This window comes from Diorhabda carinulata, chromosome X (genome assembly GCF_026250575.1).
Source record: "Diorhabda carinulata isolate Delta chromosome X, icDioCari1.1, whole genome shotgun sequence".
Classification (NCBI taxonomy): Eukaryota; Metazoa; Arthropoda; class Insecta; order Coleoptera; family Chrysomelidae; genus Diorhabda; species Diorhabda carinulata.
Genome location: NC_079472.1, coordinates 8,345,818 through 8,414,629, shown reverse-complemented (window position 1 = coordinate 8,414,629; position 68,812 = coordinate 8,345,818). Strand labels below are relative to the sequence as shown.

General features: G+C 31.8%; 1 protein-coding gene across 1 annotated transcript; it reads left to right on the top strand.

Annotated features, from left to right (window-relative positions):
* Positions 1-16,155: 16,155 nt before the first annotated feature.
* On the top strand, positions 16,156-26,894 carry LOC130900989 (malate dehydrogenase-like). The gene is made up of 7 exons (XM_057812024.1): positions 16,156-16,457; positions 17,238-17,410; positions 17,847-17,929; positions 19,591-19,742; positions 22,886-23,122; positions 24,821-24,995; positions 26,675-26,894. Exons 1-7 carry the CDS (start codon positions 16,371-16,373, stop codon positions 26,827-26,829), a joined length of 1,062 nt encoding a protein of 353 aa, XP_057668007.1. The 5' UTR covers positions 16,156-16,370; the 3' UTR covers positions 26,830-26,894.
* Positions 26,895-68,812: the final 41,918 nt, after the last annotated feature.

The following is a 68,812-nucleotide window of genomic DNA, read 5'->3' as shown; positions in this document are numbered from 1 at the left end:
TTACATGATGCTCGATGTACTTATTTCGCAAAAGTTTACTGTTCGGGTGAACTCGTGATATTTGGACTTTTTCTTTTAGAATGAAAGTTTCTTTAATTGATGTTTCTCGGAATGGGAAGGATAGAGATAATCTATGTTGTTTATAATCAGTTAAATAAAAGATACAATCAAAAAGTTATATTTCATACCTAATTTCTTGCTAAAATTTATTCGAAATATAATATCCTCAAGATACTCTTTGTTTGCTTGTTTTGTCATATCTTGAAACCTTGCTCCAGAAACTCACAAACTTAACATGAATATTATTATCGATCGGAGGAATGTAATTAAATTTTTCATGTTTCTGTAGCAGAAAAACCAAGATTCAGAATTTTTGATGCAAAATACACAGAGACGGAATCATGCTTATAAAACTTAAGAGACAAAATCGACATTAAATGTGTACAGGGTGATCGAATGAGAATGCAAAGTGCTGTATCTTTAGAAATATTTGTTGTTGAGATTTGTGGTAAAAAATAGTTCCACTCAGATGGCCAGAAGACCGTGAAAAATGTTTTCAGACTCAAATTCGCCATACAGATGCGCAACCGTCATCTTAATCTTTTAATGTTATTGTGTTTATCGATATGATTATCAAAGCTAAGCTTCACTCATGTAATTTTCACAGATCTTATGTTTCTATCAAAGTAAATTGCTAGGAGTAATATTGCTTTTATATAAACAGTATCTTCTAGAAATTATATAATGTCCTTTTCAGTATTTCAAAACATTTAAAAAAATGTCTTGAATCATTCAAGATATCTGTAATTCTATCATTACAGTAAAAAACGCGGTTTAGCGGAAACGATAAGATAAAATTCAGGTATTAGTATTAAAGAGAATGCAGCGGCCTTTTTTTACCACTGGTAAAGTACGTACAAGTTTCATGCATGTAACATTCAACTATACTGAATAAAGATAACTTTGATCGTCGCTTGTGATTTTGTACAACCATAACTGAACATAAAACACATATCATTAATTTCTTATTTCATATTTTGTTTGTTTTTTGGACATCTCTTTTCTTAATACTACTTATAGTAAAATGGATTAAGCGCTCTTACCGCGCTGGTATTTTTGAAAATTCTATTGGCATACATCTTAACTGGCCGGAAATTATCATTGATCTAGCTTTTACTAATATGGAATGAAAATCCTACGGGAGAGGAATTGATATTCTAATTGGATGAAGAAGTTTTCTATTACTCGCTTTGAATGAAACGTTTCCGGGCTGTTGGCTGGGACGATGAAGAGTTACGAAGTGGTCTTCTCGACTAACCATTCATATTCACTGAATTAATTTCTCTGTTAGAAGTGTATACTTAAGCACTTTTTCGAATAGTTTAGTAGACCTGCGAGAACGCTGCAGAATGTGTCAAAAATGTCTCAGAAATTTGATGTATACCATTTATTATTTTTCGCAGGAGACAGAATTAAATACATTCCCTCTATACTGTATCTTTGGTCAAGTTAAGGATGATTGATATGAAAAATATGTTTGTTATTATACGACGAAAATCTTAATCGTTCTAAAGTTCTGTTGTTATGATGTCAATATAGAAATTTCAAAACACCAACCCACAAGAAAAATATCTGTTTGTTCAGTTCTATTTTTTATACAACAATCTTCGCTAAATTGTTGTTAAGGATCAGATATCAGACAAAAACAAAATTATCAAAAATAGGATTATAATAACATGGAACCTCGAGCACCATCTATATCTGCATCAAAAAACTTATAACCAAAGTAAATGAGGGAAAAAATATCGGACATAAGATAGACTGATATGAGAAGTTTGAATAAGGACGTGATGTTAATCTAAACACTGAAAGATGATGGTACACGTACTATTTGAAATGTGAAATGATAACTAAAAGCAGTCGCAGAGCGAAAATGATCCGAGCCTCGATGTATTCGTAAAGAGATAGAAATATGCTGGTATGAAAAATGATGATAGAGAGAATAGAGAAAAATCTGTTATGCTAATGATGTATTAATGCCACACTAAAAACTCTAGGACATACAAAAATATAATAAATGAAAAAAAAAATACTTTAAATATGCAATAATCAACTTAGAGAGCTTCATAGAATTAATGGAAGTGAGGAAAATTTTCAAAGCATACAAACTAGCTTAGTCACCTTAATACTATCCTGTGTACCAGTTTTTTGGGCGAAAATCTTTTTAATATAAATTGTACCATGTTGATTTTCATTAAGAACTGTTTTGATAGCTTAAGGATATTAATTTGATATCGAGAATAAAAGAATATGCCTTTGCCTAGTTGATTAAAATTTTCCAAATATTGAAGATACTCATTAATAATGTTGAAAAATAGATAACAAGTTTGAATACTTTCGAAAGATTTCGCTAGTAGAAGAGTAATTTTCTTGCGGAAAATAGTTGAAAAAACAGTAAATTATAATTGATGGGTCAGTCAACACAAGTTAAAATTTCGTCGGATAAATGACGACTTTTAAGACGCGAAATAAAATTCCGTATTTGCTATGCGTACATAAAAAGCTACATGAAAGTCAATTAAGGAGATACCAGATACTTTCGTATTTCTCGGGTTTTGAATCATGATAATAACAAGCTAATGTGGTATTTTTGAAGTCGTAGATGTTGGCAATTAGTCATTCCAGTTGTACCAATAATTGGTTTCAGCTTTTTATACTGCATTTATGAATTGTGCAAAATGTCAGCTTCTTTTGCATTTCATAGATAAATATCTTTCTTCCAAGTTATCGGGAAATTAAAATGGACTAACTAAACCGAATAGACAGAATACAATTGAAACAAATAATTATATACACCTCACAAGAATTATATTTTGAATGTATTGCCTGTTGAATTTTATTATTATTACGAAATAAAACACCAATAGATACGCCTTTTTCAACATTTATTTTATATCAGTTTAATCTACAGAGGACAAAAAGGTTGATTTACCAAAACATAGAAAATACAAATAAAATTGTAAAAACATCTATACAAAAAAATGAACGGTGCTTAAACTAAAACCAGCCAATGAATTTCTAATAGCGTTTGTTGCCGCCCCTCGCTCTAATTTCAGTTTCCATTCGTTTTGGAAGGCTTCTAAACAGGTTCTGGCGCATGTTTTCACAGAAGCTAAAAAGAACATTTTGAAGATCATCTAGTGTTCTTATTGATGATATGATTGCCATCATAGATGGTCCCAGAAATGCTCTATTAGGTTAAGGTTCGGGCTACGTGCCAGCCAATTCAGAGTGGGTATCTCGACCTCTTCTAAGTACTGCCGAACCACTCTTGCAGCGTGAAGAGGAGCATTATCGTGCATTAGCATAGAGTTGTCACCGATATTTGGCGTATAGGGCACATGGGGTTCTAGTATATTGGTTATGTACATGTATCATTCACTGGTACTAACTTCGTGCGACCCTCGAAAAAAATTCCTCCCCAAACCATGATAGAGCCACCATCAAAGCTTTCAGTTTGACAAAAATTAACCTGATTGTGCCGTTAACCACGTCGCCTATATACTGGTACACGCCTATCTGATGAATAGAGACAAAATCTTGATTTATCCGTGAATAAAATATTGAACCTATCTTGAATATTCCAATTTGCGTGTTCTCTGTTTCTTGGTAGCGAATAACAACTCTGGATATGGTGCTTTGTTGAACTTCGATTACCCCGGCGACGTATCTTTGACTGCGGCTATCTTGTATGAGCCCGATGATTATAGCGGCTTCTTCATTCATCACATGTCTTGTTAAACTTTTAGGCACATACATTATTAACAAGATAAATTTAAATTTTCACTCTCCAAGACAGAAATGATTTACTCGAGCATTTTTGCTTCCAAAAAAATTTGTAAGAAATTGTGATATTTTTTTGCTCATGATAAGAAACCAAGAATATCTATTAAGTCGATACATATACAGATTGTCCCAAAAAACTGAAATTAAGTATTAAAAATATCTTATATTACCAGTGATGCTATAATTTTTGTGGGGTGAATATATTAAAAGGCTCATCGCACAGCTTCGAACTGATAACTGCGATGTGTTGTCTGTATGTGTAAGTAATAATACTCACAAAATAAATACTACGCTGATATGCTCAATTTGTAATAAACTAGTACTGGAGACATTTGAACATATAATTTTACATTGTCCAATGTATACGAGTATAAGAAACTATTTTATTGTACCAGTTTAATTTCAATTGCGATATCCGCGTATTTAGCCATTTTCACCTGGTATTTGTTCAGAGTATTATGAGGGTTTGGTATAGCTACATCGAACACAAGGACTGAATTGAGTCTTTTATCAACATCACGATGTCAGGTCTGTTATTGGTCCTCTGTCTATCGGTGATAACGGACCTAATATACAATCGAAACTAAACTCAAATACGCTTTTCCCTAATAATACAAAAAAATTCTGGCCCCTCCATTTCGAAATCCTACAATATAATAGCACGTGTATGAAACTGATAGAACTACCTTATACCTTTGCCAGTAACTTATCTTCAATTTGCGACGTTATTATTGATCTAGTGTTGAAGAAATATACAACCTATTGGAATAGCAATTTAGTCGAATTAAAAAAAAACCTGTTTGGAAACTAAATAATACACAAATGAATTAGTTGCATACGTTATGTGAAGATAGTGATTTTCTCAATTTTCATGACTAACTGACTAAGTAATATCTGGGGAGGGAGTGAAAAAACATTTCTGCAAATTTGAAAAAGGTGCATAGCTTTTGTTAAACTCACTCTCTTCTTTATTAACTATTACTGAATCTTTCCTATTTTGTCGGCATTCAAAAATTGAAGAAAAAAAAGTTTTTGGTACAGAGCAAACGTTTGAATTGACTGACCTATGAAATCGCTTTACAATATGGGTCTCTAAGACTCTCTACAATTATTTGAATCAACTGTAGGCACTCGTACTGTAGAATCCTCCACATCACTTCGCAGAAGTCACCACGGAGAAATGTCTCAAGAAACAGTAATAAATTTAACCCGTATTAAATCCCAATTGTTCAGTAGTTTTATAATGATTATTCAATTTTGTTAAAAAATGACTGTTTTACATGGCTGCTGTACTTCTAAGTAAAGACATATCAACATTGCTATTGAAGCGATAAAAGTCACAATATCACATATTTGTGATAAAAATTGAAATAACTTAGCTGTCAACCTGCTTAAACTTTATCTCACAAATAGAATTATTACTTGTCTTTGTATATTTTTTAATAAGTGGCAAAAATTATTTGTCTGATAAGACTTTTTTGTCTCTTTAAAGACAAATGTAATATATAGCTTGCTGGATATAGTATAACAACTTTGCAAAAGACAAATTTGCTTTTTTCATGTAAATGTGAAAATTGGATAGGAGAAACATAATATGTAAGGATCCATATACACTTAGCGAATCGGGAGATATCGATTCCATATCTAATGCTATTCTTCTAATTTATGGTAAAAATGTTGAATCAAGATATCCGATATCCAGCTGACGTTGAGATATGGATATAGAATAATAGTCTAGTCGAGAAGTGAGAATTTATGACGAAAATAGCTAGAAAAATCGGAAAATAATGACTCAATACACGCCAAATTGAGTTCTGACGTATTTTTTACAGATAATTGTTTAAAAAAAACCAAAATTTGTTTCAATTATATGGTAAGTTTTGATATGTATGAGTATCAATCTTTTCTCATCTAAAGGTCACAGGAGATTCAAAATGCAGTAATGAATGATGAGGTTAGAACATATGTGAAGATTTGCAAGAAGAAATCAAGTGCTGTGACACACAATTGATAAAACCTTACGAATCGATGTTGGTTTACCAGTTTAAAACATCTAAATCATTCATATAAAGAATGAGAATTTCCAAAGCAATTAATGCAGCTCAATTTTTTTGTGGCTGTGGTAGTTTGTTTGAAGTAGAGTCCCTTTCATCCCTCAAACTATTGTGCAAACTAATTTCAGATCTACTGCTAGCAACTTTGAATTCTTTTTATATCATTTTTTTTAAAAGACTATAAGTGATTCAAAATTTTCCTCAGAAATGCGTTTCACATTTTTTTTCAAATCGATATTTTTGTTTGCCGAATCGCAAAAGCCTTTTAAAATTGTTCTACAATATCTGCGAAAAGTTTATACAACAAATTATATTTGCTTTCATAAACATTTTGTGAGATTTGAATAGCGACATGTGAATTTTGATTCGTTCTATGTATTAATTCTAAAAGTTGTTCCATCAATAGGCTTTTCAAATAATATTTTTCGCTATATGATTGTAGCTTAGGATTGCTTAAAACTAGACCTAAAAATAAATCACAATATGATTGTAAATAATATATTTGAGGTCGTGCCGTTAGTATTTCTGTTTATAATAAAAAAAATTGTGAAATTTCAACGCTTCTCCGATAGAGCTTCGATACCAATCAAATTTTATTAACCGCCGTTTCAGGGAACGATTCCAATCGAACGACCTACTAATAAATTCAATCATTTCCATATAATGGAGTTAACTATAGTTCAGTTGCTTTTGGTTAAGCATCAGCCCACTCGTATGGTACATTCTCATTAATATTATCTCGTTTTGGAAACAGAAAATGAATAAATGAATAGATTGTGGAGTGTTTCTGGAAAATTATATGATAATTCATCATCAAATTCTTATTATATAATAGTTGGCTACTGCGTAGATAATATAGAACGATTTTGATATATTCATAGCCTAAAAATGATTTACTAAGGAAACTTTGGTCCAAAATTTGATAATTCTTTCTTGAAAAGTATAATTTAATCTCTATAATTAGATTTATGAATAACTGATAACTAACCAAATAAGAAATAAAGATGTTCGTGCTCTTATTCAAAACGTAACGTTTGTTTGGAATAGAATCCTACCTGAGGAACAACGTTTATATCTCTTCCGCTCAAATGTTCACCTCTCATACTTCTGTGTCACTCTCATCTATTTCACCTAAAACAGTATATATGTTCTTTTGTCCTCTCTTTATCCACGTGTGGCTCTATCGAAGTCTGGATATTGTGAAATTTCCGGTTGTATGAGAAGCTGTTTTAGTTTTCCAAATGATTATTGACATTCTTGTATTTGCGAAATTCCTGTTAAAGCGCATAAAATAGTTGCAAAATGAAGTGAATCGTTTTACGTCATCTGTTGACTGTGGTTATGTATAGTTACGAATATCATATTTCGATTCATCTGTGAGTACTCCTTGTAATATCCTAGGTATGTTATCTTGTTTTGAAACAATATACACTTCTGAGTATTTAATTTAAGATTGAATTTTCTGTATATTACGAAAATGCTTTTCAAATTGTCGAGGTAGTTATTTTTCGAAGAACCTATATGAATCCACTCGTCCATATATAAAAACCCTTTTTCGGGAATAAGTCCTATAAATGCTAAAGTCATCATTCTCCGCAAGCGGTGAGACGCTGTGTTGGTATTGAATTATGTCATATCTCTGGAGCTTGATTCTAGCGTATTTAGTGGGGTGCCGCTTTTAGGTGTGACGTAGAAAAGGATTTCGCACTACCTAACTGATCCAGAATTTGCTCGAAGTTTTTCATTCAATATATAGCGAAAATCAACAACAAGTCTCTATTTTCTCTCACCATTAGCTGACTTTGTGGCACGAGTAGAATAGGACTGTTATATTCTGATCTTGATGGCTCTATTATTTTATTGGTACAAGTGGAAATTAATCATCAAAAACAAGAAACACTTCTTTTCACTACCTTGTTAAGGGCAATGTGGAATTTTTTTCAGTTTGCAAAAATGTATTTTAAAATAAAATACCTACTGATATTAGAGACAGAAACCGCAGCGAAGATGCCAAAAAGGTGACATTTATGCTACTATTCATAATCACATTTATGTTACTATCCATAACCCCGATTTGAGGTCAGACAAACCCACTATGGGACCAAGAAGAAACAATACTAAGATGCAGCACTCAGTATTGCAACAATGTATGAAATGTTCCAAATCGAACATAATGAATTAAAAGATAAAGTCAAATATAGTTTCTACTATATTTCAGAGAAAACTCCAGCTTATCTTTTGGTCGAACACAGATTGAAGGATGCAGCCAGTGTGAGCATTTCCAATCCAAACTAAGAGACAAATGTTTAAGCGAGAACGTTAAACGTAGCGTAGCAGTTGAGCAAATAGTTCACCTGCGCAGAGCTAAGAAGTTTTATAAGAAACAACAAGACATGACTAAAAACAAGGATGAAGGAACAGTAGTACTTTTTTGCTTGTGTCTATCATTCTCAAAATGGAATCAGCGGCTTCTTCCAAATACTTTTGTTCGTTGTGGATGTGGATATGAAGCCTTATCGGCGGCTGGGTGTTGTGAAGGTCTCAAATACAGACTGCAGCTGATTTCTCTCTAAATACACATTGCAGCTAGGTACATTAGAATATCAATATCTAGCGGTATACTGGACATTCCTTGTTCACAATATTATATGAATATTATATGAAGTCACGACACCTGTACCCTTCACGTGGGATCGCCTTGTAAGAGCTTTAGGGTAATGAAACGATCAAGTCCATGGTTACTGTACGTCAATGTTAATTAATGATGGTTTTCTAATATAACAATCAATGTATTTGTAAAATACATAAATGAGTAGGTTACGTGAATAAACTATCAAGCATTTTATTTTATTCCATCACAACGGATTATAATCAATATTTTGTGATCCAATTTCAGAGAAAAAAGGACGATCCTGTCGGATTTTTCGCCAACTACTCTATTTAGTTTGGAAATTTGAAAAAGTTTTATGATGATAAATGATGATATTTTGTACCGCCCTAAATCCGACACAGTGCATCCCGAAGGGTTATATGCTGGGACCTATTTATCACTAGTGCCTTTTCGGACATAACCTTTATCCAAAGATTGATGGGGGATGTGTTGTATCCGAATAATTAATTTCTCTTCTACGGAATAAGTAGACACAAAATTGAATAGGAAACAAAAATTCACGGAAGGCTTATGAAAGAAACATTTTTGTCCTTCTAATAGATATGATATATACTTATTTTTTCCTGGGTCCTACAGATTTAGAAATACTTGCTATTCATTAATGCAGCCTATGTATTTATTATTCATTCAAAATTTAATTGCTTTTGTCGAGTTGATACAAGAATGCCAACGATCAATACAATGTTTCATACATTTGCTCTAATTCTTGGTATGGATGGCCTTCAGTAGCATAGGCGAGTTACTTTTTAAGCTTTAATGGATTCACAGCGCATTTCCTAAATCGGACTTTTTTGCTCCGGAAAGAGAAAAAGTTATGGTGAGTTAAACCTGGGGAAAAATCAGTCACACTCAGGCTGGAATGCGGTATTGATGAGGTTGATGACAATAGGGTCTTCAGCTACGTTGTTAAGCATCTCTTTTGCGACCTCTACTAGACGTTGTTTTTGCAAAAGATCTTCTGGCTTAGCATTGACACAAAATATGTCAGTTGATCAATACGAGATGTTGAGAGCCTCTTCTAGCTCTAAGAAGTCGACATGGCGGTTTTTGAGCACTTCAACTTTTCTGATGTTATCGTTGTCAACAAAGGTGGATGGCCGATTCACATGAGGTAAGTTTTTTCAAGGACGTTGCGACTTTCACTGAATACACTTCTTTGATACTTTCGGAGATTTCCTAGCCGTAATTTCATTGGACACACAAAATTTCAAGCAAATTCGTCAATACCACCAGATAAACTTTTTGTATCGTTAACAAATAGTTGACAAACACATTAGTGTTATAGGGGAAAGAGGTTACCGTTAGTATATGGGTCACATTGGTACAGTTAGTATAACAGAAAAACTGAACGGCACCCAAAGACGACTATGCTAAGCTCTAAAGAGTATCCGATTTTACTGCTATGTGATAATCATGAAAGTTACATCAGCTTACATACTAAAATGTACGATCGAGATAATGGCATCATTTTTGTATCTTTTCCGCTGCAAACAAGTCATCGATTGCAACCTTTATAAGTCGGAGTACTCACCCCATTTAAGACAAAGTTGAAAGTAGCGTTCAATAATTGGTATTTTTCAAATTCTGGCAAAACAATCAACATTTATAATATTCCTAAACTGGTAAAACTTGCATATATTAAATATTTCACCGCAAAGTCAGGTATATGACCATTCAATGAAATGACCTCCAGCGATGAAGATTTCGCTCCCATTGACGTGTATGCTTCAAATAATTCTCTAAATGTACTACCTAATCTGGAAGCAAGTACTGTCGCTCTAGAACAACCAAAGTGCCATTGACTGATATGAATGAATCAGATATTTGTGAGCAATCAACTTCTTTGCTCCAAAATGCTCAAGAAATTGTCATCATCTTTCCATAACATCTGTCATGAAACCGGGTAAATCTCGCATTTATGCAGATACACCTGAAAAAAAGAACTAGAAGAAAGACATAGACACAAAGAATTGAAAAATGTAGAACAGGAATGAAAAGCCAGAGCCTGAGCAGTGAAAAGTAGTTTGAAGGAACTCATTTCAAGACAAAATAAAAATAAAATAAAGAAAACAGAAAGCGATGAAGGTTCAGAGAAATCTGAAGGAACGCAATTCTTGCGGGGGAGTTTAACATCTCCAGTTCAATTAGAAATGGACGAAGAGACTGATGATCTTAGTAACAATAATAATTAAATTTAAACAAATATTGAGGACAATTGCTATGTTTTGGCAAAGTTTGGCATTAAGTCGGACATCGGAAAAGACCTTAGTCATTATTCGGGTGAATGACAATATCTAATCTTTGGAATCATTTGGTCATCACCCTCACTGATAGTCAAGCACAAGCTAGAATGGCAAGATTGCATTTTTTCATTTGATTCAAATAACAATAAGTTCCAAAGTATCAACCAAATGAGAAATTACCTACTTCAGTTTGAATTATCAAATTCTCTTCAACGATGTCATACAAAATGATATCATTTAGACTGATCGTGAAGCTTAGTATTAACAATAAGTTAAAAAAAATTATCAATTATGAGTCACATATTATTAAGTTAGTTATTTGATAAATATTTCCGTAATACTAAATGAAGATGCAACGACTTTGGTTTTTTAATTACCCTGTATGTATCTAACCCATGACGGACGAAAGTACCCCACCTAATGTACGAACATACCTTATACATGGGGTACATTGGTACAAATATCTTATCGAAGAAAAATGGCTATAGCCCTTTAGCCTTTTAGCATAATTATTTCTGTAACAAACTACAACTACAAAAACAAAATATATTTGTCACACTTAAGCACATGAACTAAAAAACTACGACAATGAATCACACAGTAAAAACTGGGTAACTAGTTTCCCCTATTTATTTCAATCGGTTCAAGAAAAACTTATAGATAAAGCGGAAATTTTAGTAGGTAATCGTGCTGAGTTAACAGATTGAAAGAAGTCTTAATTTAATATTTCGCTGATTGTAGAAATATTGACTGTTTAGTACAATAGCTCACAAAAATGAGACCATTTAGAAACGAACCATTGATAAACTTTTGAAGTCGAATTCAATTATTAAGAAGAGGTATCACGCAGAAAATTAGTAATAATCCTAACGCTGAAGAAAAAACTGAAATCTTAAAACTCATTCGAAAATTTTCAGACATCTTCTTTAAACCGGGCGATAAATTATTTTTCACGACAGGAACAAAACACGAAATTAAAACGACCTACGAAATTCCTAAATATTGTAAATCGTACAGTTATCCCTACATTCACAAACAAGAAATAAATAACCAGATAAATGAAATGTTGGATAAAGGCATAATACGAGTACGACCCTTAACTTCACCGTGGTAATCCTCTATTTGGAAAGTCAATAAAAAAGAGGACCATCAGGGAAACAAAAGTATCGTTTAGTTATCTATTATTGGAAACTCAACAAAAAACGATTCTTGATCGATATTCTATAACAAATATTAATTCAAATGGACAAAAATTCTATACTAAAAACTGCTTTTACTGTCGATGACGGCCATTGTGAGATTCTTATAATGCCCTTTGGGTTCAGAAACTCGCCATCCACATTTCAACGTGTTATAGATCAAATTTTGAAAAACCTCAAAACAAAGTTTGTATGGTCTATATGGACGATATAATAATATTCAGTACCGGACTCTACAAAATTTAAAACTTGTTTCCAAAAAATAACGCGAAGTGAAACTAAAAATGCAATTGGACAAATCACAATTCTTACGAGAAGAGGTAGAATTTGTAGGCCATATAGTAACAACAGACGGGATAAAACCCCAACCAAAAAAAAACTTAGCTACTGTATGTCTTCAGATTTTGATAAAAAATTTGAATTAACAACGGATAGTTCCAACTACGCAATAGGTGCGGTACTTTCATAAAACATCCACTCTATGTGCTATGCAGTAAGAATCCTCAATCCACCCGAAATAAACTATTCAAATATCCAGAAAGAACTTCTGGCAATAGTATGGTGTTACAAATACTTGCAAATTCCTTCGCTCATACTTTTACGACCGTAGGTTCACAATATCACAATGCAATAGCTTTTTTCCATGAAAGACCAATATTTCTAGCATGTCAGATGGATATTGAAATAAAGGAATACGTCATCAAATCTAAAAAATGATCATCAAATCTAAAAAATTATCATCAAACTCAGCTACGGATGATCTAAGTAGAAATCCATGTGTAGAATTAAATGCTATGAATCGATAATAAATAACATAGGAGATGCGGACAAAATAATAGAAAGCCTCCTACAAACGTTGACTCCATTTTATATTGCGCGAAAAGAACCAGACAGTTCTCAAGATTCAAGTCGAACTCCGATATTGTAACTCAATATACATCCACAGAAAATCCTATTTTATTCGTTCCAATTACTGAAAAAGTATTGAACACATACAAGAACCCATTACCACTTACTACACGATTTTATTGGCCAAAAATTTCCGATGACATTGAAAAATGCGTAAATTGTAGAGAAATTTATCAAAAAAACAAATACGATCGAAACCCACCTGTAATAAAATTTAATCTCACACCAACTTATTCACGTCCTTTCCAATATATTCATGTTGATATTTATCAAATTTCAGGAAATACAACTGTAATAGACACATATTCTCGATACGATAAAACTTATCCTTTATCAGCTGTAAACGGAATATTTAAGTAGAATGCTTATTTAATTTCATAACACACCATGGATTGCCCAAAAAAATAACAGCAGATTTGGAAGTATTTAAAAATAAAGATCCTGAAATCTTTACAGAATTGAACTTCACTAACAAAATCGAAATCTCACATCAGATACATTGATACAACGGCTATATTGGATATAACAACTCAATTCATAGTGTCACCAATTATACACGATTCGAGGTAATAAAAGGGCACATAAATGAGATAAATCCTTTTGAACTTAATGATCACATAATAATTTCAGACCACGTACAACCCCACAAACAAGCAACCCCAAGACTTTACTAAAATATGACAGAGACTGATAAAACCACAAAATACAAAATTATTAATGATAGAAACGAAAGACGCACAGAGGCCCCTGAATATTGAAACCAAAAAGTAACTTATATTCGTACAAAAACAAGAAAAAAAACTTCCAAAATTGGAAAAAAGTATTAGCTCAGACTAAAAATAAATTGATAACAGATAAAATCATTTATTATGAAGTAAGTGCAAGAAAATCCAAAACTAATGGAAAACAAACTTTTCAGGAGATAGGGCAGATGAAAATAATATTTCTAGCACTTCTGGTAATACAAAGATTGTACAAGAGTAACGCTACGAAAGACTTAAATCCAACCACTATTAATAATATTTTATTACCAATATAATTGGGAGATGCAAGTCTTATATATAGTAACCATACTTATATATTATTTAAATTCAGAGCCTATTATTAAGCAATTGTTTAACATTGCAAAACATTTTTCATTATAAAAAAGAATTTAAAAGTGGGAAATGCAGCTAATGAAATCTCATATCATGCTTTATCTCAAGACATGTTGTTAAGATCAGAATTTCTCATTAAAATTACACGTACGAGACTTGATCATTTACAACCTCATATACGTAATAATAGAAGTTTCTTTGACGGAGTGGGTCGACTACAAAAATGATGCCGATGACGGTAATAGATATAATAACGCAATAAAAATTCTAGGACCTAACCAACATAATATGATTACCGAAATAAACTTACAGAGTTCCCTTTCCAAGACTCTTATGAAAAATTAAATGTAATAATTCGCATCTTATCCAAAAATCAAGAAAAATTTGCAAATTCTCTCGAAAAATTTCAAATCAGCGTGAAAAATCAATCACCAAATCACACGAGTATTTAACCTTCAAATAAATTTCATAAATAAATCTAGACTGTCAAAATGTTATCTCATTCTTAGATAATTTGGAAGACTCCATAGCTTTTCCAAAACTAAACACAATTCATCCTTATATTATTCCTAGTTAAGGTTTATAAAAAATTCTAGAATATATGAGGAAAATTTATTCTGATAACCAAAATACAAAATTCAAAAACATACTACCAATTTCTAGGCACTCAAGTTTCGTTTGTTAATAATAAATTAATTTTTGCTATACCTATACCAATTATCAAGTCCTTAAAACTCGAATTTCCAATTTATAGGAAAAATCTGTGAACTACTTGACTCTGTCCTGACGACAACCAGTCGAACAAAACTCAAAAGACCAGAAAATGAAAATCACTTAGAGAGAGAAAGAAAGAGAGAGAGAGAGAGAGAGAGAGAGAGAGAGAGAGAGAGAGAGAGAGAAATGTTCTATTGTCAAAAAATTGTTACAATTTGTAGACAAAATCTTGTAAAAACTAAAGAGCAAACTTAAATAATTAAATAGAGATAAAATGTACTGAACAAATCACACAAGACGAAATAATTATTATTCCAGTAAAAACAGAGAAGGTTTTTTCCAAATCACACACAGACCAAATATCTAGAAGTGAAAATGCCTACACTAATAAAAATACGAGTCATGCCAAATTGAAGTCCGCGCAAAAAATTCTTCAAAGACGTCAAAATAAAACGAGGAAAACCACTATTTTTTCCCAAGCCAGTTACGGAAAAATACTATACGATTCCAGAATACAGAACGCCCAAAATGCGAAAAATAAATTAACAAGAAATCCACGAAACTAACAGAATGACGAATCAACTTATACCACTAAAAATTTCAACATCCAACCACTACTTCAAAATCTCTGGTAGTTTATCTTTTACCATAATTTTATTAATACTAGGATAGATTTTTATAAAGAAAATTAAGAAAATTTTACAAACATGCTGCAGAAACCAAAACAAGAGAGAAAATCCAATAGAAGGAAACCCAGAAGAGAAGCCCAAAATCGAACACCACTACGTTATGTTCTCATCTTCGAAGGGAGGAGTTACCTATGAAGTAACAGGTGACGGCATATAATAAATGTGATGACTCCGCGGAAACACAGAAGATAATAAAAATTGTATTTCTTTCAATAACTAATTTTTTGTTCTAGCTTTGATTAATAAAAATATATTTGTAATTGTATTTTTGTTTTTAAAAATCCAAATTCCAAGTTTTAATATATAACTTTAATATATATTCACTTTTTCTTTGCTTTTTTGTAGCTGTCATCCTATTTATTTTCTGTATTCGTCCCTACATTCTACTTTTTTATATTTCATCGTCTTGTTTACTATATTTACCATTCTTAATATTTTTTTGATTATTATTGATATTCAATTTCAATTTGTCCTATTTTAAAAATTGCCTCCGATTGTTCAGCTCACAAACACCGTTTTCTAATGTTCAGAATTTCATGATCTCATTTTTAAGTTCTTCTTCTTTCAGACTGCATTTTGCCAATCAACAACTTTTTGCATTTGTGAGTTGTTACGAAACCCGGTGTCTTTAAATTATATTGGCTCTAACAACTTTAGTGTTTCCAAGGAAGTAACCATGGAAACGGATACTGGGACAAAATAATAATTATCAGTTTCTGACTTTCCACTTAGCCTGTCAGAGGGTCTGATAAAAATCGCGTTTTAATTTATTTTGTTTGAGTGCGTCAAAGTATGTATGCGAATTTAAGCAAGTCAGCTTCAGTAAGATATTAGACAAGAAACTCTTGCAAAATTCAAACACTAGAAACTATTGATTGAGTATCAATATTTGACAATAGCTGTCATTGTTAATTAACATAATTTGCAATTTGCCAAGCTATATTCACCATGCACTATAAAGTAATTTTCCCAAAAGTACTTTTCCCAGTGGCATTAGTGAGAGTTCCGTCAAGATGTTTTAGTGGATCACGGAGGGTAAATATATTTTTGATGTCATTTAGAGAGATGAACTTATTTTTTATAGAATAGAAGTTAATAAGAGTTATTTAGAAAAACATATTGTAAAATATTCAAGAAACTTCAAGAAACAAATTTATTTATTCATGTAAGCTTCAAATATTTGGATTGCACTTTCCACATATTTACACATCTTTTCATAAAAAAGTCGAATAAATAGGAAATGATTGCAATTATGTTATTCAAGAAATAACAATTCAGTTTGGACTTCAATATAGCAGATGTGTATTGTTAAGTTTGTGAATCATCGGAGATTCTAGTGTTTTGGTTCTTTTTCAACAACAATCGCTGTAATTCTGGAGTTCTGAAGTACTTGGTAATGGTCTAATACATATTGTACAGTGGAAAATAAGTTGTCCTAGTAGTTAAAATCGATATTCTTGAAATCTGTGATATGATTCTTGAACAAAAAATTTTCGCTTTCAATTCTTCATACTACAAGAGCATGAACGGAGTGAAGTGTATTGGTTTCGAAAAATAATCTTAGAGTTGAAAAACTTGTGTGGAGATATATGTATCTGTTTTCATCCTGGTAAAAAACCATGAAATTGTTTGTCATTATTTATCCTGTTATGCGTCCCAAGGATTTCAGTAAAGAAAATGTTAACAATAATCAAAACAATACAACAAAAATTCATGAACTCAATTGAAAATAATTCAATTAGCCTTACAATCCTTAGCTCTACAAAATAAATTTAAAAACATTCGATGTAGTTTATTAAGTTTTTCATATTATAGAATAATTACCAAGTTACTGTGATTGGTGGAGCTGGCGGAATCGGACAACCGCTGTCGATGTTATTGAAAATCAACCGAATGATCACGAAACTACATATCTGTGATATAGCCAAATTCATCCCAGGAGTTGCTGTTGATTTGTCTCATATTGAAACTCCTTCAGTAGTTAAGGGGTGAGTTACATTTGATAAATGTACAATCATACTAAACGAAGGTTGCTATACAAGCATTTGTTGGAGCATTGCTTCCATTTTGATTGCGGTAACTCTGATTTGAACGCATCAAACGCTTCTTATTTTCTTATATCAAAAATAAATTGACTGAACGTTTTACTACACCTGAAGAAGCGGTTGACATCGGAATAGAAAAAATGCTTCAACAATTAATTCAAAGGCATGAAGGAGTGGATTACCCGAAGATTCCAATTATAAATATTTTTTTTTATCTGTCTTTTTCAAAACTTGAGTAGCAACACTCGTAGAAGATCATTACAAGAGCTGGGATTAGAAATGTCCCGATACTCAATAATAGTACTTATTTCTAATGACTCTAGCTTGAATATTGGATTTATTTTTCTCATTATGCTGAATAATGAATGTTCAACCGTAGGTTCAAAAGCCCAGAGCAGTTGGGAGATGCATTGGAAGGTGCAGATATAGTTATTATGCCTGCAGGTGTTCCAAGGAAACCAGGTAAATTATTTCATAATGATCAGGACTTTTGCAAATAACATCCAATAACTCTTGCCCATATTTACAACATCAAGATCCTAGTTTCTAAAGATCTCTCTTCTATTGCAAATACTCTATTTATTTCAAATATTCAATATAATTATGTTGGTTTGGCGTCATAACTGAAGGTTTGAAATCTCTGGATAACTTTAATGACCCGAATGGTTAATTTAAATAACAGATGTTATATTTTATTTATCCACGAATGAATATATACTTTTTAGCATCAGAGTGGTTTTAAAGATCTGTTTACAGACGTCATTTCTAATTCATTGTTAACTTTATACCAAGAATGATAAGGGATTCTATGTTGCCTGCCTAAATATTTATCTTCTGTTGTGTATTCCTTATCCCAAATGCCTCTTAGACTCCGATTAATCATTTTAATTTTATCAGGTAACTCTTGTTATGATTTCAATAAACTATTCGAGCGGCGATCACAGCTGTGTCGTAAATCCACGACACTAAGTGGTGCCAGCACAAGAAAAATAAATATGTACGTGGACAAAGGAAATTATGCTCGTATTATTTTAAGTTGCACTTCAAATATTTTATAAAAATGAAGTTTCCATAAAATAGAATTTTTTTTGTTTGTTTTGTTTGTGAATGAATACTATTAAGGAAAAATTTGGTCAAAACTTCACTCATAAAACTGGAACACACTCGTAAGTGTCTTGAGGAGATTTTTGGGCAACAATATGGATGTTAATTATTTACGTCAAATTCATGAAATTTTAGATTCCTATAAATCGCTCCGTTGCCAAATATCATTGAAAATTTATTTTCTGAATTCCCATTTATCATTGTTTCCTTACAATTTGGGCACTATGGGCAATTATTGTTTGTTTTCGAAAAGAAGAGTTATGATATCTTGGAACGCAAAAAAATGTGTTGCAAATAAATATATTTGACTTGTTATATGTTTGTTTGATATAAGTAAAACCAATATAGTCGAAAAACAAAGTTAAAAAGCCTGTAGATTAATTTTTCAAATAAACATTAAACGAAATTCTTCTGTATGTGATTTTTTCACAACAAAACAAAAAATTTCTACTTGATAGTCTTTCTTTTTCCCATTCTCTTTATTTTAGTTTTCTATTTTCGCGCAGATAGTGTGACTTTCCATTTGGCAGAAAATTATCGGTGGTTTGTTAATGCTTTTCGCCAGGTAGCGCGTTAAATTTTAATTATGTTGGTGCTCCGATCGTCCGGATATTTATTCTTTAGCTGGACCATGCTATATAACCTGAACTAGTGAGTGTTTGACGTTAACCAACAAGATTTTTACTATTCACCTCTGAAATCATTCCGAAATTAAATAATTTAAGTAAAATTTATAGCTCCATTTTGTAAATTCTGTCCTGATTTTCAGTGCCCATGTGGAAATCTTGATTAATTCAAATCTAAATTCCTCGTTTTGCTAGTGAAAATTTCTATAATTTGCAAATAATATGATTACGTTTTGTTTTGTTATTACAATGGCAATTATAACTGGAAACATTCTTACTAAAAATACATATAAAATAAGTGCCACATGAAAAAATCAGGAATAAAAGTAGTTTACTTTTGTAATCAAATCCATTATCATTCAAATGCAAACATTTGTACTCGATTTTTGACAGGTATGACAAGAGACGATCTTTTTAAAATAAATGCTGGACTGGTTAAAAGTATAATGGAACAAATAGCAGCCTCAGCTCCGAAAGCACTGGTAGCAATTATCACGAATCCTGTTAATTCTGTTGTTCCTATAGCTTGTGAAACAATGAAAAAGGTAACAAAGCAAATAATTATCATATAATTATGTACCCAGTTATAAATTTATATGGTGTGACTTTAAAGTTGATCATAACTTTGTTATTAGCATGATAAATAGTCAGTTGGAATTATCCTGGCACTGAAACCTGCTTCCGAAAATGTATCATGAGTAGATTGATTCATGATGGACGGAAAGACAAGAAAGATATTTTTCTTTCAACATTTTATCCAGCCACTTAGACTGATAAAGGTCCCCACAAATCATTTTCCTATATTTTTTTCTTAAAGGATCATGTTTCCAACGACAGCTGTAAAATTTCGAATTCATTCCTTTCAAGAAATTGTTTTCTAGAATTTTTCCAAGTGGTCAAAAATAGAATTTTGGATAATGGAAGAGAAATAATATGAGCTGCTTTAGACAGAAGCTTCCTCGGGAAAGTTTCTTCTCTTCTGCAGGAAAATGAACCATCATTAAATGGTATGCTGTACAAGTACCAATGTTCCACTATACATAATCTGATAATTCAATGATTTATTATAATGTTACGGTATATATTTGAGTTTGAAATAAACTTTAAAATAAGAGAGTTTAAAATTTACGAAAATGCTTTTTATGATAATAGTTTGAATATCGAGAACTGATCTTATTCAATAAAAGTTTATTGACTCCTATAAAAGTGGTTTCCTTCTCTTTTTACAGACAATTAGTCCTTTGCTTACAAAACGCGTTTAAAAGCCAGGATGTATAGATCGCCTTTTTATTTTGCCGTCAGTTCGGGATTGCTGCAGTACGGGAAAACAAACGTTCATGACTTTGTTTGAAATCATCGTAGAGACAAATATAACAATACATTGTGTTTCTCGAAACATATTTTTCAACCAAACTTTTTTGGAAAAACCACCGTATTGAATAGTATTAAATAAGGGAGGTCTCATAATTGCTTTCATCTTGTGTTTGATCAATCCTTTGGGATAATCAGTAAATTAAATAAAAAAGAATCTAGAAGAAACATATTTTTGAAGATAACTAAGCTCTTTAAGATTCTAGGTGTATTCGAATTACTTTCTTATTTTATAATCACGCTATCAGATTCTGAGACTGTTACCTTTACTTTCCCTGTGAAACGAATATTACAGATTAATTTCAATTTTTACTTGTCTGGAAATTTGGTCGAATCATGAAAAAAGCTATTGGTGAAACTCAATTTTTTTAAGTTTCCGATAAGTAAAACTACATACTTGGGCTTAATTTGTTAAGAAAAACCCGGATAATAATATAGTTGTCATTAGGAGTTGATTGAGAATTTCATCAATTTCAAGAAGGAACCTGGAAAACAAAGGAAAGGTAACTTAAAACTATTCAACAACCACTTCAACGATGGCCTTTTCAATAAGCATTGATGTGATTCGACACAGTTATTGAAGTTTGTTTTCCCATACTGCAGCAATCCCGCAGCAACAGGCAATCTAACATCCAAATTTTAATCGTTTTGTAAGAAAATGTCTGATAGTACGCGAAAAGAATGAGAAATCATTTCTGTGGGAGATTTTTATACGCTGAGAATAATTTCTTTCTGTTTGGGTAATAAAGGTATAATAAAAAAGTCTCCTTATTTTAAACTCAAAATTTGTGCCAATTTTAATAGGGTTATATTTTTCACCTCAATCTGATTCTCCACTGCTACCAAAAAAATTTCATGAAATCTGAAAACTTAATCGAATGTTTTTATTTTCATAAGAAAATTGGATATCATCATATTTTGAATTTTATTTTATTTCATCATCATCATCATCATCGTGTAGAAGGCGTAGCGCCTGTTCAGTTCCGGTTTCTCTGCAGTAGTTCCGGTGGGGTTGACTGCCAACTGTCCCGACATCGTTTTGGTGGTCGTCCAACAGGTCTTCTTCCGTGTGGGATGTTGTTACGTACGATTTTTGCTATTCTATCTGTGGTCATTCTGTTGACGTGCTGGTTCCATTCTCTTCTTCTTTTTCTCACCCATCTGACAATGTAGTCTGTTTTGCATTTTTCCCTTATGTCGGTATTTCTTTGTCTGTCATTCAGTGTGTAACCCGTTATAGTTCTTAGCGTTTTCATTTCTGTTGTTCTTAGTATCCTCTTTGTTACCGACGTTTCTGCTCTTGTTTCTGCCCCGTATGTCATAATTGGTCGCAGAAAATCTAAATATGGAAATTTCAACAAGCAAGACAAAATGCATGACCATAGCTAAGGAGCCTCTGCGCTGCAAGTGTTAGGATGCAAAATAACAAGCACAGGATTCCTTGAAGATGAAGTGAGGACACAAGTGAACAAAGCAGCTACAGTATCGAGACATCTTAAGCAACCAATTTGGAGAAACTTTTTTTATTTGTGTTATAAAATTACAATTTTTGATATTGTTGATAAAAGCACCTCATAGGACCACATCTAGCGACTTAAATCATGGCGCGTCTAATATTCTCTGCTTCATCGTTACTAAAATTAAAGTTTTGTTATATAAAACATACCTAGGGAACCTACCTGTCCTACATAATGATTTTTAAGTCAATTAGCAACGGATACCTAGATTTATTGCGCCATCGCATTTACGAATAAATTATAGATGTACTTTCTGAGAACGAAGGACATATGAAGGTTCTATGTGTATACTGGAAGTGAAGGGTTAGATTTTTGCTTACCAATTGTTTGCGGCTTTTTCACATCTACCCGAGATATCGACTAGATAATGAAATTCGTCGTTAAAATCCATATTATCAAGTTATGGCCATAACACCTCTATTACGAAACATAAAATTTTTTCAAGATCAAATATGAACCCACAACAAAGTTATTGTTATTTGAGTAATTTCATCAGAACTGTATTTTTAACGTTCCATTTTTTTTATATGTTATGATGAGCTCCAGATTAAAATACTAGAAATAATGGCATTTTCCACATTTTCAACTTAACTTTGAATATGCTTCTATACACTTAGTTTTTCACATAAATAAATTCTGTAATAATTTTTCCAATGCACAATAAAAAACCAAAATTTGTTTTAAAGATGAAATTGTGAATATTGCTTCAAACTTGTATCGTTTGTATAAAAAGTGATTCAATGAAATTGATGGATACGTGAGATCAACACATCTTTGACTATCAAGAACATTTATTTCAGGCAGGAGTATTGGATCCGAACCGTATTTTTGGAGTTACAACTTTGGACACTGTTCGTGCTAATACGTTTATAGCCGAAGCTAAAGGACTTAATCCGTATGAGGTTAAAGTTCCAGTTATAGGTGGACATTCTGGCGTCACTATTATCCCACTTATATCTAGAACTACACCAAAAGTATCTTTCAATGAAGAAGAAATTAAAAAATTGACTGTCAGAATACAAGAAGCGGGATCAGAGGTAATATAGGTAATAAATTTATTATGTGGAGGGGAAAGTTACATAGGATAAATTGGATAAAATTTCATGTGATTACAGGACAGGATGATGATCTCCTGTTTAAAATAGTTCCTCTCTTACTGAACTAGACACATTTTTCAATTGCATAAATTTCTGCTTGGAAAATTCTTGGTGTGTTGCCAAGACTTTGACAGTATTTGGTTGTGAGCCCGTACACTCCTGTACCAGTTCTGTCTTCTTTTGCTATAGATCCGTCTCTATATCATTTAATAGCATTTATTGTTTTATGTTATAATAACAATTACTTGTACAGCTTAGAATTGAGGTAAATTTTCTCTCAAAGTAACTTTTTCGATGCACCATCTCGAGGCATGTCCCATGTTTGGTCATTATTTAGGGACGTTTGCACATATAAAAGCCAATCTTTGTACGTTCGAGAAATTGTTCCTCGTGGTATTCGGACTAGTTGTAGTACCTTGAAGCACTGCCCCATATGTGATGATTGGTCTCACAATTGCTGTTTACATCCACTGTAGGATCTTTGGGCTACAACACCAATTCCTCCTTGCGAAGCTTCTGCATACCATCACGGCTTTAGTGGCTTTAGTAGTTATCTCCTTTTCGTGTTTGTTCGCATTGACATAAAATGCCGAGTTCAGTCAGCCCGCATAAGATTTCGTCTTCTACTATAAGCTCCAAATAAGTTAGGATTGTTTTTGTGAAGAGCTGTACTATTTTTATTAACTAGAAAATGTCATGGTTTTTCAAATACATTATTGCTTGGAAAAAATTTTAGTTTGAAGAGAAAATGTTGTTCAAACCTTATCTATTTCACCGACATATTAAAGAAATTGACAAGAATCCTGCTTAAACCTTCATATATTGAGGTAGATGATGGTTTAAAAAATAATCCCAGTAGAAATTTTGAAATTAATTATAAAAATATAAATAACATGAATTCATGAATAATATCATGAGCCGAACAATAATTTGGAAAATTTAATGAACTCTGAACCACTGTTATGATAGAATGAGTACGATATTAAAAAAAAGACAAAATCATTTGCTGGTGAAGGTGATATTTGCGATCAGTGGTGAAATTTCGACAAGAAGAAAAAAATATTCAATATTTTTGAGGCTTGGAGATTCTTTCTGGGTTAATTGTTCAGCAAATTGGAAGGTGATGAGAATTTGTTAATTGTTACCTTGTGGTATTTATTTCTAAAAAACTATTATCAAGAAATGAATTCAACGAAATGGCTTGAAAACGCCTTTGAATTAATAGTAACCCACTCAAGCATCATCTAAACAAGAGTTCTGGTCATTAGAAGCTGTATATATTTTAATTTAGATAGACGAGTGAATTATCGAAGATTACAGCAAGATCATAAGAGCAAACCATTTGAAAATAATTGAATGAAAGTTTCTCATAGTATGTTTTCACTGAATGAACTAAAAAATTGGGGTATATAAGAAAACGAGGAAGCCTAGACTTTTTTACGGCACCAGATTTTTTTGAGACTGAAACCCTAATTGTGTGAAGCCGTCTCGGATAATGTTATTCAATAATGCTTTGGGGCTATAAAACTAGCTATTGCATACATGCTAAACTCTATCAAGGGGCGATTCTATATATACTCGCAGTGCTTTGTACAATATTACTTAGATTCGTTTAAACCTCCTACTGACTATTTTTAGGTTGTGGAGGCAAAAGCTGGAGCTGGCTCCGCTACACTTTCCATGGCTTATGCTGGTGTGAGGTTTGCAAATTCTCTGCTTAGAGGCCTCTCTGGAGAGAAAAATGTTATAGAATCAGCGTACGTTATGTCGCAAGTTACATCTTTACCATATTTCGCTACTCCTCTGGTTCTTGGTAAGAAAACTTCAGTTCAATGCATTTTTCATCAAAATAAAAGTCAATTTCCATTTTCAGCCTGCGAAATAATCAAAGTAAATATTAAACAAGTACGCTTCAGATAATTTTCATATATTTGATAAGTTTATGAGTCTTAGAGTCAGCAAACTATCAGATTGTTCAAATTATAACGAGCCTTTTGCATTTGTTCACAATCAAGATTTGAATCAAATTTATCAGTCAACGCTATAATTCCTTATATATTTATTCCAAAAATCAAAGACTAATATTTGTAACAAATATTGCAATGAAAAAACAAAGTTTTAGTTGTATACATACCAGAATTAATTTGTTGAAATGAACTGTCAAACACCTCTTTATCAGGTTTTTACTGCTTCTAAATACTATGTTGATATTCAGAGTTATTGTTGGATGAATATTGCTATTGCTTTGTTCGGTGAAAGGTATCCAAATACTGCGATGAACAAAATTATGGCTTGGCATTTGATCAAGATATTTATAACAAGAGAAAGCATTCATTATAAGAAGGAAGATGGAAAACTAATGATTAAACCGATGCCGTAATATTAATTGGTTTAAATTCAATATATATATATTCAATATACAAACTCTAAAATGTCATTTAAAAATCGATGCTTAATTACAAACATAAATAATACACATTTACAAAGGATATATAGAGCGAACAGAATTCATTCGTACAAAGCCGAAATTTGTTGGGAGAAAAAGGTTATGCAGCAATAAGATTGCAGTTCTATTTGTCTGCAAGGGAGTTATTTCTATAAAAAAAGAAATTTTCATAAATTTTTCTTTTTGGACGAAATTACTTCTACCACAGGCGTTCTGTCTACCCAAAACTGTCGATATTGTAGGGAAGGCAATCTGTCTCCATCACGTAATCACGCATTTCAAAAAACTGTATATTTAGTGCGTCGTATCATTCGAGCTGGGAATGATCGGATCTTTCTTTAGAGAAAGAAGGTTGAATTAGCATACTCATTTTCAATTTGTACGAAGAATTTTAAACTTTTTCCATATATCCGACAGACTGATTCTTATCAATAAGATGGCTGCCCTGCTTATTCTGCACAAAGAATTTCTGATTGATTAATTCATATGGTGAAAAATAGTTTGTGCGTATAAGTGTGACATGTTGACTTCTAAATCCCTAGGCCCTACAATAATGGATTTGTTTTGTATGGGGAAGGTAAATAAATAGTTCATCAAGAAAAAATTCCAAATGATTGTGAAATACTGGATCAATTACTAGAAAGGTATCAATGGAGACAAGCATTTAATTTGAGATTATAGTTAGTGTATTGGCCTAGATGTTAATTCTGAACAATTTTTCTCAATATTTTTTCTAATATTTGCCATTTTACAAAAATCAATTTTTTTGGAAATATCTGAGGTATACTTTTCAATACTCAAATTATATTAGAAATAAGTATTTTGACAAGCAGGGATAAATCTTGGTGAGCGGATTGTATGTTTTCCAAATCATACAAAATTTGTTTTTTCTGAGTATGTGGTCTAGGAACCTGAAAATCATAGTCAATATGGATTTGACTGTAGAATTTCATTTCTTGTTCACGATTCAGTAACCTTTGGGATTAAAAATTTTCTTTAATATGTGGTATATCATAACCGGATTTAAAATCATCAATTTTTTGTAGGAAAGTGTGGCATTGAAAAAAACTTAGGATTGGGAGAACTCAACTGCTTTGAAAAAAACCTGCTTGACAAAGCTATATCCGTACTTAAGAAAAATATTGATGCAGGAATTGAATTTGCCAATTTGCCAGAATGCAAAAAAGAACATATGAGTTAATTGATGAATCAATGATTATGTAGCTTCTTTCACTTGTATTTCGAAATAAATTTTCCGAAAATAACTATTAGGGGAATTAATTTGGAGAGTACCACGTTGTATATTTCCCTTTTTAAAATATATTCAAAAATATGTTAAGCGACTTCACCCTCATTTTCAATGGGAACAGTTTTAAGTTGGATCTCAATTGAAATACGAAAATCTTCGACGGGACTGGATAAAATCTCTATAACACTTGTCTGCGGCAATTTTGCATACTGGTTATACATACTTTATTTTTATTGCTCTTATATTCAATAATAAGAATAAGAATAAAAATAGTTCTGAATTTGCATTTATTTGTGGAAAAATAGAATTCAAATAAATGAAAATAATGTTATGAACAAGTCCGCGATATGGATCCAGGGAGTCGGTCCTGTCAGGTTGTAGTTCTAAAATTCGGCGAAGGTGTGGCACGTTTGATATACCCAGAATTATTTTGATGTTTGTTTTCATATGAGTTTCTATCAAAGCAGACGATTTGCTTACATTGTGTCTTTTAAAATAATTTCTACGAAGGTCTCTTTATTTATTTGTTTTGTTTCTTCATTTTCTAGTCCGTTTAGCGCGGTTTAGTTTGTTTATAATAAATAGTCTTAGTGAACGGACGAAACAGAAAAGTAAACGAAGAATTTGAATAAATTAGAACGCAAGAGACAGTGTTTATAAATTCACCCCATGAATAGAGAGTGTTTAGATAATCTTTTCAAAGCCAAATCCGTATCCGAAGCCTTGAGCGCATCAATTTTCACTGAAATAACGAGAAGATATGATAGATTCAAACTTTCGAGCCGTATAATTCGAAGATTAGTCTTAGTATTGGAAAGGTTATATGATGTTTTCCCACAATTTTGATTCCAACTACACTCCTTATCTTAGTTCTAATTATTCTCAGTTGTTCATTTGTTGAAAATATTTGAATAGTTGAATAATTCCTTCGAATCAAATTTCAAAAATCCATTCTCATGAAATACAAAAACCATAAACTTTTGGAGAAATATTAAGGAAATGAGATATAGTTCACACACTGCGAATTTATTAATACTGAAAATATATTTTGGCCACCCGAGCAGAAGCTGAAATGAGAAATTAGCCCACTCACTGTTAACAGATGTTCTTCCCTCGACTGTTTCTAAATTTATAGAAACTAGCAACCCAACGCTGTCGGTGAAATGAGCTTGTTGAAAACAACGTGAGGAATACTAGCTCGCAACTTTCATAAAGCGAAAATTTCATTCGCCTGTAATTTCCCCGACATTTTATATATTTCGTTACTCCTAGAAAATGTTACAGTTAAAGGTAGATATTCCATTATTTACAATCTTCCGTCACAATAACGGGTAGTTGTGTTTATTGAATTGAAAAAAATGCATGATGGATTTTACCGTTTACTGCGAAAAGTTTGGCTGAAATATCGAATTTTTTTCTACTTTTTCAACTGGAATCGCTCCACAATATCTACTTTTTCGGCACAGAATTACAACTTCGATTGCTTCTTTGAACAAACAAAGATAAGATAAGTAATAGAAATATAAATGAGTTTCCAATTTTCGGAAAAAGTGATTTTGAGAGTATTATAGAGCATTGTGTCAAACAATTTTTCTGCGGGAGTTTTCCTGCAGTTGAGGCTTATACGTGATACAAATTGAATGATGAATTATACAGAGACATGAAAAATTGCTTTTTTTGTTTTTTTAATGTTTCAAATCTGATAATTTGATATAAAAAAATCTCACGTATTATTTTTCCTCTAAAATATCCTTCGATAGGTTATTGAGAGAAGACGAGGGAATATAAACCAAATATGAAGTATGTCAATTGTAAGAGTACTATCAACCATATCCTTTGCAACTGCGTCAAGTGTTTTAAGGCCAAACCGACAAGCACGTTCCCTAAAATAGGTAGTAGTTGGAAGGCAGCTTTCAAGCTTGCCAAATATCATAGAAAAAGAATCGTTAGCAACGCGCATCTTACTTTCGAAGATTTGAATACTATATTTATACAAATGGAAGCCATCCTCAATTCTACACCACTCCTATATCCGACAGTCAAAATGACTAATCCTCCCTCACTCCAAGTCATTTCCTACTTGGAAACTTACTTCAACAAGATATCAATTAACAGATAATCCAACATTTTTGGAACCGTTAAAAATCAGAATATCTGTCCGCGCTACAAGCCAGAACAAAATAGAAATTTATCTCTTCCACGAAAATAGAAGTACGAGTGATAAAAAACGACAATACTTCACCTCTCAGTTGGCCCATGGGAAGAATAGTGCAATTAAATCTCAGTGAAGACGGAAGCATTAGGGTTGTGAAAGATTTCTAGTGGAGTTATTGAAAATTCAGTGATAAAAATTTGCTTACTGCCTATTGAAAATGAAGACATTTGAACTAACTATAAAAACTGTTGTTCTTCTATTAGTTTTAAAAGTCGAGCCTTTCATGGAAGCCAATATGTTTGGTTATTTCAAACAAAAAGGTTGTTGTTGTGAAAGAAAAGTCAAAAAAGAGAAAAGTATACATAAAAGTTAAGTTAACACATATTAAATTTTACTCTCAACTAGAATTAATCAATGAGAATACCAATCGAGACATCAGACATTTTATAAAATACAGTCCACTGAACGAATCAACGCAAGCATTTATCAAGAAATATTTAATTTTATTTGAATACCTCTTGTACCTTTCAATAAATATTCACAATTTATGATTATTTTCTTCAGAATGTCTCTTTATAGCGAACGATTTTCTTGGCAAGTACAATGATCTAACAATTACATATCTCCCGAACCATGAATTTTCTCGAGTTAAATAAAGAGTGAAAATGCATTTTTGCTCTTTTCAAAGACTTTAGTAGAATAGAATCATTTGTTCTAACAAATGCATTAGATAGATATACGTAATCATCCACCAAAAATTCATAATTAAATATAAGTTCTGGTTTCGCAATATATCCCTACTATTGTCACAGTTCATTCAATTGTAAAATTTTTATCACTATTATAGAACATTTCTCAAAATAGTTGTGTAATAATTTCTTTAAAACTTGTGTTATATGCATCATATTTCTCTTCAAAAAAATAAAAAGGAGAAGGAAACTTTTTTATCAACCACTATCTCCCTTGTCCAATTTGTAAGGTAGCCACTGTAGGCCTTTTGAAAACATTATCTGAAATAAAATCTTGAATTTTAACAGAAATGTATGGAATGATTCCAGCGTTGTCATTATAGTCTAGGTTGAATTTTACATTATTGCTACACTCTGATTTCCAAATTCAGTTCAGTTTTCAAGTTCATCAATTATTTCTTTGGAATACTAGAGCTTCGATCTTTGACTTTCAAAAACAAAAAATATATCGTTTTACCAATTGTAAAAGAAAAGAGAAAAGGAAGGTTCTGGAAGCTTGAACTTCTGGACTTCATCTTAAAATCTCTATAAAAAAAACTGCAAAAATAGTGGTCCTACTCATTCTAAATGGTTTCTATATATTTATGAACATTATATGGAAATAAAAACATTCATTGGATTCATTGTGTAACATCCAAATGAAAATTTTCAACGTACTGGTCTAAAACATAGGGAGCCTTCTATAAACGCCATTAAGTTGGCCTCAAAGGGAAAAGGAAATGGAGTCTTTTGAATTGGAGAAAATTGTGTGTTTAATATAAAGTCTAACTTTTCATTCGTTAAAAGTTGTGGACTTGCTTTTGATCAAACATTCAGGTTTTTTTACTCAAAAGGAGTTTCAGTTCGTACCAACGATTTTTTGGAAATTTTCAGAATGTATTTAAGTAGAATAATGACTTAACAATCACAAGTTTTAGAACCAGAAATAAGTTTTTTCTGGGTTAATATACGCCGAAATCAGACGATATCCATAAAGATAGACTTATTATTACAAAATAGAACCAAGCAGTGAAATGAATGCGAAAAAAGTTGCATAGTTGTTTATAATGTTCCATAAAATTTGGAAAATGAGTGTATCATGTTTTGGAATATTTTGGTAAGTTTTAATTCTATAAAGCGACAGAAAAACGGGGGTGAGGGATGAAGACGAAGAGGAGTAAATAATGACTTATCAGTTATTTTCTTATATCTGTTGAGAATACAATAAACAATTTTTTGAACTGCATATGTTGATATTTTCCTATTACACTTTTTGGCCACGACTGGTTATTTCTTCCTATATAAAAATTTAAAAGTTTTTCAAGGCAAAATTTGCTAAGACAAAATCTTAATTTATAAAAAAACGATTGTGGAATATCTAACAGTTGGATATAGCGTTGTAATGTTTTTCTAATTTATTTATATTGGTGAGGAGAATTTATAAACACTGTCTATTACGTTCTTAATTTATATACACTATACACACACTTAACTATCTTATAATAACTCACTAATCACTAACACTTAACTTACTAGAATAATATATTTAAATTCTTCAACATATAAAATCTCCAATTTCATGTAAATCACTATTTTCAACCATTAATTTTGTGTATGTTTGAAGAAGTAAATGAAGAAACGAAACAAATGAATATATAGACCTTTTTAAAAATCATTTAGAAGAAATATAGTAAACAAACCACCTGCTATAAGGGAAACTTATACAATGGACATGAAATGGGTTTCGCGACTTATGAAAAATATGTTAAAGTGCCGCAGGCTTTTGCCAAATTCTAGAATTCTACCACATCTAGGCGGGACTTGCTCTAGGGAGGAGACGCGTTCGTAACATTACGTGCAAAATCTTTCGCAACATTTTTTGAGGATAACTGAAGTTGTTTCTTTCAATAGATCGCCTAGTATGACCAACACCACTGAAAAATTAAAAAATGTGTTAGATAAGTTTGAAACTCCAGCTAAAGTAGAATGCTTTTCAGCGAAAATTAAAACCAGCCACAATAATTGCCGAAAAATAGGAGTCCAACCAACTTCCGTTTCGCGGCGCAAAGTTACAAAGTCGCTGGTCGTCCTACGAACAATGAATTAGGAAGACCAAATAAAAGAAAAAGAAATCTTAATATTTTTAAAGAACAACCAAATGCAAAGTCACATGGTTCACAGCACTAGTTTAGTTTTTATTGTATTATGTTAAAACTCCATTTTTAACTTATTTCAATATTTAGGACTATGTACGTAATATGTGTTATAACAATAAATAACATAAACTTAGCGTAGCTTTATTAATCATTATAGCTTCCTCAACTTACCTAGACATATTAACCCCTTATTTACATTTTTTTAGAGACTCCATACCGTGTTTCCGAGGAAAGCTCTGCATTGTGGTAGGAATTGTTGTTTATTTACGTGTTATTCTCTTGGTCAATGTATACCACGACACAACGCAGAGTGTTGCATCGTGGTAGGAATTGTCCTTTATTTACGCCTAATTCTCTTGTATACACCCATAAATTATTCGAAAGTAGGGTCTCCTTCGATTGCGCTAGACCTTTTTTGGTGGACTACTTTCGGTTTTCTATTAGAGATCTTTCTTATGCAATAGATAACATCATTGATCCTTCTTCTGACTAAGTATGGACCTTCCCAGGATTTTTGTGATTTTAAAGAAAATCCCTTTCTCCTTGTCAGGTTGTGCAGTCATACTTTACCGTCCTCTTCAAAACCGCCGTCTGTCACATAATCTTCTACTGCTAGGTCTTCTTCAGGTCGACAGTCAAATTCTAGGTCACAAGGAAGCCGGATTCTACGAACAAACAGAATTTTCGCAAGCGTTTCATCGTGGACTCATCAAAAACAGATCGATACGCCATGGCAAATAGGGATAGATACTGATTCGAATCTCTCTGGTGGCTGGAAACTACATTGGATAGATATCTACTAATGGTTCTGTTCATTATCTCAACCATTCCATCCGATTGTGGGTGTAGTGCGGTCATCCTGTTCGTCTTCATTCCCAGCTGGTCACAGATTTCCTGGAACACGTAGCTCTTGAAGTATCCTCCGCAACATTTGTGGCTTCGATATTATTTGATTTGTTAGATGAAACTCAATAAGAAAATGAAATATTAATATCTTGGTATGAAACGGTGTGGGATCGGAGGGAAAAATGAACGAACAAGGTCTTAAGAATATGGAAAATTTCTCCAGTTTTGGGAACTATTCAAACAAATGATGACTACATTTGTATTTTTATTTGAACAACTATATTAAAATATAAAACAACCACTCTGGTTTTCAACATATTTTGAACTGAAAAATATAAAAACTTCGCAGGTTATTACATTTCAACAGAAGTTTTCATAGCAAAACTACTCATGTGATCCAATCAATAAACCTACAAAATACTCAATCAAATTCTCTTGGGGCGAATTGAATCGAACTGACATTGATTGTTTAATAGGATAGGAGAATTTCATCATATAGCATTGTTATCTACTGGCGGATTGAACATAGTTCGCAACAAAAACTGAATATATACACACATATAATACCAGATATGGAAGAGAGTGAAAATTGAATTCAACATTTTTGTTTGCTGTCTTTGTGCAACAATAACCTCTAGAGATAGAAAAGCGTTTTTTGTGAATCAGATAAAATAGTGAGTTATTGCTAGGAATAAGTGTTTTACTTGGAGCAATCCAATATGTTATAATTTTTATCCAGTAATTATTTCTTTGAAAGACGAAATTGCAGAGAAATCTGAAAAAATACGTTATTAAATAGTAAGGCTCGATTTATATGCATATTTTTGCATATCTAGCTTATTTTTCCCATATTTGACTATGGCCTTCATAGGAATAACCACCCATAGCTTCCGCTTTTCTCCTTAATTTTTCTAGATACTCCAAGATATAGAAGATGAAAAATAGCATAAGTTTCTAAAAATCCTTCATAACTTGTTATTACTGCATTTAAAGTACATATTATCGTCACAATCATATAGATCAAATTTTTCTAATTTCAATTTAAATAATTGGGTGATTTTCAAGTTGCTATAGTCATTAAAATAAATTTTTTAATTAATTCAAATATCTTACGAATGCTTACAGTAAAAATATCCGTTCAGTAAAACTCCCACAAAAAAACTAACGTTTAAGTATATTCAAGTGAACCATTCTATTGTCTAGGAAGTAAATATAGTTTGAGAAAAAAACATTCTTGCATAGAATATAAATCTGAAAAATAAAAAATATATTAAACTTAAAAAACTTCTATAGCACATCTAACTAGAAAAATGAATTTCTTTTCAAATAAGCTTAAAACAATAATGAATGGAAAATACTAGTATAATTGTGGAAAAAGCGTCAGGCGCTTGATGTACGACAAATATGCAATAAAGCGCCTTTTTTTCACAATTATACTAGTACTTTTCAATCATTATTGTTTCAAACTTATTTAAAAAAATATTTTTATAGTTTAGTTTGTGCTGGTGCAAAATCGGGCCGTTTTTTACGAACTCATTCTCGCAGTGTTGCCAAAACTGGCGAATAGTAACTCTGGTTGACAGTCTGACTCTCAGGGACCCATTCAGTCATCATGATACCGTTAATGTAGAAAAAAACTAGTAACATTGTTTCGAATTCTGATTTGCTTTCTCAATTTAATGAGAAATTTGTGATTGATACTTTGCTCCTGTTTCTCGTCACACATGGTTTTCGGCACGAGAAAAAAACACGTGTTTTGGAACGTGCATAGACAAGATATCTAGATACCCAACGTACTACTAGTTTTTTAACCCACCCGTCTAGGGCACCCTCTAGACGCACAGTCTCGTTATTTAATAGCCAGACCTCGAATTTTATTAACGTACTACCTATTTATAATAATCAATGAGTTAATTGGAATTATCAAATTATATTATCAAAATCAATTATCGAATGCTAATTTTGGAGCATCTTCATTGTGACCCTATATATACCTATCAGAACAGATGTTTCCAGGATTTGGGGCAAGGAATGGAATTACTGATATCAATAACTTCAGTATTGAATTTATTATTTGTGGAAATTGCCGCATTTGAAGAGCTTTCGTGTAACTTTGTTGTTCTTGTTGAAATCTTGGAAGAATTAGCATTAGCATATTGCTCTTTCACATTAATTATCGAACACAATACAATTTGTTTTATCTCACAAAATTGAATAAACAGATTAACTTTGTTTGAAGGTATGATCTATATGGAATGATATTAAGATAATTGCACTGAAAAAATGGATTACAATAGTTGCTATTCAATGTTTTTCCCGTGGTAGGAAAATAATACCATCAAAGTGGATATGGAGATCTGGGTAGCCAACTGCATGGACTTCCCCTTTCTCTTCATCTATATGGAAATTTTTTATTCAGATAATTTCTGACAGCTAAATGAAATGAGAATACGCTATTGTCTATCAAAGTACCATAGCTGAAATGGGAACTTATCACGTGATCCTCGACAATACCTCCTGACCCATTCCCACCCTATCGATTCAACGCTCCGAAAAGTGTAGTAATAGTGAAAAATGAGCATTTACTCGACCATTAGTATTCGATGAGTATTATATTAACTATGACTAATAATCCTAGAAATACTGGATTGACTTTTATGTATGTTTGTTTATTTTCTGTTGCTTTCTTTCGTTTTATGTAAGAAACAATACTTACAGCATGTTATCTCAATAGCACCATTTCAAAACTTATTTATTATTTGCGGATGATCCCATTCATGATATATTTGTGTATATGCCTCTGTCACCAGATGAATATTTTTACGGTATTCACCTTTGGTTATTATCATGTCAATTCTCTCCTGAAGGGGATATGGTTTCATCTTCTAAAAAGCCATTGCCAAGTATTATCGTAAGAATGAAAATAAAGGAAACTGAAATGAGGAACCGTTGTATGTGTTACATTCCGAAAATATGTCAAGATTTAAAATACTCCAATTCATCATCCCCGCAAAAATTGGAATGTTTCAAAAATTTAGGTACATGAAATCTCATTCAAAGTAAATCTGATTTTCAATGTAAAATTAAGAAATGTGATGACATATTGGGCGTTTTATTCAAAACATCGTGTTTGATTTGTTTAACTACTTTTGGGACATTCTGTATAGCTATGTGGATATGTCAATGAGAAAAACGTTTTGGAAGATAACATTGTGTACCCAGTAGAGACCGCACAAATACAAGTGGCTCACCTTGTATAACTCTTAGTTTCGACATAAGAAAATATTATGAAACAAACGTCGAATTCGAGTCTTGTCTAATTATACGTTGCGGTTTCCAAAATCGTAACTTACAGAGGACCATCAGTGACTTGTTAAATAAATAATTTTGTTAATATAATCCACATTTTTAAGAGTAAATAATCAAGTACTATAGAACATGGTTTGATAAGATGAAAATCATCGTACAAACTTAAAAGATATAAATCGGCATCTGTATGATTCATTTCCAGTCTTAACATTAAAATGTTACCAATTTTTAGTAGGTTCCCAAAGAAAGGTATTATCTACGTGACACTAAATACCAATTATCCCTATTCCCGAAGGCCTTCTCCTGCAGTTATTATCAAGAATTTACTTTAATTTGCGTAATACTTTCAAATAGTAGAAGTTTAATATGAATAGGTAAGAAATGAGTAGAAAAACATCCTTTTTCGCCCTCATGTTACGCTGTTGATTGAAAAATTTTTGTGAGTGGATAACAACATCGAATTCAAACCGTACTGAGTCAAGCGCAAATAAAAATTCAATCTTTCTATCGATTTCCCGATAGAATTAAATTTGAAAAAAGAATCGCTACAGATATTGAATATTTTATAGATATAACACCGTGCTTTGGGCTACACTCCATGCGGGTGCCTAAAATAACGTTTATAGTTGTATATTATTGCAGGGAAATAGGCAATCTTCTTCAAAAATATCGTTTTTTTATTAATACTCTCCGGATTTCGCTTCAGCTAACATAAGAATATGAAGTCAATAACACAACTATCTTCTTATGGAAGCTTTTTGTACAGACTGAAATTTTTTAGTATGGGGAAAGATGTTTTATATAAATGGAACTCATAGTAGATATATGACTACTATTTACCTATATATCATTGAAAGTTGAGTTGTTCCACCACCTGGAATAGTGGTGAAGAGGTGTGCAATAGAATTGTAACATTATGAAATTTTTTACTATATGTCATACATTTTATTTCATTAGAATAATTATTGAGCGTTATATATTCATATTCAACAATAGAATTGTTGTCATGACCAGATAATAGCTAGGACGAAAGCACAGTGAAATAACAAAATACATTGTGGGGTAGTAAACAGATATTCGTGAAGACATCACCTAATGCATATGGAAAAGACTTCTCATTCTGAATGGCTATGAACGTAATAAACTCAAACAGTGAAACTGGTAATGACACAGTTTATTGAAACCTGTGAATTAGCTGTATTTAGTTTGTAATGAGATGTATTCATATTATTTATCAATAATTTCAGTATCAAATTTAAGCATTGATGCGAAATTATATTAAATATTGACCAGTATACATAATTATTCAAATAACAGATAAGTTGATCTTTTTAATATAAATAGTACTTCATTATTGAATAATTTGAATTAATGAATCGTATGAATTAAATAAAATGAATTTCAAAGTCAAATGTGAATCACTACAACTTAAAACAGCAATTAAACTTTTCGGCCTTTGCCAGCTATCAGACATTTTGTTTTGTTGGAAGGGAAGGCATTTGCGTTTTCTACAAGTGGAAAAAATAACCTAAGGGTCTGTGGACTTTCTTTATTGGTATCAAAGGAGAGATCAGAGATATGAAAAAAGAAATAAATAACGTGAATAAGATTATGAATAAAAAATTCGAAGATATGGGATAAAATTTAGTGATGAATTAGAGAAAAAAATCGAAGAGATGAAAATAAGAAAGTTTAAGATTGAGAAACTTAGTGAGAATGAAGAATAATCGAGGAATAAAGATGCAGATATGGAGAAGGAGGTATAAGACTAAAATGAAAATTTTAGAATAGGAATTCAAGAAAATGGGGTTGAGATCTATAATGAAACAGAAAAACATGCAGAAGAAAAGAACAAGAACGAACCGAGACATGTCATAAAGGGAATAAAACTTTGAGCAAACGTTATGATAAAGGATTGAAGAAAATGAATAGAATAGTTTCCATATTATCGAAAAATTAATAAAAAGGTAACGGTTCAATAATGAGGTTGAAATTTTCAATTATTGATATTTATCAACAATTTAAAACGAAAATAATTATTCATATAAACTAAATCAATGTTCTCATATCCTATCATCTTACTATTGATAATTATAATAGATATTGTTATTAAGATCATCTAAAATTAAAATATGGTGAAGGTGACGTAGTTAAAAGAATAAGATTGTAGAGTGAATCAAATATAAAACTTAACACTTAACACGGACAATTTTAAGGAGAGATAGAGGTAAAAAAATTTCATATATGTAAAGACACTAACAGCAAAAAGGTACTTACTTAAAACATGTGGTAAAAAATGACAGATGTGATAGGAAGATTTGCATTACTTCATAGAAGAAGAGGGAGAAACCTTAGATTAAAACGGATATTAGATATTATTGGGAAGAGAGACAAATAACCAAAATATATATCTACTCTATAGCCTGAACAGACATAACTCTACTGCAACAACTTTTTATGATTTTTCCAAGGTTTTCGCTTGTGTTAATCATAATATTCTAATCAACAATTTGCAGTACTATGATTTCATGGGAACACCTCTCGCATGGTTCAAGTCATACCTTACTAACAGAAGTCAGCTTGTAAAGGTTGATACAACGATGTCTTCTTGCAAGAAAATAGAATGTGGAGCTCCCCAAGCCTCAGTACTAAGCCCTATTTTGTTTCTTCTGTGTATAAACCGCATTGCCTATCACGACATCAGTGGTAAAATATGTAAAAAATATAAGTGATGAGGGCAACAACTGATTAATTTGGAATTTAGGTTGTAAAATTATGGTTAAGCTGATCGTAACATTCTCGAGGATCATATACTATGAGTCATTAAAAATTATGAATGTATCAAAGGAACATTTAGAATATGGACAAATTTTGTGATTTCAACTGTGAATTTTATGATTGTGGGAATCTCGATGGTTTTCATGACATATGAGAAAGTTACAAGCGGGTGCTTGATAGGAACCTATGAATACGAGAAACAAGCGAAAAACGCACTCTTACGCTCTTAGTCTCTGACGCTCTCTTACGTTGTTTGTGCAGTTTTTGAGTCTGTTTTGGTTGAAGGAGAAACGGGGGATTTACAAATTCTACAAGTAGAAAAAAAGAATTAAAAATTAGTGGAATTTCTTTATTGGTACAAATAAAGAACAATACGCATGTGTCGTACCTAAAAATTTTAAATTACATTGAAACATTACGCACTGTAATGATTTAATTTATTAATATAAGTTTAGAAGTAATTGGTTAAATAAGTAAATTTGCACATCCAAATAATCCAATCAAAATCAGTATAAAAATAATAGTGATTCAGATTTCATCATCTAACAGAATATTGATAGAATATTCAAATGATGTTAATTCATAAAAATATAAACATTGTCAACTAAAATATTCCAAATATCTAAGGATATTTTACAGTTTCTATAACTAGGGCCTAAATTTAGTATTGAACCTATAGAAATATTTCAATAGCAATTATTTTACCCAATATTGATTACATATGCTCTTTTAAACAAAATGAAAAGAGAGAAATGTCTAAAAGCTATAGCATAATCATATTTATGAACCCAAAAAATCTTCTGTATTTAGAGATCTATTATATAAAACCAAACATTTTTTGAAAGAAAATCCAAATTTAATAGTCATACCATTTCACAAAGGTAATGTCACTGTTATTATGGAGAGACAACAGTATTTAGATTTATTCGATAACCTTCATTACCAATAATACATATTTCTCTTGTAACAACAAAAATTGCCAATAAATATTTGGAACACCAATGGGGTCTTCAATATTACATATATTAGCAGATTTTGTGATGGATTATATTTTTTTCATTATTCTACTTAATAAAGTATGTAGATGATATAATTCTATCCCATCCATATAATGAAATTGATAATTCACTATTTCACTTCAATAGTTTCGATCCCCATATACTATTCACCATAGAAAAAAAGAATACTGAGAAATCGTTACATTTTTTTGATACTAAATTTATAAGAAACGAGGATAATGGAATTTCAATTGACATGTATAGGAAACCAATAAGTTCTGGAAGATATATCAATTGTCATTCATATCATCCACGTTACAATCTAATCAAACGAATGGAAAATAGAGTCCTCAAAATTTCTGATCCCATTTTTTCTAAAAAGAGCCTTCAAATATTTTAGAAACTTTTTTACGAAAGCTCATATCGTTCATATCTTTTGAAATGAATTTTGTATAACACATAACACTTATTTATATACCTTTACCTGGAATCTTCAAGCAACACAATATTCAATATATTTTAACTGAAGTAATAAATAAAACACCCATCAATAAATTGCCTAACATAGTATATGAAATATACGGATAACTTCTCACAAGAGTGATAGCAGATTATATCCTGATAGATGTTAATTAGCGACTCATGTCTATTTCGAAGGACACAAAATAAATTATGAATCTGCCAAAGTTTTGACAACTAAAAAAAAACTACAAAACACGTTTGCATCCAGTTTTATGCTAGTTATTGCAAAATATTGAATTTGTAGTACGACGCCGACGACTGCCAAAGAAAACTCGGATATAATGAAATTTTGAGTAAGTTTTTGCATTAGGATCATTTGTCGGGAGAGAACGGAAGAAGTGGAATAGAGTTTAAAATTGTAGAAGTCATTATTAACGTCTGTTTTTTGAGTTCGTATCCAATTAGGCCTTTTGAATTTGATATATTTGTATGCTTCATATATTGTTTTCGAGGACAAAGGAAAAGCTACCTGTCTATGTTTTGAGGTCTGTCATAATTTTTTTGTCTCTCTCCATAATTTGTATCGTACCTCCTTCTGCCTAATATAAGTTTGGATGCTTATTTTTTGGTTCCATTTTGTTGTATGAGTAATATTTCTATTCTGTCTATGACAAGTAGAGTTTTGTAGAGGTTCTCGATATGAGCTTATAGCTGATTGCCTTTCTCCCCTGGATTCAATTTAAAGAGTATTTGTCATTTTTTTTAGTTCTCTTCTCAATATATTATTCAGAAGTTCATAGTTACAAATAATATTTTTATTGTCGATTCCACATATTTTTGTGCTTTAACCACGTAAAATTTGGTCTCTCTGTCAATGTACAATGTTCATATTTTTACATTGTACTTTGGCCAAAATTTCAGTCACTGATGATGATTACACAAGTATTAGAAATCTCGGAATATATATTAACACCCTGATGTTTGATTGGCCACACGCCCACAAATAGAACATTCATAAACTAGTTGGCAAAACGATGGTACTCCCGTGCCCTCAAAGCTGCATAAATTTCATCGTTTTTATTTAAAAAAAGGTTTTTGGTAAATAACTCACTATCAGCACAAAACTCAACTTATATATCCTAATGTATGTTTTAGGGTACTAAGCTCACAAATTTTTTTTGATTGTAATGTCATAACAGCTTGTTCTGTTGGTTTTGAAATGAATATATCTAGGTTACAAGTAAACTTTTATGTAAGCTAGTCTCGGTTTCCATTCATTTTTCCAATAAACTATTTGTGACTGGAATCGAAGTCTGCAACATAATTATTTTTGTGATGGCTACTTTCAACTGATCAACTTATTTTAAAACCTCCCTCACTTCTCCCGTTTGCAGTGTATAGCTATTCAAAGGACATTTGAATTTCACAGAATTAGTTCGTAATTGCTTTTGATTTTATTATTTTGGTACAAATTAAATGAACTAAATATTCATTCATGTAATTAATAGATCAGGTTCTCATTATGTGACCAATTAGTCCTGCAAAAAACCCGGAAAAACCAATATCCTCATAACACATTTCATAGAGTAGTCAGTCTTTTCTGCTGAGTATTCATTTTTTCTTGAAAGTGTCTGGCCATTGTCTACATTGCAGTAATTTTTATTTATTACCCTTAATTAATTAAAGTTATTGACTCCTCTATATGTTTGACTTATTCTAAAAGTAACATGTTTCGTACCTTCGACTGTTTTGTGTGTTATCTCCATGTAATCGATTTTCTTTGTGCTTATTCTGAAGCTACATCACTTCGTCAGATTTCCAGAAGTATAAAGTAGTACTGCCAGTTTTTCATTTATTAATCAAAGTGAATATTATCTGTATATGCAACTTTTGTTATATTATTTTCCAGCATCAAATTAACTGCTACGTTCTGCAGCAACAATAGGTAATGAATCTTTCTTATTTGTTCTTGGCTAGAAATTCATTTCGAGGCTTATCCTTCTACCAATACTTTCAGTGATGTTGCAAGGGTTAGTTTCATCAAATTAACTAGGTTTGGCAGAACTTCCGAAGTTCTCCATAAATCAATCAGGTTCTATAGGAAAAGTCGATAAACTTCTATATAGATATTATGGAAAAGGTTTTTGTTAGAATTATGGATTTTAAGATTCATTTATTTAAACCATTACACTCGACTTTGGTATCAAATAATTGAGCGCCTGGTATAATTTAAAATGTGATATTTTCCTTTTTCACAGGAAAATACAAACTTATTCAATAAACTCAACAACCAAATTCATAAATATCAATTGTCACAGTAATATGACCCTAAATCCAACAACAAGATTAATACCACAAAAGTTTTCCCCTTTTTATTACAAAATGGCCCAAGCTCGCCTAAAAGCAACCCTAACCATAGACCTTTAACTCATTGGTCCCTTGAGAAAATCGCTCTCTTAGGAGAAACTGTACCAGAATAACTTTAGGACAGTTGTTTTAGTTATAATTCCAAAATATGGGCAAGATAAGAGAAGGATCTCATAGGAAAAAATTGAAATCAAATTAAAATATATGCACCTCCTGATAGGACGTATACATATAAAGTGAATATTCACAAATCATGGAAGCTTAGTGAACGTCAATGAAGACGCCTAATCTTGAAAAAAAAAAGAGAAGTCACTCTAGGATTCTCTAGAATTTGCCGCCGGGCAAATACATATACTGGTTGTCGGTCCTCGTATAAAAAATGCATGAATATACCGATTGTCCTTATTAGCCAAGGTGAGAGTAATCCGTTTTCGAATTAAACTAAGAATTTACTCATCATCACACAGCAATACAATGCCACGAATTTGCTTCTCTACCAGAGAAGGGACAAAGATCTATTTCATTGTTCAAAAATGAATTAGGTAAGCCATTGGAATAAATTTTTTTGTACTATATGATGATTGGATAATACACAATGTTAATAAAGATTGGTATTGGTATTGTTTGAATTTTGTGTAATCTTTTTGTTCCTATGACCAACTACGGGTACCATATTTGGTGACTAAAATTTTTAGATATCACCTTTGGAAACTGATCTTGGGATTTGTCATATTTATGCCAATATGACTCCTGCACAATTCAGTTATAAATTAGGTCTGCCCGAGTTCTATTTCCCAGCAAGAAGTTTTATACAAAATAATTCCAGAAATAAACTGCAATATAATGCTGTAGTTGAGTAGAATCGCTCGCTGGTTTCTAGTGGTAGGTGTAGGTATAACTGAATGAAACCTATTTGGTATTGTTGATGATACTCTATGGCATGGAGAATGCAGTTTTTTCTAGTAGGACCAAACTTTGAAAATAGTCCTTGAAGGTCAACCAGAATTAGAAAAACGACATTTTTCTCAAAGGTAATCGCTGTATTATTGTTTTTAATTTGAAATTCTGATTTTTGATATACTTAAAGGGAGAACGGATCCAATAGTGGTTCAAAAATAAGAAATATGGAATTATCGTCCAAACAAAACTTACCCTGTGGTGTGGTCAGCTATGTGAAATATTGGAAATTTTTATACAAATAAATGGGGTCAAATGTAGTGAATACATTGAGAAAGTTTAATAAAAATGGAGTTCCTAGCTTTCACGGGAGAAAGTATGATTTTTTTAAAGAAGCGCATAACGTCTACAATCGTTCCAGTTAGATAATTTTAAGGTTATGAAACAGCGTGCTGAGAAAAACAGCTTAGGGATAGGCAAGGCGTAAAATATTTCTCATCGGAATTCAGTGTTAGTCATGACGTTTTGTGTGTTAGTAAACCATGGTGTTTAACTAAGTGTAATTCGTGCCTTTATCAACTTATTGGCCATAATGGCTAACGTAAGTGAAGGTTATTAGGTTTGAAGACATCAGAACAAGAGACACAAATTTCCTAAAGAAGAAGTACCGAGATGATGGATGAGAGGATAGCTCAGCTATCGGTTTAGTTGTGCCTATTTCATGAGGCCACAATCATTCGAAAAACAACTGAATCTGATTTAGTATCGAAATTTGAACCACAGTTGCTTTCCATGGAGCTGCAAATTTATTAATTACTGACTATAAACTTGCATGTATTTTTCAGAAGCAAATTATTTCACCAGGTCCAAAGAACGGAGCATTATGGATAAAGGTGGTTTTTGCTAGATATGATGAAACGGTGAAATCTTTGAAACTATGCAGAAGAGAAGATGTTACACATGCTTATGTGTATGAATTTTCGAGAAATTGGTTATCTTATCTAGTATTCAGCTGATAAATTACGATTAGAAGAAACTCAAATCATCGCTGGGAGTTTACAAGAATGGTGTTACTGAACTGAAACATATTAAATCAAATCATGATGAGGCTGATACTTGGCTTATACTCCATGTTTCATATGAGTATCGGGTACATCAACAAAATAAAATTTTGGTTCAATTTTGTATCAATATCATTTATTTACTATTCTTCTGATGATATCACAAATGCAACGCTTAGATTGATATGATGTATTTTTTCAAAAACCCTGCTACTTCCAAAGAATTATCAAATCCAAAGTGTCCACAACTGAAACTATTAATATTGCAACTAAATTTGCATTGTCTCTATTTAAAAATGTCCATTCGAACATTCAATCTATTAAGGTTCTAGTTGTCCACCAACAGCTGATGTTTTTACTAACATGATATTAGGTAGGTCTACTTATAATACAAAGGAAATAATAAACGTAAGCGATACTCAAAATTTCAGGTGACCATATCAACTGCGTTTATGAATGTCCAGTCATATACCTACGATGGCTTTGTGTCACCCATCGAGTTGGGATAAGAAAAATAAAACTTGGTTCCTGTTCCTTATTTAAGACGATGACGAGGAGGAGAACATTTAAGGTTAATTTAAATGGGAACGATTCATTATTTCGTGCTTATAGTTTTTTCATTCTTCTTTTAGATGCAAAACCGCCTCTGTTTATGCATTATTTTTGTACCTAGATTGAAAATCCCTATTTATACAGTTACTCTTTCCATACCTTCTATACTTATTTTCCACTACAAATATTTTAACACTTTCTAAATGTATGGACTGTATTTGACTAAATATTATTGTACAAAAATTTTTAATATATCACATAGCTCACAAAAGGGTGAATAATTGGATACCCAATTTTGATAATTCCATATTCCTAATTTTTTTCGGCAAAAAAGTTTCTCAAGATTTCTGAATTTTCATTAGATGCGTTCTTACTTCAAGTAAAAATCAAAACTTTGAATTTAGAACTGAAAATAATACAGAGATTCGTATTAAGAAAAATGCAGTTTTTCTAGTTCGGGCTCAATGACTTTCAAAGTTCGGTCCTAATAAAAACAGCTTTGAAATTGAATAATTATAGTTTTTGTATGAGGGACGTGGTTAATTGTAATTTTAGATGTAGCTTGTCGCCCATTCGGGTATTATTAATTTTTCTGATTCCAGATGCCATAGTTCTTAATTACCTCTTCAAGAACTTTACCCATGGTACACGTAAGTGATATTGGTCTATATGCTTCTGGGTCTAATTTCCGCTTATTTGGCTTCGGAATGGGAATTATGATAGAGGTTGTCCATACTTTGGGAAGTTCTTCTTTTGTCACTATTAGGTTGTATATAAAATATAATAAATGTTCTTTTGTTTGGTTTAAATTTCTTAGAAAATATTGTCCGAGCTTACACACGTGTTTTTAGAGAATTGTAATGAATTTTCGAGTTCGTCAATGGTTATTGCAATTATTAAACTGTTGTTTTGCTGAATATTGTTAATTTTTATTTCTTGCTGCTCTGTATTATTTTTATGATTCAAAAAATATTCTTCATAGCACGAGTTACTAAAATATTTCTGGTATCACTTGCTAAGATAATTGCTATTTCGTTTCGGTCTTTCTAAACAGTGATCTTAAGCTCCAGAAAATTTATTGTGTGGGATTGTTTTGGCTTAGATATTCTTTTGACTTTTTCCTATATAGTGGATTTTGGGGCTGAACCATTTATTGTTGAAACATATTCTTTCTAGGAATCCTGTTTGGCATTTTTAATAGTGTATCTAGCAATGGCTCTCAAGCGTTTGAATTCGATTGAATTTTGCTCTGTTCTGCTTCTATTGTATGTGTTAAAAGCTTCCTTTGATCTCTTTACGGCTTGTTGGCAGTTAGAATTCCACCGGTCAACCACGTGGTGTTTGTTATTATAGTCATACCGTCCGACATGTTCGTTTGCTGCGTGAGTTATTAATTCGACGGAAAATTTTACTTCTTTATCTGCTTTTTCATTTATTTCATAGAGATTTTCTTTAATGAATTCAATGAAAAAGGTTAATGGGTTCCAATTGAGCTATCGGTATCCAGTTTGGTTTGGTTTTCGGGATTTATCTATTTGAGAATTTTCTTCGAGTGCATCTGGTTTTGATCTTTCTATCTTTTAAATAAGGATATATCGTAGTGAGTAGGTCTGCGACTTTTGTTATTTCTTCAGTATAGATTTTCACAATAATAACAGGGTTTGTCCAGCCTTCGGAATTTTCAAATAGATCTATAAACTCTTCATAAGTTAACGGATAATTTATCATAGCCTATATTCTCGAAAAGAACTTTAGTGTGGTATAACATTTTTCTAATATCTTCTTTGATTTAGTATTTCCGGACTATTTAATTTTCTTATCGTTGTTTTTTGGATTTGTAAAAGTAAGTGGATGTTCAGATGTTCAGGGGACGGTGAAAGTTCTGCTGCAGTTTTTTATTCTGTAGTTTGGTTGTTTCAATTTGGCCTTTTCTGACTGTCAGTGTGCGTTATCCCTTTTTTCGATGTAATTAGCTTCATAAGTTTTCAAGGTTTGTGGTTCGGAAAACGTTTCACTGTTTGGGTATTTGGGTATAAGTGCGTTTAGGTAGTTATAGTGTTTGGGCAATTTTTGTGGTATATGAGGATTTTGTGCACTCTAGGCATTCTTGATTATCAGTGGATAAAAATATTCTATAAGTGGTTTGTTCGTATGTATATATTAAGAATGAATCAAGAAGAAATTTTTTGGTTGTTTAATGGAGATATAAATATTTGTCTTCTAAAACTTAGAATATGTTGAAATTCTGGACCTGTTATGTCTATTCGGAGGAAGTATAAGGGTGACAGAGTATTAATTCCTCGTTTTTTCAATTTAAATTCAAGAGCTGAGTGGATAGGATCAATCTTTGGTTTATAAATGTGTTCACTAAATTTTCATTTGCCAAATGTAAACATTCTATTATTGTATAGCTTTTAGCAAAATATCATATTGTTTGATAGTATTGTTTGACTTAGAGCCTTAAGGTAATCTTCTAACCTAGTGTATTCGATGGCGTCAAATAGGATAGCTTGATTTTTAGATTGAAAGTTGTTTGTTTTAGTTGGTTGATTTACTATTGAAGAGTACGATTTCGGATATTGATGTATATTTACAGTGGGAGTATACTCATTTTGAGGTATATTGTTATGAGTATCATATGAATTTTTTTCTACAAGGTATCATATCAGGATTTAATTTTAGTTGAATTTTCAATTGTTTATTTTGGATAAGGGATCTACAAACAGAGCTGTGTTGAATAAACTAATAAAAGAAGAGAACGAAAATGACACTTCACCTTTTCATTTCACTCTGAATGACAGCCCAATCTTGTATTTCTAATGTGATGCTCCTCCCTATCTGTTAAAAAACCAGAAATTCTTTACTTAGGTGCTTTTGTCAATATGCTCCTAACAAGAAAGCAAATTTCGAACATATTGAATCTGCTTCCAGCTTAGATCAATAAAAGAAAATATTCAGCATGCTACCACGATTGAGGCAAGATAATTTTGACTTAAAAGATTCAAGTAATAAAATGAAAGTTGAAGTAGCAGCGGATCAACTCAGTTATTCAGTTGTAGCTTAAATTAAAATATAGATTTTGAACGATTTACCATCCTAGCAGCGGACACTGCTGGAGTTGTCCAAAGAGTAGATTCATTATTTGAAAACCTTTAGAAGGAGTGCTAAAACCCCATATTGAGTTTTGGTCAAAGACACTCAAAGAACTGAGAGATTGGAAATTAATAGATAAGAAGAACGGAAAAAATGTAACGGCTTATATAAGTTTAATATTATATAATGTATCTGTGGAACCATCTTCATAATGTAGGATTCAAATATTTTTCCTTACTATCATTCAATTAATATCCATTAGGATATTTTATGCCGCGAGACAACATAGAGTAGGTAATACAAATCCAACATGCCATCAGTTTATTGCAACACCGAAAACTATTGTTGTTAGAGGACTAACATCTTTTGCCTCTAATGAGAATTTTGAGAATGATGATTGTGAAAATCTGAATAATTCTAGATTTTTTACAGAAGAAGAAGAAAATGTAGTAAATAATCTCAGTCTAGATGACTCACTTGTAAATGATAAGCAGTAAACAGACCAATGAAATTGATGGATTGAAAATATTAAGTTGCTCTCTTTCATCAAATTGGGAGACTCCTAAAACAACTGATGTTCCAGAATGTTTAACGTGCGAAAGGGAAAATTGAAAATTTCTTTAATTTCGTAGACCTTTTGATATATCGATGCATATAAATATTCTTGATTTTAGGTCTCTTCTCTTTTAAAATGATTTATTCTAATAATTTTTGGAAGAAAGATAAAATTTGAGGTCTTAACTTTTCTTTAAGTCTTTATCAAAATAATACATAGACACTGACAATTTGCGTATTTATAGTAATCAATAGATCATCTACATCATGAACAAAATAAGAATAAAATCAAAATAGAAAATGTTGCATTGAGAAAAAAATCATTTTATCATTAGTCCTTACATCTCAAATATGTAGAAGTACTTAATCAATCAAATTATTTGTAGTTTTATTAGAATTTACAAAATAGTGCTATGAATTTTACTCAAATTATTTAGGTCTTTTTATCATTTATAGCTTTTTCGTTTTTATGAATGTAAACCATTGCTAAAAACTCTCTTTTCGTGTATTAGATTCCGTTCCAAGAATTATTGAATATTAATGATCGAATCGTATTGATGACCTCTTAGTATATTTTCTAAATACTGAGATGTTTGCCCTATGTAGACAGCGTCACAATTAGTACAAGGCACTTGATATATAATATTATTTCTTTTGTTTTTTGGTGATTTAGATTTCAATTTAGTTAAATGTTTGGATAACGTAGCATGTCCATTATGACTTATACTAATATCATATTTATTTAAGTAATTTGATAGTTGTTGGGAAACTACTGGCACATGTGGTAAGGAAAAATGTTTTGATGTTTGATTTCTGTTCTGCTTTTTTATTGATTGTGGTATCTGTTTATCCTTTTCTTGAATATGTTGCTTATCATTTTTCCGGATAATTATTTTCTTTAAATTCAATGTTACACACTATATATGTTGGTATTTTGTTTCAAAGGAATTGTTTTACGATGAGTAGCATGATTGGTACTGATTTCGATTAGTGTGGCAATAGATGAATAAAGTATAAATTTTTATGAAGTTCATTCTAAATTGGAATTGTTCTGTTAGTCAACGTCGAGAAAGTTTGAGACGTCATTATCACACCAATAATAAAACTTCGGTATTATTCAAGAAAGGAGTTCATAATAGGTCTCTTTTATACTTTTCCATAGCAACAATCTTCCCAAAGCAATTTTTTGTAAGATCCAACTTAACTTTATCCAGTGATAAATGATTTATTCATTAAACTTTACAGTCAACTAGAATTTCAGATTAAGTTTCGGATCAGCTTAGAGACACGATCAATAATTGCAGTGGCGTCCCTAATTTTTAATATCAGTATTTATGAGGCATTAAAAAATGAAAGAATAGTAGACAAAAATGGAATGTTTTGATTTTTAACAACTATTAGGTCACGAATAAGCTTCACGAAGCCATAGCGTCCTAGTATCTTCCAATTGTTTTGATAAGATATAACAATTAACACATAAATTATAACTTCTTAGATAACCTCTTACTTTGCCATAACATTTAATATAGTTAGCCATATAATTTGGGATGCTCGGCCTTCTACAACTATACAAACTGCAAAGCTTTAAAGACCAATATAATATTTGAAACTCTTCTCTATACTTTTATCGAGTTTCAAAAATATGTTCGTTAATTCCGTTTCCAAGCTGGAAGCTGCTTTCTTACTACCATCCCATTATTCCATTTTAACACGTTGTATGTTTTTTATTAGTAGCGCTTACCAAGATATTTGCACAGCTAAGATGTACAGAATATTTATGAATCGATTTTTTCAAATAATTCACATCTATTCTGGGGTATGTTGTGTTTTTTCTACTTCTACAAAATAAATGAAATTTATTCGATCCACGTCTTTGACGAAGCTCAGCAGAAGCCTATCAATCAAATCCTATTAAGAATGAATACAAGTAACTATTTTCTTTGAATTGGTTTCGAATTATATGGATAATTAGTGGAAGTGGATATGCTTGTGGCTTCAATATCCTTTCAGTTACCTTTCAGTTACACGATCAGGAACTACCAGAGGAGTGAGAAAAGTAATTCGACTAGCTTATCACGAAGACAGAAGTATTTAAAAGTGTTGGAATAGTTCCAGCCCTTTATTTACTTGGTATACGAGGAGTGTATAAAAAATTTCTCACAAGACATTTTTCAAAATTAGTTTTTTTTATTGTTTTGATGAAATGAAAGATAAATTTTGACGTTTCGACTTTTCTTTGAGTCTTTATCAAAATATCAAGAGCATAATTTTTCCACTATCACAATCTCCCTCATGGAGACTTCTTTTCCAAAAATAAACATTACTACTCTGAAGAGAACTGAAGAGGAAGTCAATCGTATTCTTCGATCGTGTTTAGAGGATCATCAATGACCAATAAGAGTGCTTTCAGTATTTGTGGCTTTCTCTTTTCCCGTAATGAAATAAAAGTTCAAGAGGAAGCTATTTTAGAAGTATGGAGAGCATTTCAGAAAGTAAAATTGACCTCTTTAATGCTATATCCTTGAATACGTCTAGCGCTGCTAGCAAGAGTTTGAGTCGCTACTGAATGTACTTAGAACGTGTTATCATACGGGTGCTATTTTAGTTGTTTACAGATACTTAAAACATTGATCTTGTTCAAAAAATGGAAATAAATCATGAACATTTTAGTGCAATGTTTGTCTATGACTTGAACCAACAGCAGTGTGCCGAGCAACTCGCTTCTCTCGGCTCTTCTACTACTCTACATCCATACTATGCGTAAACTGATATTGTCATGTGATATACCGTGAGATTGAAGCATACTTAGACATTACTTCCCCTTGCATACATGTATGAACATTTGGCTGTAAAAAAGATTTATTCGCGTTGGATACCGCGTAATTTGACAATCGTTAAAAAAAGCTCGTGTCGACTGGTGCAAAGGAATGGAATTTAGCTCGGGGGTTCAAAAGACGTCTGTAAGATCTTGACAGGCGACAAATCATGGATCTTTGTATAGGAATCCGAAACTAAAGAACAATCGACTGTATGTGTCTTTCGAGACGAACCAAATCGAGCAAAATTTGATCGCGCATGAAATACTTCGAAGCAAGCTTTGTTTTTGGAATAACTGGACATGTCGCTACAGTTCAATTAGAGCAACCTAGAACGGTCAATTCTGAATGATATACCAGCATTTTTTTGCGAGAAATAATTGTTCGAAATAATCATGAAAACAAATCGCAGTAGATGAATATTTTTCCACCACGACAATGCGAGCCCTCATACATAAATGCAATCAAAATCCGTTTTGAATATTCGAAGCATCAAATTGATAGGTCATCCGTCGTTCCATCCCTTTTGGGCACTCATTGATTTCTTCTTATTCCCGCAGATCAAAAATAAATTGCGATGTCAACGTTTTTCTACATCTGAAGTGGTTTTTGCATTCAAATCACATATTTTGGAGGTACATCTATCGGAATGGAAAACCTTCGACAATCGGTTTAAATTCATGCAGTATTGTGTATTGATCTTAATCGACAATATTTTGAAAAACAATAATGAATATTTGTTATTTGTATCTCAAAACTCATGATTTATGTCAGGGTGGAACGGAGCGTACACTGTTGTGAGTACCGTTATAATGCCGTTTCTCTTTTAATATGTATTTTGTGAATTCTATTGATTTTTTTCCTTCATGTAGGTTAGTCAGTACTAGTCGAACATCTTCTGTTAGTTGTACTCTACTCAATAGCACAATAAAATAAAAGATATATTTCAAATTGTGTTATATAATCAGCAAAGGATTGATAAATATTTTTTTTCAGTGAAAGGTATCCAAATACTGTGAAAAACAAAAGTACTTCTTTAAATTAGTTTTTTTTTCTGGTTAAGATACTTTTACCATAATTAATGATGCGACTTCACAAAATTGTCGATATTGCATCGAATGCAATTCCCATTACGTAATTAAAGCAAGAAGGCAGTATTTCAAAAAAGTTAATGTTTTGTTTGTTGTGTCATATAACCTAGAAATTATCGGAAGTTTCTCCACTGAAGGAGAGTTAAATAGCATACCTATTCACAAATGCACGGAGTTATTGATGAACTCATTTTTTTTTCAACATGATGACAAATGAATCATCGCGGACACATTCCAAATAATTTGTTATAACTTAATTAGAATACTCCGTAGAACACATTACAACCATATATGGTTGTAAGTTGGAGGATGCGCTGCGTTATTCTTTTTTTGAGATCTATTCGTCTATTTTTGTTACCTGTTTTCATATTGCATCAAACTAGGAATTCACAATAACCAAAATTCAAATAAATTAGATAAGTGTTCAGTAATAAGTTTTAGTGGATAGTTTATGAGATACTAAATAGTTGAGTGTATCAGGTGAATGGATAAATTTCGTCAATACCGCGTGTGTATAAATTAACCCCACTGTTAAAAAACTGTTCAAATACTCAAATAAATAGGAACATTACAGTAGGATAGTGATTGATGTGCTATTTTGAAAATATTTTACAGTGGGTAATAATCTTACATTTGAATAATAAATTTGACTCCGCATCATTTCTACAAGTTGGTTTCAGATGTGAGTGTTCTGGCACAAGTTAAAGTCTGTTCTAATGTCGTATTTTTTTAGTAATTGTAAAATAGAACCATACTATCTATATAGTGAAATCCAGCTATTTCTAGCTCCGTTAATATTCTGAAATTGGTAAAAATACAGAAGAGTGAATTATTCATTCATGAGTGACATGAAATTTTTAGATGATTTTATTAAATTTTTATAAGCGCATGCAGCGACATCCACAAGTTAACAGTCATATAGCCTTGTTTGCTTTTACTGAAACTATTTTCTAAACAGTTCCATTTTTTTCTATATCAACAATCTGACTCTCTATAATACCATTTTTTCCAATATTTGATGTTCTATTTTCATAATATAAATAATGACTCTCACTAATTTTATATTTACTGAACAATATCTTCTATTTCTTTTCTGAATATATTTGTATATCCACTACTGTTGTATAATAAACCTATTACACGTCTACTTGCTCAACCTCAATAATACCCATTAATCACGGTAGATACTTTCTTCATTTAGCTGTATTATATTCTTTTGTTACAAAAAAACGGTTTTCATGTTTTTTTCTCATAAAACACTGGTGAATATTTACAATTTATTTCTGTACACATGAAAAAAATTGGAAAAACTTTTTTTTCCTTAACCAGATTCGAAATCTGGACCTCCATTTTAAAGGTGTGGAACATTAACACTTAGCTCTCAGCGATATGAATGTTTTTGACATAAATCTGTTTCATATCGTATCATACAGAATACACTGTTTACATCATCACTAAAGTTTACCTTCAGTGTCTGAAGACGATAACTTGGTTATCGAAACGCGTGTCAGACAGTGTAATTGTGAGTGTTGGTATAAACAGTGTATTCAGTATGAATACCGCCAACTGTTCCAGAAATTCCCGTTAATAACGTATCATGATTTTCGAAACAATTTTTAAATTGAAATTTCTTTGGGAACAAAATGAATTTGACTGAAAACTATCAACATCATTGTTTGTTCATATTTCTTAGTGTTTTAATATTTAATGTAAAATTATGTTCAAAAACCAACAAAAAATTCATATAAAGAACGAAAGTGAATTTTTAACACCAAACGAAATTAAAGAAGCTGCTGAAGTTGACTTATCAAATTTATTGCCAGAAAAATCAAGGAAAGTATATAATATGGCATGTGAATTTTGAAGTGGCCTCAGGGATTATTATTGAGTATAAATAAGTAAAATACCCAATATTTTTGGAACTAATACATTTTTGTGTTACTTATTATGGAGATATTATACGATTATTTTAATTTTCGATAATTATGTACTACGTTTAAATGAACAATAATATATTGTATGAGATATTTGTTATAATAAAAAAAATTTCCAACAAAAAACAAACATATTTAGTAGTCGTGAATATAGTATACGTATAATGAGTTAATGAACTTAACCTCGTGAATAATATCCTCCATTACACACTCGTGAATAATATACTAATTATGAATATGTGATCCACCACTTTTAAGAATAATTATTTTTTTAAAGGAACCCAGTCCCTACAAAATATCACATTATATGAAATTGGTCTATTGATTTTGAAGAAGCCATCCTCCATTTTTTATATTAACAATAACTCTTCGTCTTCCTTTTATCGCTATATTTTATATCAAATTTTATGCTATGGTTAGATCCTTCTATCATGGTTACTGGAAAAAATGCGAATGTTTTCAATGATAATATTTCATGCGTGTTTCGCGGACAAGGTCAAGGGGTTGGAAGTAATAAAAAATTATATTACTCTTCGAATCCCATTTTTATCCGACATTTCAGCTGGGAGATAAAATATCAGCGATTGCCTATTTATAGATGTGGTTATACCCTTATACATTTTTTACTCAATATCAATATTCCTTCTATATTCATCACATACTGAGATGTGCCAATTGAGTTGAGTTTCAAGGGATTATGTATAAAAGTACACATTTTTAGTTATTGAATTTCAAAGTATCTTATATGCTTTTGTATTGTATCTGTTTCATACAATTCTTTCTATAACTATTTTCTCTTGATGTTTATATTTGAATATTCTCATATTCACATAATGTAGATAACCCTTTCATCCATACATTGGAGGAAGTGGATGTGAAAAAAAAACGCTTCACAATTCGCAATTTAAGCCTATATGAAGATATATTTCCAGTTATAAGAACCTTATCAACAAATGGAAAAAATTAAAAAACAATATTGAAAGAAAACCATCGAATTATTAAATTCCATTCAATTTCAAGTTATTTTTTGAGTTCTATTATCCTCTCAGAATGCCTTTGTGTATTGGTATTCCTTTATTAACTTGTTATAAAACTTTATTAACTTGTGATAAAACTAATAGAATTGATGAGCTGAATTAATCAAAAATCAAAAATAAAAAAAAAAAATTGAGACAAACGAATGGAAAGTGGAAGTAAAAAATTCGTATTAGCACAGTAATTATTTGTCTAATAAGTAGAATTCCTTATATTTCTAGCCTTTTTATATCAGTACAAAATTCTCTCAACAGTCATAAGACAATTATAAATATGTATACATTACCTAAGACTTCACAGTACTTTTTATTCTTTATCTGAATTATTCATTCAATAAATTCACGAAATATATATAAATATACGGGTGCTACTGCCCGTAAACATTCAATCTTCATTGATTGCTCTAAATTATTTTCTCAATAGCCTTAACAGAATATGTGTACATAGATACCATTTAAGGAATACCCGCTCATAAACAAGGAGATATTTAGATATATGCTCTATCGAAATTGATCAAAATGAAATCTTCGACGTTAAATGTTAAATTTTAGAGAAAACTAAATTGACCTGAATATTGAAAGAACAAAAAAATTAACTAGTTGGTTACGGAACAGACTCCCTTCGGCTACGGGACTGGGCTCCCTTCAGTCGCGGAACTTCTCGTTTTTTGAGGGGTTCTCCATTTTATAGAAGATGGATTGTTCACTCCCCGTGCAATTTGTTTTTTCGAGGTGTGTAAAAAATATCTACATCATATCATAATTGTTTAGTAACAATCGTTACGTTGTGTGATATATAAATATTTTCAGTATGTCTAATGTGTTTAACAAATACCCAACTCTTACGAAATTTGATAGAACAATAATTGTTTTGGCTTGTCAAATAATGTTATAGTTTAATCATCAAATGATTTTAAATTATTATTATTATTTTGTTCGATTAATCTTTCACTACAATATTTTTTTCCCAAGAAATTCTCATTCGTGTTTTAAAGTTCCATTTTAATCATGATTTCATCAGTTTTATAGGAGTGGTTAACTATATTAATCACCCGAAGGTTCTTACTTGATCTGTTGAGCATTTCTCGATACTAGTTAGGGAGTCAGATACGTTGATATTTCCCTGTATATACGGTGTGTGTGTTACTGTGAAAGTATGTTTCAGCTCCAGGAATTTATTATCAATAACTATTATTTTTGTTTACTAGGTACTGGTAAAGAGAAATAATTAAATGGTTTTTCTTGTCCAGAACATAATTCTGACTAAATTATCATGTTTCATGATATTAAGTTCAAAAGCAGTGAGCGTAGGGCTTAAACTCTCGAAACTGCTTCTGTTAGCCTCAACCTCATTCCATGTACAAAATGAACTTTGATTACCACGTGTATACCCTTGTTAAAAAAACCAGACTAAACGTGAATTTCATGCCTTTGATGTTGTGGCAAAGCCATTGTCTGTTGCAGACTAATGATTAAGTATGTAACCTCATTATTTGATTCGGCCCATTCTCCATCTGCTTTTATAGCTTCGAAATTAGCATAGTAGATGTATATATAGTCTTTATTCTTATTACTTGCCTTACAATTTCTTGAATAAGGTGACTCCCCTGCAAGAAATTTGGATACATGTTCAATAGTAGAATTTTCCATATCATCACTCATTTTATTGGTTCCAACCTCATATTTACCCCATTAACCGGGTTCAAGGGCTTTAAAACTGATATTTTAAAGATTCCTTTACAGTTCTAGTCAGCTGTTAAGTGCATGGAAGAGTTATGCTTATCCTTAATCCATCACCAAGTGAAAGAAGGGGTTATTGGCACATAGCACTTCCTTCTTTCCTGACCATAGCGTTATAGGTATTTCAAACTCTTCATTATTTCAATATTTAGTATTTCTAATCTATCAATTTTGTGACATACCTTTTGTTCACATATCATCTACTGAAATAAATAGTATTTATAAAAAATGTAATATATTCTATTCATCCAACAAGTCCTTCGATTGTGGAAATACTCAATTTCAAGTTGATTTATGTATACAACCGATATACAGGGGATATTTATGGTGATTTATAGTTGAACATCAATGTTGTATCTGCTCTCATAAACTAGTTCATCTTTTACAGCGCTATTCATTTTAAACTACTCACGGTTTTAATTTTTCTCTTCGAGAAAACTTCAAATCGAATATTGAGATCATTTGAACAATTTCACTTTTTTTTTGCTTCGCTATAATTTTTCCTAAGCACCATCATTTTCTATTCGTATTGAGTACCTTGTCTGCTTTGGTCTTCTTTCATGTTTATTTTTCATTTCTCCAATTCCAGTATTCTAATGAAAAATACACAATTTATATATTTTTACTTTGTATTATGATGTGTACTATACATGTTTTGGATATTCCATCATGCAGTGTCCTAGTGTAGAGGTCTACCCAACAAATCTATCTTACCATATTTGATACTGGAAAAATGTAAATGCTCGTTGAAAGAACAATGGAAAATATATATATGTAAAATGAAGAATTTTAATTTATATCCTGAGTGATTTAAATTTACAAAAAAGGAATGGTTTACATCTTTTTGTTTCACTGAAGTACTCTAGTGTGATTATTATTATGAAGAGTAAGTGAGAATTTCTTAGGAGAAGTGAAGATATCAAAAGACCTAAGAGGAGAAGAACGAATTATTGTAAAGACGAGCTTATATGAGAAACAAACTAGATAGATAGACATGGTATTTTAAACCATTATTTAATGGCAACGAAGAAGGTATAAAAAAGAGCTAAAAAGAAAAAATGATAAAGAAAAAACTTCAACAGAAGAGAAAATATACACAATTATCAATGAACTAAGAAGAAAAACGACTCAATAAACAGAAAAAAACTATATGATAATACCTGGAAACTTGAGAATCTCATTAAAATTATTCTGACCATTACAAGTAATAGAAATTTGATAGGCTTCTATTCATTATATGAATTTATAGTGGAAAAAGAACTGAGTCAAGGAGATATTCTCTCCACGAACCTCTAGTTTTTAAGTAAATTAATTGATCGAGATAATAAATGGAAAATAGAATACGTAGAAATACGCACACAACAGAGAATTCATGATGGTATACAAAGAGCCAAAAATATCATGATTAGCGGGAGCATAAAGAATATGATCGTTAGTACACATCACTAGAACCCACAGAAAAGAATTATTAGAGTGGTGCTGTGGAGAGCAGAAGGTAAGAAAAACAATTACAATTATTAATTGTGCATTGCATGAATAACATGTTCCTTAAATTATTCGGTACCACAGTCGAATTATCTTGTGTTGAAATTATGTTTCTTCCTGCCAATACAATTCCCATTAATGTATTGGTCACAAATCCTGTGTTATTTTTGTATGACCACAGTTTCTGAACACTTCATTAGCTACTTCTATCATGTGTGTTACGGATAGATCAACATACCCTTCAGCGACTGTTAATGACTTCTAGCCGCCATGTTTCTTTGGTGTCGTCAATTCTTCCTCAGATTCAACTAAAAGTGTAGCAGCTGATTTTCAAAATGAGTAACCTCTATATTCATTAAAATGCATATTTTTCAGTAACTACAAATCTCCTGCTTACATAATTCTCTGTTTCCTTAAGTTTCTAATGTTACCTGGCTGATTTGACAATTTCCTGCATTCGCAAATACAACAACTTTGACCATAAATTATTTCAAAAATCGCGTACTCGTGAAAATCACAGTTTTCTTGGAGTTGAACTTGCATTATTATTGGATCGTAACATACTTCTAATGATTGATGAATCCGACCATACTTTTGATGGCTTTTATTGTCGTGCCAATTTCAAAAAATGAGCCAATGAAACCGTCTTCAAGGAAGAACTGCGGGTTTTTTTATCTTGCATTTGATGAGTCTCAAATGAGTGGTTTTGTAAATTTGCCGTGATTTAGCTGGCAACAATTTTTGTAACACTACTTTGGCTACTTCTACTAATTCCGGTGGAGTCAATTAAAACTCGGAATCACACTGTTTCACTTACTATTGAAAATAACTGATCAATCACTTAATTCACAATTTTTGAATCAAATCAAAAAATTAAATTGACAGCGTTTTGATTACTTTAAAAGTTTCTTTAGCAACGGAGGTCTAATTGTCGCTATAAGGATAATGGACCTACTAATTTCAAAATTTGATTATTACATCGATAATTTTCTGACTTGAATGTTGTAATAATATAGTGTTTCAATAATCAATCATCGTTTTTCCCGTCACATAAAAAAATTGTGTGTTATAGACAGGGAAAATATTAGATTTTAGCTTTCGGGCATTTATCAAACTCAAAATAAAATCTAGCAATTTTTCCCTTGTATAATGAATAACTATTTGGTTTGTGTCGTGAAACAATAAAAACATAATGCACCACATGGCAGTATGGGAGCAGAGAACAAGTACTTGAACCGTAGAAAAAATCCTAACGTATGGTTGAGTTGTGGTAAGATATAATAGTTTTGATCAGGTGTTCATATGGATAACATCTTGTAGAAAGATATTTAACGTTCGGTTTTCAAATTAAAAATGGTTTAGTAGCTTCTCATGTAGGTAACATCAAGAAATTTCTAAATTAATTGTATTAAAAATCCGGGAAAGTTACTGAATAGTAAAGGCCGTACTCGTTCGAGATAACGAATTTTTCCATTATTTTAGATAATTTACACGAAATTCATAGTTAAAACGTTTGTTATATCTAAGAGACTTTCATTCGCTCGATATGTATATCTGACATGTGGTTCCAATATAGGAAATGCAGGTGAATACTTTGCAGCAGAACCAAGTGTGATTCTCCGATTTTTGTGTCCTAGATAGGAGATATCGAAGAAACTATAAAAATTCAAAATGCCTAATAAACAAAGTATTAACACTCTTTGAAGTCTCAGATTTTTTATATTTGTTTTCGAGGTTTCCAAAACCAATCGATTTAAAAAATATGTGAATGGAGTCTACATTAATAGTTGACTGGGCTCCACATTGGAGAGTCTTATTCTTCTGATATTTTATTTTGTCTAAGGTAAACAAGAATATTGCTATACATTTAGGAGCATTTATAATGAAATACATCTTAGAACTTTTCAGTGCACTGGAGGCTCAATCAAATTATCTCTATTTCATTAGCTTCACCTGCATGTGGGTTTTTTGGATTTTTTTCTTTGTAACTCTCCTTCGCATCAAGAGGAAGTGGCTTATTCAATGAAAATTTCTCACGACAAAGGATTCAAACCTCCAATCCTCGTGTTGGAAATTAAGCACTTCGGCAACCTTATTGACTACACACAACACCGTTACGGCTGGATACAAATTTCGAGGGGATTTAGGTATATAAACAGCGAAGTAATTATACCAAAAACCAAAAAACCAAAAAAGACCCTTTCATAGCATATAAGTAGAAAATAAATATATTTTGGAAAAATTGGAAAACACGCTTTAAGGCGTATGAAATTAAAAAGTTGAGAATATTTTTTTGAATAAGCTTAAAATAATAATAAATGAGAAATACTAGTATGATAGTAAAAAAAGAGTGTGGGGCCTTATTTCATATTTCTTGTAAATCGAGCGCATCACGCTTTTTTCTTCGCAATAGTATTTTCCAACACTAAACATTCGTGGGCTCATGCAGAGCAACTCTTCAAAAGATCACTTAAGCAAATTCATGATTAACGATTCTATACAGACAAATATTCATTTTTATATAATAATATATAGAAGATGAACCAATATTTCTGTACATTTTTCTTAATATCCATACTTTTTTGAAATTATGTTGTTTAAATGTGACCTATATCTAGCTTCCTTCTGCTTTTTCTGTTAATCTTAAGATAATTGGCTTTTTAAAGGCTATTAATTAGTGATATTTTTGTTTTGTAAAACGTAGGTGTTCATGTCGGTCGTTGTGAAGCGCTTTTTAAAAAAATGAATAAGTTCGAAAAGCAGTTGATCGTTGTTGAAAATTTTACAATTCGAACAGAAAGTGCAGAAAAGAAGAATGTTCATTTGAAAGGCATATTGCATGTATTCGAATGAAAATTCAGGAAATATTCAATGGGAAATTACGGGTAAAGATAATTCCGATCATTTCGGAATAATTGGATTGGATTGAAAATAACTGAAATTAGCTTTAAAATGAGAGAAATTTATTACAAAATAGTGCCACTGTGATTCCAATGAATTTCAGATTTTGCCGTTACAGCTCATGATAAATTGAATTCAAACAAAAACAGTGAACAAATTCATATTGAATATTGTCGTAAATATCGTAATTATTCGAAACTTGAATGTACCACTCAGAAAACTTCGTTGGCTCATTCACAACTTAACTAGAACATAGAATAAATCTATTAAATTATCAATATTTTTTTATTCATAATAAATCTATTATTTTTGTGGCGCCGGTATGTCTTACCGCTACAAAGGCTTCACTTGTACGCGCTTATAAGCTCACATATGCACGCTCGCTACCTTTTCTGTTTCTATCCTTCACCAAAATTTCAATGTAATGTAACCTAACGTATTCAAATTCCTGCCTATATTTCAGTTGATAAAATGTATTGCTTGACCTAGTTTACTGAATTTGATTTGTTATCATGTTATTCTTGTTTGACCCTATTCTTGTCAAAGATTTTCAAAGATAGATGCTAGGATTTAGAAGTATCCGAAATTCTCAACTGAAACTTCTAATGTTAATATAATTAAGTTTATAAATGGAAATTCCAGTGAAGATAGGATAAGAAGACAGCAAGTGAAGTTGAAGTCATTTCAAAATTCATTGAATCAGAAATATTCTAAACACCAAGTTTCGTGATTAAGATTCATTTACAAATAACAGAAATGGAACATTTCAAATAATTTATTTCAAAGAAAACCACGATCCATTGAAGATAAAATTGGATTTCTTGTATGTATAGTCGAACCATAAATTATTGGAAGTCTACTACTACTTTAAAACGCTGGGCATGACCGAACAAAAGACAAAAGGATCTATATGTGCGAAAGTTATAAACAAGCAATAAATATAGTTCAACAAATGAAAACACACGCGCTATTATTATTGTAAAAAGCGTCTAGTGCTTTGTTCCATATTTCTCCGACGCTTTTTTCAGGATAATACTAGTATTTTCCATTTAATACTGTCTTAAGGTAATTGTAAAAACTATTTTCAACTGTTCGGTTTGATGTGCTTCAAAAGCGACATTTTGAGATTTTTGCTTATATAACTACATCGTGTAGAACATTGTATCGGGCCATAACGGTGTAGTTGGTTAGGTTGTCGTAGTTCTAGATATGAAATTTCGATTTATTAAGCCAATTGCTTTTAGTTCAATGAGAATTAAAAACAAGCTCACAAATAAATAAACCCACATACAGGTGAAGCTAATATAAGCGTGCTAAAAATAAATTATAGATTGTTAATTATGTTTGAGAACTATGAACGTCCCTTCACATTTTCACAGACCTAGTATTACTAACAATAAGTTTTTTTCTACAGCGATTCTCAAAAAATTCTATATAAAAGAAAGAAGTCTATCTCTATTAAAAATAAAACAACGTTTTCAATAAAAACGTTTGAAAAAAATACCAAACATACTTTCTGGCGTTACTTACAACCTCATTTTAGATTCAAATCTTCAGCTCAATTATTACGTGATTTGATGATATTGATATTGATTATACACAGCTATGATAAACGAGTACATACAATTCATAGAATGTACAAACATTCATTTTCGAAAAAAATATAAAGACACGTCACAAAAAAAACAGAGAATTGATGAAAACAAAATAAACACATTTTGAGAGACCCCCAACTGCTAGAAACATTGTAAGCTGCAAATTACAGTTATATTTTCATCTGAGACAACGTTTTGTTTAAATGTGTCCCTAAAAACTTTTGCTCAGATAGGAATTGCTAGGGGAAGATTTATTGGTCCGTATTTCTTCCGCGGGAATGAGCAATATTTGGAACATCTTCATATTACAATGTTTCCGGACCTAATCACATTTAAAAATCCAAAGAATGGATAATCGGTCTTCGCTTCGCCTATGCGTTACAGTAAACGGGATACAATTTGGACAATTGCTGTGAGAAATAGTTTTTGGTTTAATAGACTGTTGACCTTTTTTTGTTTTCAAAAATTAATATTGTACGTTTAATGAGTGTTATACATTACTTATAACAACTTTTAAATTGTTATAAGTTTTCAATTGATGGGTCAATGTGATAAAAATTATAAGGTAATAAATTTCTAACACCCGATTTTTAATAAAATGATACAATGAAAAATGAAACTTTTGTAAATTCGAAAACAGACATTCATGCATCTCGATCATAGTATTCAAATGGAATGCACATGACAATCATCATTAATAGATTCTGCATAAACGTTGTTTTAGTTCGTGGAACGATTATTTTGCGACATAGAAATGGAGTTTCAGGCTCATATATATATTATTCCATTACTATACTAGCCTATTTACATGTTCGATATTCCTTTAATGAATTATTTTGTTAACATATATTTGTTGCCTAGAGAAAACGATCGAGATTATTTTCAAAAAAGGTTCTTTATTTTATATAATGTACCAATATACTGTAATGTTTTTCATTTACACTCTCTGTCTCTTATGTTCTTAAATTATTTAATTACTTTACACTACACTACTACAACTTATAATAATTAACACTTATAACAGTAACACTTATAAAATTTATTTAAATTTTTCGGTGACTTATCTATTTCGTTCCGTCCACTATGATCATTTATTTCAAACTTACTAACTGCGTTACACAAACTCGTTAATGAATTCAAAACTGAGCTATCACGAATTTTAGAAAATAAAGAAACAAAATAAATGAATAAAAAGACCTTTCTAGCAATTAGTTCAAAACAAATAATGTAAACAAATCGCCAGCTATGATAAAAAATTATATAAAAAAACATCAAACGGACCATGACGCCAAATCTTAGAATTCAATTATACCCGGACAGAGCCAGCTACATGTTAGGGACGAGTTTTTAATATCATTCTTTTCTTAGATGAAACTTCCTCCCGGAACTCATGGATAGATAGTCTGAATCGGCAACTGGACCCATTCTGCACTTTCCGGTTATATGGAAATAACAGGGCACCGTCTTCACCATGTACTGATGATGGGGTGGATAGCTTTAAATTAATATATTAACCCTGGTATCTTGAAATATCACCTCTACCATGTTCCTAACTACTTGCCAATTCAGCTGGTTAATCCTTTTGTTGGTCATAGCCAGTTTCTCACGTTAGCTTCCAACACATGGTTGCGGAGGATTAATCTTGGGATTCATTTTTAATTAGCAGGTAGAAGATGTACCGTGATTCGTGTTGGATTATCGAGGTCTTTCCGGGGACTGAAATCTGCTATTTAAGTTTCTCTAATTGGCCAAGCTTCTTTCAGATAACGGTTGCTAATCCTCCTGCGTTCTTGATACTAGTTACAGACTAGCGAATAGTTTTCCAGCAGAGCGAACAAATCTTCTTGTTGTTCTGTAATAACTCCATATCTAGCTTTAGCGAGACCTCCTTAAGCACCCAGGTTTCTCTCGCAAATTGTTCACTCCTTACTGTATGTTATGGTTTTCTTCGAATGACGCTAGAAGATTTTGGTAAATTACTTTCAGTCTGCTTCGCATGGTTGTCTAGATGCGCAGTCGGCATTTCGACGGCAGACACCGGATCGATTTTTTATATCAAAATTTTACTCTTGAAGGCGGTCAGTCAATCTAGCAATATGGCCCTTGAGATTCTTGAACTGCATCCACTTCTAAAGTTTTGCAAGGTCAATTCGGATAAGGACATTTTTCCCAGAGAAATTCTATTAGAAGTGTTCCATAGTCTTCACTAGCGCTAAAAGTTTTCTGCTCATGACGAAGTAGTTCTTGCTTCTTTGATGAGTCGAGTAAGTGACTTTACAATATACTCAAATTTTCTTATGAATCTTCGATAGTACGTGCAATGTCCAAGAAAATTCCGAACTTCTTGTTCTTCAGTTGGTTGTGGCCATCGTTATATGAAGGCAATTTTCACTGCATTCAATGCCACTCCTTCGTTGCACGCTATATGGCGTAGATAGTTGACTTGGCATTGGAATAACTGGCACTTCTTTGGGTTTCACATAAGCTGGGAGGCTTGAAGTCGTTTGAATACATCTTCTAAATTCCTCAGATTTCCATCAAAAGTATACGGTAGTAAAAGCAGTTTTCTCCTCAACTTCTGGGGCCATCTCTATTTGCCAATATTCAGATTCCAGATCCAAGGTAAAAAACAGCTTGCTGGCAGCTAGAGTGTCCAGTGTATCGTCAATTCACTGTCTTTTTTCGAGAAGTTGTTACTGACGATTGTTCACGCAGAATATCGTTGTCTCATCCTTTTTCTTGATAATCAATACTGAAGAGACCCATGAAATAGTATATGGTTTAATTAGTCTCTCCTCTTCCAACTCTCAAATTATTTTTTCAGCTTTCTCTCTCTCTTTACTCTTGGTAGTCTGCGAGGTGATTGGTTGGCTTAGCATCACCAGTATTGATTCGACGGCTTATGTTCTGCCAGTATTTCCTTCTTTTGAAACAAAAAGGTCTTGATATTGCAAGAGACATTCCCTCGTTCTCATTTCCTCAGCTCGATTTCCGGATTGACTAGCTGCTGATATAATTTGTTCTAATCGGTGATGTGTATTGTCGGTAGTCGAGGTGTGGTAGACTGTAGACGTTACTGATATCCAGGATTCAGGTTACATGACCCCCAGTAGTCACGCTACTATCATGGTTTCGTTTCATGCAGGTAGAACAGCATCTTCCTGTAGAGCTGTCAACACCGTTTTACTCTCAGATGGATGAAGGAATACTTTTCTATAACACACTTTAATGCTTTTGTTTCCAATTGGAAACCATGAAAACTTATTACTTCCATTCCCAGTATCACATCTTTTTTAATATCAGCTACTATTACCTTATGTATAAACTTTTCTGTAACAGCTCTAGCTGCTCTAATGTCTATCAACAGAGTATATTTCTTCCGATTCACTTCGCCATCCACATATACACTGTCATTGCGATTTCTAAGAGTAGATATCGGTATGAGAGAGACTCTTACATGAACTCTGTACATATCCTAACTCTTCACAATTCCAGCATCGAATATTTCTTGGTCTCTTCTTAACCATACCTTCAATGGTTCTGACCTCGTTATATGAAGCCATCGTGGGTGCTTCATATTCAACAGCATCAGTTAAGGCATCTACTAAGGTTTTCAGATAGGTTAATCTAAGCGTACTCTGCATATCATCATCGCGCAGGCCATCAATAAATGCCTGGATGCCTGAACATTTCATCATGTTCTCTGGTACTGATAGATAAGCGAATCGAACAAGTCGGGCAATGTCTACTTCGTACTTTTGAAGTGTTTCGTCGCGTTTCAGGTGTTCTAGATGTTCTTGTCCAACCTTTCCTTCAGCTGTTCAGAATCGCTAGTTTCTTCAAGAGGTATCGTCTGAAGTACATTTAAGGCGTCTCTTCACAAGTATTCAACGTAATTGGTCCAAGACGTGCTACCGTCAAACGTTGGGGCCTTGACTCGGGTAAAACTGCTTGTTGATTACAGGATTCCATTTGTTCGATCTTGTTTTCTTCTAGTGGAATATCTTCTGGTCTCAAATTTTCAATCTTCGTTTCTAGCTTCCTGATTTTCTTATCAATCGTTGTCATTCAACTGTCCATATTTAATTGTATCTTCTCATTCATCGTTGTCATCTTGTTCTCGATATCCAATTTGAGTCATGACATTATATTTTTAATGTCAATGACAATGTCAGATTTAAATGACAAAATATCCGCAGAAATATTGTTCTTCACAGTCAAAATCTGCTTGTCCATATTAGCCAATATGGTTTTTCAAATTCGACATACCGTCTTCATGGTCGATGTCATTTTTCGAAGTTGAAATATCGTTTTTCATAGAAGAAATCTAGGAGATCAAGGTGGAAGCTTCGTAAATAAATTATTTATAAATATTATAAATTATTATATTATTATTATATTATTAGTATATTATTATTATATTATTATTATAAATTATTTACTGGATCTGTACCATCACTTACCAGTGCCACTTTGAGTCTTTCTATAAATCTGCTCTTCTTACCGGACGTTTCCAGCTCGGGATTCTCCATTTCGGCTTTCTCAGTTCCGTTCCTTTCAGATCACCTTGTTATATCACTATGCATTCACAATATCTGACACCAATGTAATGTTTTTCCTATCTATTTACACTGTTTCTATTCGTGGACCAAATTTATAAACACTGTCTTCTATGTTCTTAATTCATTTGAGAACTTTACAGTACACTTAACTTACTCATTATAATTAACTTACTAGTATCACTTATATACTTTTTATTATACTTTTCTATTGCGTTCTGTTCACTATGAAATAACCAACCACGCTGCACAAATTGATTTTTATATCCAAAGCGAAATTCTAAGAAAACGAACCGCGACTTCGCCAAATATTAGAATTCTATTATAACCGGACAGGGCCGAGTTCATATCGGGGACGAGTTCGTAACAATATAGATTGTTCTTGAAGTAATGTAACTGTTAAGCTTAGAACAAAAAAAAACTATGTAACTTATGAACTTACCGTTTGGAACAGCAAATCCTATTTTTAAAACTGTGAAATATTTCACTTTCACTTCACTCACCCCACATATATTTATATAGAAAATAATCAAACTTAGTAATAATATTCTAAAGGTCGGTCGAATTGGTACTTAAAAAAGAGTCTTTCGGTAACTGTTCAGCCCCAAAGGAGAACTTATTATCCTTTTCTGATTAAAGCAACTTTCAATTAATATTTTTTGTAATTATGTACATCACTTACTCGTGAAAGAATAACTTTTTTAATAATGAGAGGTTATGATCGTAAAAAAACCATATGATGAGGTTCAATGATACATATCCAAATCGGAAACGAATTACCAAAACACCAATTTGGGAAAATGTTAAATTTTCTGAAAAATTT

What these genes read in the sequence shown, in the direction of transcription:
- LOC130900989 (XM_057812024.1), top strand. Translation starts at nt 16,371, where the DNA reads ATGCACTATAAAGTAATTTTCCCAAAAGTACTTTTCCCAGTGGCATTA. An exon ending in TACAAGAAGCGGGATCAGAG is followed by an intron (nt 23,123 to 24,820) that starts GTAATATAGGTA and finishes GACTATTTTTAG; the next exon opens with GTTGTGGAGGCAAAAGCTGG. An exon ending in CGCTACTCCTCTGGTTCTTG is followed by an intron (nt 24,996 to 26,674) that starts GTAAGAAAACTT and finishes AATTTTTTGTAG; the next exon opens with GAAAGTGTGGCATTGAAAAA.